We start from the raw sequence: 72,089 nt of genomic DNA, 5'->3' as shown, positions 1-72,089 counted from the left end.
GTCTAGCCTACAGGCCAACGGTGAAGCTCCACAAACATGGAAAGCTTTAAGAGCTTCCATTATGAAGCGGTTTTTGGCCACCGATGCCAAAGACAAAGTACTCACCGAATGGCAAAGCTTGAAGCTCTCTCCCTATGAATCCATTCACAAATATGTAGACAAGTTTTGGGACCTACAACACAAAGCCACTATCTTCAAAAAGTTGGATTTTGGAGAGCAAAAGCAACAATTTTGTGCGGGCTTAACTGAAGAAATGGTGGAGTATGTCAACTCCCAAAGGCCACGCACCATATCGGCGGTTATACACCATACTATGGTGGCTTCTCAAATCAATTTTTAAACGGGGGCTAAAAGAAATTATAAGCCCACGGAAAACAAGGGTTCCAATGAGCCTAAGGGGAAGGACAATGTCCAAAAAGTCTCCTAAGGGCAACTCCAACAAAGCTAAAGAGAAGGGAGTTTACAAAGGCAAAAATAAAATCTCTCCTGAAGAGCTTGAGCGTTATCGCAGGGATAACAATTGTTTCAAGTGCGGCGAGCAAGGGCATGCGTACCGCGCTTGTCCCCAAAGGAACACCCGCCATGAACCTCCTAGAGCTACCTTCATCAAAATCCAAGAGGAGGAAACTCACCACAAAGGATCTCCTCTATGCCATGCTTGGGGAAAGGTAAGAGAACATGATGCTTTTATTCTCTTTGACCCTGGTTCTACTCACAATTTCATATCCACAGAGTTGGCCATTAAGCTAGGCATACAAGCTTACGAGATGGGAGATGTCCTACCCACAGACGGTGCTTTCAAGGGGCAAGAAGCTTCAGTCACTCCCTTAATTCGGAAATTGAGGCTCCATGTCCAAAGCTATGTGGACAAAGAGGACTTCTTTATCTCTCCTCTCAAGCATGAGAATGTAATCCTAGGGGCACCATGGTTTGATCGCATGGCTGCCAATGTTAAATTTCTTGAAAGGAGAATCTCCTTTAGGTTTAGGGAAAAAGATATGTACATAGATGCCAAGCAAATGGGTAACACCATACCCATTGTACATACACAAGCTTTCAATAAGTCAATAAAGAGCTCTATTCTGTGTACATGATTTTTGTTAAAGACTCTCAAAATGATCCTAATGTTTTAGCAAAAGAAATTATACATAATCAAAAGGAATTAGAGTTATCCAATTTTCTCAAGGGGTTTCAAGATGTCTTTATTGACGACATCCCTTGTGAGCTACCTCCTAAACGAGGCAATGATGACCATGCAATTGAACTTCTTCCAGGAAGTTCACCGCCTAACAAACTTCCTTATAGAGTTTCTCAAGCTCAACAAGAGGAGATTATGTGGCAGCTGCATGAGTTAGTTGAGAAGGGCATGGTTAGGCCTAGCTCATCTCCATTTTGCTCACCTGTACTATTAGTGCAAAAGAAAGACGACACATATCGTATGTGTGTCTACTATAGAGCACTAAATAGGATTATTATCAAGAATAGGTTTCCCATTCCACGGGTAGAAGACCTATTTGATAAGCTACAAGGGTCCACCTACTTCAGTAGGATTGAACTAAAAAGTGGCTATCATCAAATAAGGATAGTTGATCAAGACATTGTAAAGACCGCATTTCGCACTATGTTTGGTCTTTACGTATACATTGTCATGTCTTTTGGCTTGACCAATGCACCAGCCACATTCAATCGCTTGATGGAGAACCTATTCAGGCCTCACCGAACCTTTATTGGAGTGTTCTTTGATGATATCATCATCTACTCTAACTCATTAGACGAACACAAGCAACACCTCCAGGTAATATTTCAAGTTCTAAGAAAGAATAAACTTTATGTTAATCGAAAGAAAAGTGAAATTTTCTTACAAGAGATTCAATATTTAGGTCACATTATCTCTCAAGATGGCATCCAAATGGATCCATCAAAATTAGAGGTAATAAAAGGATGGACTAAACCAAGGAATCTTCATGAACTAAGAAGCTTTATAGGTATGTGTGCATACTATAGACGCTTCATAGAAAAGTTCTCACTAATAGCAGGATCATTACATGACCTAACAAAGAAATCCGTTAGGTATACATGGTATGCCAAGGAGAACAATGCTTTTGAAAAACTTAAAGAAAAGCTTATCTCTCAACCTGTGCTTACATTACCGGATCTCTCAAAGCCATTTGAAGTCCAATGTGATGCTTGTGGTGATTGCCTTGGAGTTGTTTTGCTCCAAGAAGGGCACACCATAGGCTATGAAAGTCGAAGGCTCGACCCTGTTGAACAAGCTCTAGGCATATATGAAAAGGAACTCCTCGCAGTTCTACATGCCTTAGACTCATGGAAGCACTATTTATTGGGGACTCCTTTCATTCTACGAACGGATCACCAAAGTCTTAAGTACTTCATGATGCAGACCAAGCTCTCCGACAAACAAATGAGGTGGGCAAATTTCCTTTCGCAATTTCATTTTCATATTGCTCACATTGCTGGCAAGCATAATCAAGTAGCCGATGCTCTCTCAAGATGGCCAAGAGTGAATGCGGTTTCCATAACAACTCACAATGATCTATCTTCTCTGATAGATGAGTATGCTATTGATCCCGAGTTTAGAGATGTGATTTCAGCCCTTGCACTAGGGAAGAAAGAGGAACCATTTACTTTACAAGATGGTCATCTTCTCTATGGCAATAGACTATGCGTTACTAACTCACTCCGTGAGAAAGTAATGTATGAATCTCATGCTCCTCCTTATGCGGGGCATAGAGGGATTCAGTCTACCCTAAAGGGGATTGAAACATATTTCTATTTGCCTACCATGAAAGCAAACATACAAGAATATGTTTCTAAATGTGTGGTATGCCAAAAGACGAAGTTTGATAGAGGGAAGCAACCTAGATTGCTTCAACCTTTGCCAATCCCTAGTTCACCATGGGAGAGCATATCCATGGATTTTATCTTTGGATTGCCTAAGTCTATCCATGGGAATATGGACGATATTAGACAGGTTCAGTAAACAAACTCATTTTATACCTATCAAAAAGACTATCAAAGCCCATCAAATAGCAACCCTCTTCATTTCACAAATCTTCAAGTACCATGGCTTGCCAATATCCATAGTGTTGGATAGAGATCCTAGAATGACCATTAATTTCTGGAAGGGTCTCTTTAAGAATTTAGGAACAAGGCTAAACTTCTCTTCGGCCTATCACCTGCAAACGGACTGCCAAAGTGAAATAGCTAACCTAACAATTCTTGATCTACTAAAAGCCTATGTAACGAAAGTAGATCAAAGATTCCAGTGGGAGAAGTACTTACACTTAGCAAAGTATGCCTACAATAACACTGTACATACTTCCACGGGAAAAGCACCTTTTGAGGTAATTGAGGGAAGATAAAAAAGTCCCCTACTACTTAAGGTACACGGGAAGATCTTCGCTGCAGATGAGTATAGCGGAGACCTACAAGAATCTTTCCAAAAGATTAAGGATGCTATCTCTATCTCACAGTAAAGGCAAAAGGCTGCTGCTGACAAGTACAAAAGAGCCCAAGACTTTAAAGAAAATGATTGGGTCTTACTCAAATTTCCCAAGGCTCAATTAAGGCACACGATGGGCAAGAATCCTACGGGACACCAAAAGTACTATGCTAAGTTAGCGAAAAGGTACTATGGTCCCTTCCAGATTCTTAGGCCAATCAATGAAATGGCCCATCAACTCAAGTTGCCCAGCCATTGGCTCATACACAATGCTTTCCATGTGAGCCTACTAAAACCTTACAAAGGAGAGTCACCTTGAGAACCAACTATTGAAGACCCACTGGAGATCGAGGACCAAGAAGAGGTGCTACAGCTCGAGTCCATTCTCCGACATGAAGACAAGGTACTAAGAGGCGGTAAGACTATCTGCCGATATCTTATTAAGTTTAAGGATTATCCTTTTGAAGATGCTAGATGGATGCAAGGCATACAATTAAAGGATAACCTAAACCTTGTCAATGCTTACAATGCTTCCCAAGAGTAAGCTCTACCCCATAGTCGAGGACGACTATGATTTAAAGAGAGAGGTAATGTCATAATACCTAATATCTAATTCTCCTAAATGATTTTCTCATGTTAAAATGATCATTTAATATGGGGAAGTGCCAGGGGAGAAAAAGCTAGAATATCGGTTAAGCTGGCAGATCGGCCACAATAGGGATCCAAAGGAGGGAAAATAGGGATCCAAAGGGGGGGCCATCTGCAAAAGAGCAAGGTGCAACAATGGGCTTAAAAGACCCTAAGGTTCAGCCCATTAAGACTTCCAAAATGCTAAGGTTCCAAAATTCAAAGGTTGTGTCCAATGGTCAAAAGCTTAGGAAATTGGATGCTTTGTGTGTGTCCCAAAAAGTCTTCACAAACTCCTACTTAGGAGGGGGGCAAGCCCAAGAAGTAGGGAATGAGAGAGAAACAACACACACACACACACACACACACACACTCACAAGCTTCCTTTGTACACAAGGGGAAAGAGGGACACATGTCAGCTCCCTAGGCCAGATGTCCACAAGGTGTACTCAAATCCTATTGGATGGCCTTGGACGTGGACCAATGAGAATTAGGCTAGAGTAAATCTAGTTTAATTAATTTAAAAACACTTAATAAAAGAACCAATAAGAATTAAGCTCTCTAGAAGACTATTGGACAGTCTCCCAAGGGGTCCAATGAGCATTCAACAGCCCAATGGCTTGCCTGATTCCTATTGGCCAGGAGACAAAGGGGTCCAATGAGAGTTTAATTGCATTTATTAATTACCTAAAGCTCTCACAAAAGGGGAAAGGGGAACACATGTCAGAAGGCTATCACTTATGCTCCTAAAATCCTATTGTCCCCTAGGGAGGTCCAATGAGGTGCTAGCAAGAGCAAATAGCAAGGGGGGTCGACCAAAAGAGAGAGGGGGCTGATTTTTCAAAGGCAATTGTCCACACACACACTCACACAAGCTCATTTGTAGAGTAAGAAGACTCTCTCTCTCTCTCTCTCTTCTCAAGCTTTAATTGGAGAAGGGAGGCCTACACCAACAACTCTTGGCTTTGTGATGAAAATCCAACCAAGAGTCAAACTTCAATGCATGCTCATCTCGTCTACCATGCTAATATGAGCGATTATGTGAGGAGATGTACATCTTTCTCGTAAGACTACTCCTTCCTCTCAATCTACTCTCATATCTCGCTAGCTCTCACCATCTTCGAAGGTGTGTGAGGTCTTGGGTCTGAGACCGTGAGGGAATTGACGTTGTGTTTGATAAGTGTTTTGCTTACTGCTTGAAGTTTCCATCTTCATTAGCTAGTATTGAAGGAACACAAAGAATTGTCTTGTAAGATGTCTCTCTTGATGGGAGAAACCATAATACAAAGCCTTTTGGAGGGGGGACTGGCTCCATGCAAATCCGGTCCTCAACTGTTGTCAATTGCTTAATTTATCTCTCTTTTGAAGTATTGTTCATGCTATCTAACTAGGTGTTATACTTTTTATTGCTCTCTCCACCCAAGCACTCTTGTTATTCTCATTAGGAATCTATTCTAATGAAATGCTCACTATGTTCATGCTATTTTCCCCTACACACAAGTTACTAGGCCATTAAATGTTACAAGTTTGTTAGCCAACATAAATACCAAAGATCAGTTGTAACTAACTATTTTGGACTAGGCAAGTAAGACAAGGTCTACAAACTTAAACCCTCGGTTAAACCTATTTGGTAGCAATTTTGGATGTCTACCTCAAAATATTTGGGATTTTGGTCAAAAGGTGGTTTTTGCATGTCCACCTAGGTCCCTTGGTAGAACTTCATGCAAGAGACGATTGGATAGTCACCCATGTGAGTTAGTCCCTTGTTCTTTAGCACTCAAATGACGAAAACATCTTAGATTGTCACCCTCGGAGGAGTCACTCCCTAAGCAAGAATATTGAACAAAGAAAATGATCACACACAAATATGTTACCAATGCCTATAAGATTAGTGATTCAGGTACTAGTTTCAATGAAAGGATCAATGATCTTTAAAAGACTTTGTCAACAAAGTGACCTTCAATGAAGCCATATGTTCTGGGACGCATGGTTTCATCTAAGAGCACTTTGTGTACATTTTTGTGTCATCTTTAACACAAAGGTAAGAAGATAACTCCAAGGATAATTACACTTGACAATGGAGATTTATCTGAAGACTGATAAAGTCCTCAATGGAAGAGGAAAGTATAGAGCCAGTTATAATTGATTTTTAGGAAAACATGAGTGTAGAAACTCTTGATTATGAAGATGGAAACCAAGTAAGAGCTTATTGTAAGTTTCAAAGTAAACATGTCACTCTACCCAATGACAAAACTATGAGGTGAGAGACTTACAGAATCTATTACCTATTGGCGATATGATAAATTCCCAACTAGAAAGAGTACTCACTTGTGGAACAAAGGAATATTATTGGCTTGGAAAGAAGCAAGGAAGTTTATGGGTAGATGGCCATATACCAAGTCAATAATAGCGAACGTCTTGAGCATACATTCTATAATTTCTTTGGAAGTCTCATATGGCTAGTGGTTTAAAGATCTTTAGAGATAGGTAGATGACAATTACCTAAGAGGGGACATCATATTGTCCAACCAAGTAGTATGGCATGCTTGGTCTAAGGTTTGTAGCACATAAGTGCAAGGTAATTATACAATTGTGTGTGGTTAGGTGCATAGAACACCCCACGGGTGCCATGGTTTAGGGGTGGAGTCCACACGGGATCTCTCGAGGCATAGGATGGCCATACGGGTGTGTAGCTCATCACACCAAAGCCTTGGGTAATGTCCAACCACATATGAACAATCAAGGTTATAAGATGGACTCCTATGGTTGGGTGGATAGTTTTAGGTAGTGCTCCTATGCAAAGAACTCCTCTGAGAGAGCTTGCACGCGAGGCATACAACACCTAGGTTTCTACATACGTATCAACCCTCTTCTTGTAAGCTAGTTGTATCGACTGACATGATAATACCTAAAGGCTCAATTATAAACATCAAGGCTAATTTTATCGAACAAAATAGCAAAAACTTTCAATTGTTTCTCTTTGCTTATGTTTTTTTCTCTGTTATGTTTTTTTGCCTTAGGGTTTTACATGAGCTAGTTTGAGTAAAGGACCATCCCTGGGCTAGTGTATCGTTGACCCTTCCCTAGAAAGGAAGCAAATTTCACCCCATTACCTATTACTTCTAACAATTTTGTTGAGACACTCAAGGATTCTATTCGCTCCTTGGGATATAGAATAGTTATGATAAAGAGGAGGGCACACAAGAAAGTCTTAGTTGGGTTCATCTTAGAAAAAAGCGAAGAACCTATTAGAAGGGATAAAAGATTGTTGCAAGTTTCTTGGAGAGGGAACCAAGGCCATAAATTTGGCTCTACAAGTACATCACATGCTAGATGAAAGCAGTTACCTAAACTCTTGGGATTGTGCAATCGAAAAAAAAAATTATGCCAAACAAAAGAGCCAATAGAGCACCCAAATCTTGGGTTTGTTGGCCTGCCCAAAGGGCAAAGGCTATAGAGATCACTTCTCTTTTTGCTGACTAAAATATTTTTTCTTTTTTTATGGTCATTTTGTGGTTTTTAATCAAGCACCTCTTTGTGGCATGATTAAAGTGGTGGAGAATGTGGCCACTAGGCGCACAAAATGGGTATCCTAAGTGGTTGGTAGAGGTGGGGATATGAGTTGGCGATGTGTACCATTTTTATTGGCTTATGATGATTTTTGGAGGGGTGATAAGACACCCTGTTTAGGTTTTCAAGTAGCCCATCATTTGCATGCGTAGCCACTGCCACAGAGGGATGTCGAGGTCGAGACAGTTGCTTGGGTGTGCATTCTTGTGCAAACGCCTTCAAGGCAGTGAGGCCCATAGGGCCTGCCCTAGGTAAGGTCATCTTGCCATCGCCGCCCTTGCGAACTGCTTTGCTGCGCAATACTCTTTCGCTCACACAGAGATTCTCTCTCTCTCTCTCTCTCTCTCTCTCTCTCTCTCTCTCTCTCTCTCTCTCTCTCTCTCTCTCTCTCTCTCTCTCTCTCTCTCTCTCTCTCTCTCTCTCTCTCTCTCTGCTTTGGCTTATGTGTTCTTCTTGTATCAGGTATCAGGTATGGGGGCTTCTACACTACGATGGGTATGCACGGTGTCAGCCCCACTACCTTTGCTCGATAGCTTTAGCGTGTGTATAATCCGCTGCAGAAGCTGCCTTTCGATGCCAAAACACCTCACTCAATGTGAAAAATCAGCCAGCGTGCGTAGATTTGTTTGCTCGCCATTGGGACTTGCCTCCTGCCGCTTCCACAGGCCTGAGTTTAATGCGTATTTTCCTGTGAAGAGCATCTCAAGAGCTTGTGTTTGAAGATGGTATTCTTTTGCTTTGGTTGATGCGCATATTTCTGGAGAACTGTCTGCAGTTCTCTTTCTATTCAATGAATGATGTTATTTTGCTTTGCTTATGCTTTTTTATTTTGTGTTTGTAATCGTTTCGGACTGCAGGGCAGTGGTAGCTATCGAGTTGACTACTGGGACACGGCTGCTGAGAAGAACTGGGACGCAATGTGAGAAGATTTTATTGGGTTGTTAAGTTCACTGATTCTGCCTTTAGATAATGTCAAAGTTTACATAATGTTGAGGCTTACATAAAGTTAAAGTTTCGGGTAGGGACTGGGGCCGGATATCTTGGCTTTGTTTCATGTCCCTGTCTTTATTTATTTACTTATGCTTTGGTTGTTCTTCTTAGTGTTCTAAGTCTTGAGTACATTCAGATTTCATTATTCTTGTTATCTATTATACCAACCGTCTGGTTTGACTCTGCAGATCCACTGATGAAAGCTTTTCTGGAGTACCTGCACACATGTTGTCGATCTCAAGCCACTAGCTTGGCTAATTGTACAGCTTTAACAATGTTCAATTCTGGTTTGCGGCTGCTAAAGAAGCTCAAGGCTTTTCTTGTATACAGCAGTTGCTAATATGCAGGACTGTTTTCGGATTAAGCTGAGTGACGAGAACTATTTAAGCAATCAAGAATTTTACTTTGATCTCTCAGTTTCGCAAAGTTTATCTTGGAATAGTAAAGAAATTTGCCTTTTAGTTTTCTGTGAGCATCTTGGATGCTTAAAATTGGTTATGTTTTTTATATAATTACTTCTTCATGGTGATGCGAGATTTAGTAGCCTTTTGATTCCCTATTGTCTTGTCCTTATGGTTAGCTTTGTATGTTGAATGTGTCAAGTTCCTCCGTTCTAAAGTAAAGTATTTTTGTTATGCCTCTTTAGGCAAAGAAATATAGCCTTTTATCTACGGCTTACTCTCATTTTAACGGGGATTTGCCGTGATGTCTGCTCATTTGCTATTCATCTCTACATGAATAGAGATGGAATAAAAACAGACTGAGCAATAAAACCAATGGTACTATTGGATAAGCTGTGATGATTATCATATAGCCAACTATGGATTACATCCTTCATGTTGGGTATTCTATTCTGAGCTTATGGGATAGGGAAAGACAAATTGTCAAGCTTATGAGATAGGCCGAATTTAATTGCTTTCGTACATAATTTTGTTTAGTAATTTCTTATGAAGATATGTTGTTGCCAATTTTTTTTCAAACTTAGTATAGAATTTTTGAGCAAAATAGTCTTTTTGGTATTATAACACATTAAATATTGATCAAAACTAAGAGAATATTATTGTACCGAATCCTAATTTTAATATTATAAAACAGACAGGTTTATATTATTTTTGAGAAATATAAATTTATTAAAAGATTAGGGTTTTGAATAGAATTAGGTTCTTTTAATGTAGTCAACAGCTTTTAATATTAACAAAAATAATTCTAAATTTATTTTTTAAAAACTTTTGATAATTTTAGAATCTCTTGAACCAAACACATCGTCCATGAAAAGTACACCGTCCTAGTATATATTTGTTGACTGTAATGTCATTTTATTCAGATTTATTGTGAGATATCAACATACTCTTTTGAAAGGCATAAAATAATTAGAGCTTACTTTCATTGCCACGTAGTCGGGTAATAAAGTTTCCCTCAAAAAACGTGCTCTCTTACTTTGAAAACGTGAAATGATACCTTCTCATTTATGAAAAGATATTGCATCATTTTATTGCAATCTCTCTTGGTCTTGGCCTCTATGCTGAACGTGAGGCATTGGCTCTCATCATAGAAACACATGCACTACTCCTCTCCTCTGCCACTCATGCAGCTCCTAGATATACAACTATTCCTTGCACAATATACATATGCTTTTCTTGAGTCCTTAGCTCTTCTTGCTCACAGTTGCTTGCAATTCTAGCTCTATATACCTCATACAATGGATACTCCCATGAATGGTGAGTACGTTAACAAGATTTTATTTGAGCTGTGATTACCTTGAGCATGTGATCTTGAGCATTGACATGAGCATATGTTTGTAGATCTTAGTTTTAATGAGGCATTGTCTGAGCCCGAGCGTGTAGAAGCACCTTCCTTGCAAGTAGAGCTTCTTGAGAGTACGAAGTGTAGCACTGCTGCTGATTTTTCACCTTTGTCTCGGAACCCCAATCAAATCTCTGAATCTTCTCTACATAGCAAAAAACTTAGCCCAAGAGGAAAGTTGAACAAAGCCTCTTCCTCAGCTATAAAAAAGGCTTTGCTCGCAGTTAGAGGTAATGTTTATTGTTTTTTATGTTGATTGATAGAGAATTTTGCTCACACAAATGGTTTTTTTTAGGTGAGTAGGTGCTTGGCAGATACCTCATTCTCGTCCCCTTTCTTAAAAAATATAGGCGAAGAGAAAGATGAGCTAAATGTTGAATCTTTCTCTTGGCAGCTAGCCATAACCCCTGCCCTAAGAAACTTAGCTATCTCCGAGTTGTCAGAGACTGCAAATTTTAGATTTGCATTAGAAGGCAAAGTGCTCTGTAAGTATGGTACTTATAAAATACCCAAGTCTAACTTTGGTAGATACCTACGTGCAGACCTCCTTGACAGAGAATCTCGCCATACTGTGACTTTTGTTGTGACTGAGATATACCTCTCAAACTTTATTGAGGCCATCGAGGGGGCATGTGTAAAAAGGGATGTTGCAAAAGACGGCGGTACCTGCTTGTGGGCTTTGTATGCAGATGCAACTACTTTGGTTGTTAAGGCAGAGCCTTTTGAGTGTTGCCTCTACCTTTATCCAGAACAGAAGATCAAAGAGCTGTTGGCCCAAAGTTCCAATGCCAACGAGTCGGTGGCAACAGTTGCGTTCATTGTCGTCAAAATAGAGAATGCAACTAGAAGTGATGGCACTCCTAGTTTTCTATTGACTATTGCAGACGGTCCGTCAACAAGTGATCAAGCTAGTGTAAGTGTTGGCCAGCCTTTAAATTTATAGCGCATATCTCTTTCCTGAGACTTGTTTTATGGCAGCTTTTGTTTGTCCCAACACGGCGCCTCGACTATCAACTTATGGTCAACGAGGTTAAAGAAAAGGGATTCTACACTTGTGTTGCTCGTAACATCAACGTCTTCAAGCACCTGTCGAACACTCTAAGTGTCGTCGATGCTACAATCTTGTGTCCATTGCCTCCTTCATTGGATGATGTCTTCCAAAATTACTTGCATAAACAAGTCTCGAATTTAGGCTTTGGGAAGAAGGTAAATTTTTTATTACATATCAAATCAATATTGCTAAAATCCTGATTGGTAAATGTGAAATTGGTAGGTTTTTTGAACTTTGGAGATTGTGAGTGTGAACAGCTTGGATGTGGAGTTCTCTTGTGGCATGTGCAAAGGTTTGAATGTAAGCCGCCAAGCTAGCAATCCATTTTGCTACTCATGTGGAAGACAATCTACAATCAATAAGCAACCTGTGTTACCTGCCAAATTGTATCCTCAAGATGGAGAGGCTGTTGGTGTTATTTTATAAGGTGTTGTAGTCGACTCTGTATTTGGATTCTCTCGTCCATTTCTGCAGCTCTTTGAGCAAATCTTGGTAGATTTAAAATCTTCACTCTTGAACTTTAAGAAGGCTGGTTGGTTCACTATTGACAAGTCGGGTCAGGTTATTGCTTTCAAAGGTGCTTAGTTGTGTTGCTCTTTGTTACGCTATACTTTTTGTAAAATGGCAAGTGATCTCATTTTGTGGGCAGAAAGTAAAAGATTGTACCTTGATCCCATATTTATATGTAACTTTCTGAGCAACAAAGATGTTTTGCTAAGCTTACTTCAACGTTTTTTACTTGAGCCTCTCGTTGCAATCTCTTGAGTCCAAAGTAGTTGATGTTATTGTAGAGCAAATAGCATTCAGAAATGAAGACATTTTGAAAATTTGGGTGCAGCCTTGGATCATAAGTTTTCAATCGCCCTCTTTTGATCAAAGAGAATTTATAATCTCTCTCTTGTCTAGTCGCCAATCCTCAATGATGTTAAGCGTACACTTGGTTGGTGTAATGTGCAGGATGTTTTTTTGCTGGGTGTAAACTTTACTTTTACCAAGGTGAGGTTATGCGGGAAGTTCGCTCCTTTGCTGCACATGACTGTCCATCTTCATCCACTTTGCCATCTTTGGTCGTGCTGAGTTTGCGTGGTGATTTTTTATGGTTTCCTGCTGGTTTTGACCGACCTGAACGTAAACGATGTGTATGGAGTAAAGAGGCTAGTTTGTCTCTAGCTTCACTTGTCGACAACCATACTGTTGCTGCTCAGCAAATTGCATCTATTTTCTTGAGTCTATATCCCGACACCTTTACGCTTAAGCAAGTCACAACCAAAATTTACAACATGTCCAAGTCATCTCAAAAACATTAAAGAATCTCTACAGTTTCATCTAGTAGAACTTCACAATATGCGAAGATCATCGAGGATACCCCTTCTTTTGATTGTGCTTCATGTGGTTCACTTATGTTTCGTCAAAGTTTGCATGGCATGTCAAAGGTGGAGTTATTGCTTCTCAAAAAAAATAAAATCAATTGCGGTAGTTGACGATAAGGTGCTTCGAGTGTGTCACCCGTGCAAGGTCGCATTAAAAAAACAAGAGGAACCACTGTTTTGCATGAGAAGAGAGATGACTTTTAGTGTCAAAATATCTAGTGTAGAAAGGTTGAATTCAGTAGAGAGTCGTCTTGTATCATTGCGCATACCATTCACACAAATTCGAGAACTCAACTTCGAAGGTCAATTTGGTTTACGCGGAAGCATTGTGAATGTAATGGCAGATTTGTCGCGAGTACAAAGAGTGCTACCACGCTTCTCTAGTGATCAAGCTTCAATTCTAGCTGAGATAAAGCGTAAGCTTGATTATGATCATGCCTACTTGAGTGGCATTATGCGGCCAAATTGTGTACTTCAAGCTTTGGTTGACCTATTGAGCACTTCCTTGTGCATTGAGCATGGTGTTTTTATCAATATGTCTTGGTCATCTAGTTTCACAATCCATGCAAATGTGTCTTGCAGTCCACATCAAGAAGATCTTGAAGACGAGAATGATTCTACAGACACTTTGGTGCACGGTATCTACTCCGCTCAACAAGTTGTGGACCATAATTCACAAGTTGCAAGTATAGCACCTTGTGAGGGATTCAGCCCTCTGAGCATTTTCGATGATGAATCTTGTGAGGAATTGTCATTCCCAACATTGTTTTTTGATGAAAGAAGAAAGTATCATGTGCTGGCGAAGAAAAAATACCAAAAAGTAGCACAATGGGAGCTTAAAAATGTGGATAGACGATTTGCAAGCAGCATTGAAAATTTGTTCTTCAAAACAATGAAAATTATTATTGCGAAAGTGCTTGGATCTATATGGGTGCGCTTACGCAAGGGAAAACTCTGTGGCAAACAATTACAAGCAAAAGATGTTCAAGCTAGCATTAACATAGAGCAGCTACTTTCATCCGAGCTAGGGTACCACGACTTCCAATCACTACGTACTTCAATCAATTACAAGGTGAAGCTTAAGCGAAACATGTTTGCAATGATTCGTCAATTGGGCCAGCCGACTTTCTTTGTAACATTTTCATGTGCTGAGCAAAGATGGGACCCTTTGAAAAAATGTTTGTGCACTGAATCCTCAAATTAAAGAAACAGATTACCCAACCAAAGCCTCATTTATTCGTGCACTTGTACGTTCTGATCCTGTAACAACAGCACGATACTATGTCCATAGATTTCAAGCAATGAAAACGGAATTGAAACGCAACAATGCCATCCTTGGTGAGTTGACGGATTACTTTTTTGTGACCGAGTTTCAAAATAGAGGAAGTCAGCATGATCATGGATTACTTTGGGTGAAACATGCACCTCTCTTTGGTGTAGCGCCGGATAATGAAACAATACACTTTATCGACACATATATTGCTACCGACAAGAATTTGTTAGAAGAGTCTCTTCAAACCGTGCAATGCCACCACCATCGCAAAACATGCAAAAAACGTAAAAGCTTTTGCCGGTTTGGTTTCCCGCGTCCACCCTCGAGAGAAACTATGATTCTAAATCCAATCGCAGTGGCACAAACGGAGAAAAACGCATTGTTAGCCTGCAAAAAGTGCATTGACGAACAATTGCTTGCTCTTGGACATGATTCAAAATTGTCATATGATGAATGGTTGACCTCTTTGGGAATGACTGAAGAAGTGTATATTGTGTCCCTTTCAGTGAACATCACAGAGCCAACACTACTCTTGAAAAGACATCCAAAAGACATTTACACAAACAATTTCAACAAAGAGTTGTGTAGTCTATGGGATGCAAACATTGACATTCAATTTATATTCAATGGCCATGGCGCTGCTGCATATTGCACATCATACATGATTAAAAACGATTCGACCACAAGCAAAACAATCAAGCACATATTGCAAGATTGCAAGAAGACAAGTATGTCAACATTGGATCGGTTGAAAAAAATTGGCGGTGCTTTGATCAATACACAAGAGATGACATCACAGCAAGCCACATACATTTCTCTTTCATTGCCTTTACATAGTGCGAGTAGACAATTTGTGTTCGTCAATGCAGATTTCGAAAGCCAACGCACATTGTTGTTGAAAAGAAGAGCCGCATTGAATACTTTGAATCCTGACGATTCTAACATTTTCTTTGACGATATTGTCACCAAGTACACCCATCGTCCAGACAACCTTGCACACATATGGTTGGTTGATTATGCAATCAACTACCGATGCGTGCGTGGCTCTACCCGCAAGTCTAGGAACCCTCGAGTCATACGGTATGCTAACTTCATTCTAGAGAAGGATGCAGAGAGGCATTTTCATGAGCTTTGCTTATTGTTCCTTCCATTTATCGGCGATGAGAAAACCTTTGAGAAGTGTTGATTGTTGGAAAGACAAATTTACCTCAAACTATGCAATTATAGATGACAATCGTCAAAAATATTGTAGGCTAGAACTTCGTGCAGCAACCTCAAACACACTTTCATTGTCCTCATCCTCAAGATCTAAGCCTGGCGAGTCATACAAATATGAGTTGGCACTTGATATTCAACCAAGCAAGCCCACTACACGATCCTTACCAACATTTCGAAAATTGGCATTGTGCAACGAGGAGTATCACTCACTTGTGTCCAAGTTGAACATCGAGCAACGTTCCCTTTTTGACGACATTATGATTAGAAAGCGCTTGCAACCAACTCAACCAATCCGTCTCTTCTTAACAGGTGGTGCAGGAACGGGAAAAACTTTCACTTTGCAAACAATCGTGCAAGGCTTGATTCGTCACTACAATGCCTCCCTTGAATTAGATGTACATCTTCCCTCAACATTGCTAATGGCATATACAGGAAAAGCAGCTTTCAACCTTGGAGGGATAATGATTCACTTAGCATTGCGTTTGCCCCTTGTCTTCCAACCAAATGTTTCTCTTTCTTCTGAGAGCCTTGCCGAGCTCTCACAACTGTATAAAAAAATCTCAAGCTTGTTGTGTTTGATGAGGCATCTTTGATTGGGAATAGACTCTTGCATATCATAGACACAAGGCTGCGATCAATTAAGCACAATCACATAGAGCCATTCGGTGGTCTAGATGTCATCTTCTGCGGTGACCTGTGTCAAGCAAGCCCGGTTCGAGATCGTTGGATATTTAGCGAGCCACAGGATTCTCTGCAACTGCTCTCGCCTTCATTTTGGCTCACCCATATAAAATGCCACGAGCTCACAAAAACAATGCGTCAATCAAATAATGACTTCATTGCCATTCTCAATAGAATACGCAAAGCAAAACACACAACCGAGGATTTGTTGCTCTTGAATACCAACCATACCAACAAGGTCTTTAACAAATTGACAACACCCCATTTATACTTCACCAACAACTTGAAAGACTCACATAATCGACTTGTTTTTGAGGAATTGCCTACTCATCGCATACATAATCCATGCGAGAGACAACCACGATAAAACTTGCTCAAAAAACCTAGTTGTTCCAAACAACCCACAAAACACAGCAGGCTTGTCCTCAACCTTGGAGCTCAAAGCAGGAATGATTGTCGAACTTTGTGGTGGCAATATTGATATTTCCGACGGTCTTGTGAATGGCGTAGATGGAATTCTAAAGCTTGTGGACAGTAGAGCTAACTGCCCTATTGCATGGATAGAGTTTTTTGATTCCTCAACAGGCTGCAAACAACGGGGACGGTTAAGGAGCGAGCTCAGTGAAGCGAGCTTTGGAGCGAGCTTTTTTTTTTTTTTTTTTTTTCATCCCACCACCACTACCTCCCATTGCCGCCTCTTAGCAACCATCACCACCCACCACCCTAGCCCACCGCTGGTGGTTAGTGGTGCTAACTTACTACCACCATGTGCCGCCCCTACTCCTACCACCACCGCCAATTGCCGCCCCTCTCTCCAGTGGAGTAGCCAAGGACCTCCTCTCTCTCTCTCTCTCTCTCTCTCTCTCTCCTGCTGCCTTCCCTCTGTGCATGTGTCTCTCTCTTGCCCGCCACCCCTCTCTCTTGTTGTCTCCCCCTCCCACCCCCTACCCCCCCCTTCTCTCTCTCTCTCTCTCTCTCTCTCTCTCTCTCTCTCTCTCCCCCCCCCCCCCCCCCTCTTCCCCTCTCTCCCTCTCTCCCCCTTGCCTTTCCTCCCTTCGTGGAGTGAGCTCCACCCCTCTCTCTCTCTCTCTCTCTCTCTCTCTCTCTCTCTCTCTCTCTCTCTATATATATATATATATATATATATATATATATATATATGTACTTTTCTATAACGTTAAAATTCTCCTCTTTCTCTCTGTCTCTCTAAAAAAACCTAAAACATTAGCGATTTTGCTAGTGCCTTTGGTTTTTTTTTTTTTTAAATCAGACCCTCTCACCGCTCCCCTTCTCGCCTTCTCATGATCCCTCCAACCCATTCCTCTCTCTCTCTCTCTCTCCAACCCACCTCTTTCCTCTCTCTGGCCCCTACCTCTTGCTCTACGTCCGCCCTCTTCCCTAGCTCCGATCCTCCCCCCCCTTCTCTCTCTCTCTCTCTCTCTCTCTCTCTCTCTCTTTATATATATATATATATATATGTCCTCCTATCTTGCTCTCCCTATCCCTCTCTCTCTCTGCCCCCCTCCACTTGCCACCTCTCTCCCCACCCCCTATTCCTTTTCTCTCTCTTTACTCCCACCACACCCCCCCCCCCCTTGAGTCCCTCCAACCTTGGAGAGAAATGAAACGAAATGGAATGAAATGCTGTATTAAGGATTTTCATAAGGTAAAAATGACATATGAGACCAAACTGATACAGTCTTGGTGGATATAATACAATGCATGGGTACAAAGGAAAATGAGAGTGACACACACACATAGAGAGAGAGAGAGAGAGAGAGAGAGAGAGAGAGAGAGAGGGGGGGAAGGGAGGGGCCAGTGGCGGAGGGAGAGGTAGACAGATAGATTTGTTTATCTATGACATATGGGACCAAAGTTACATGGGACATATGGGATATGACATATGGGACCAAAGTTACATGTGATGTAGTATTTGTGTCAATGATGAGTGATTCTTGATGGTCCAAAATTGTGGTGATGAGAGTCGCAATGGAGAGCCCACACTATGGCTGGGATTCTATCTCCGACTCCATTCCGCATAACTTGCAAATTCTGCTCTCAGGTGGGATTCCCCTAAATCTGCCAAATTCGATTTCCAGTTGGTGTGAGGATGTACGAATCTGACCAATAGCACATCTCAAACCATGAGGCAGGTGGGTATCCATGTAGCTCGGACGAATCACAAATCCATCTTCAGATAGCTGTAGGAAGTTTTCTTTGTAGTCGGCCATCTTCGTGCCCAATTCTTGTGTAGGGTCTACCCATGCCCGCTTAGTATCCAGCTGTATAAGATCCTAACGGATGATTTTATTAATCTCCGTTCGTGTAATTGCCAGTGATGGAGCCACAAGAGAGTATTGGAGAGAGAGAGAGAGAGAGAGAGAGAGAGAGAGAGAGAGAGAGAGAGAGAGAGAGAGAGAGAGAGAGAGAGAGAGAGAGAAGGGGGGAGAGGGGTCCGCAAGGGAAGGGAAGGTTTGGGCACACGGGGGGGGGGGGGGGGATTGTGAGAGGGGAGAGTGGAGTGTAGGTTTTTTTTTTTTTAAAAAGGGAAAGAAAGGGAGAGAGAGGAGTGCTTAGGTCGCTATTGCCAGCAATAGCGACCTAAGCACTCCTCTCTCTCCCTTTCTTTCCCTTAAAAAAAAAAAAAAACCTACACTCCACTCTCCCCTCTCACAATCCCCCCCCCCCCCCCCCGTGTGCCCAAACCTTCCCTTCCCTTGCGGACCCCTCTCCCCCCTTCTCTCTCTCTCTCTCTCTCTCTCTCTCTCTCTCTCTCTCTCTCTCTCTCTCTCTCTCTCTCTCTCTCTCTCTTCCAATACTCTCTTGCGGCTCCATCACTGGCAATTACACGACGGAGATTAATAAAATCATCCGTCAGGATCTTATACAGCTGGATACTAAGAGGACATGGGTAGACCCTACACAAGAATTGGGCACGAAGATGGCCGACTACAAAGAAAACTTCCTATAGCTATCTGAAGATGGATTTGTGGTTCGCGCGAGCTACATGGATATCCACCTAACTCATGGTTTGAGATGTGCTATTGGTCAGATTCGTACATCCTCACACCAACTGGAAATTGAATTTGGCAGATTTAGGGGAATCCCACCTGAGAGCAGAATTTGCAAGTTATGCGGAATGGAGCCGGAGACAGAATTACACTACATATGCCATTGCACCGTATACTATGCGATACGTGGGCGTTTCCATTGTCTATTTAAAGAAGGCTTTGGACCTCTAGATAGAGTCATGCAATACCAAGATCAAAGATGCTTAGGCTTGTACCTACTAGAACTACATCGGCACAGGGATAATCTAATGAGAAGACAAAGAGCACTATAGCCTCAGAGGCAGATCACATATTTCTTCGAATCGAAAGAAGCAGGAGTGGAAGGAGAAGCAAGAGGCCAGTAGCCAGCACAAAGGAGTACCCACATTCATACCAAAGACACCCTCATTGATAGGGCGATTGAGCTTAGGAAATCGAGACGACCACGACCGAGATGCAGAAGCACACTTCACCGGAGGAGACTACAACAAAGGATTAGAAGCATTCTAGCCAGACACCCAGAATGCTCCTAAGAAGTTTATTTAATACTTTGTATTTCCTTTTTCACATTTATTTTCACACTTTCACACTTTTGACACTTAGTACTTTGGTACTAAGGTACCCAGACATTGTAACAGATTCACCACTTTTGTAATAGTTCGGTCTCATAGGTCATTCTGGCCTTTTGAAGACGTTAATATAACATTTCATTTCTCTCTCTCTCTCTCTCTCTCTCTCTCTCTCTCTCTCTCTCTCTCTCTCTCTTCTCCCCTTCTTTCTCATTATATTTTGTACCCATACATTGTATTAGATCCACCAAGAATGTATCATTTTGGTCGCATGGGTCATTTTGGCCTTTTGATGACAGTTAACATAGCATTTCATTTCATTTGTCATTAGGATTGGAGGGACTCAAAAAGCGACAATGTGATAGGAGGCAGAGAAAGAAAAAAGGAAGATGCAGTGGGAGAGAGATCGATCGATAAGGAGAGAGAGGGAGAGAGAGAGAGAGAGAGAGAGAGAGAGAGAGAGAGAGAGAGAGAGAGAGAGAGAGAGAAGGGGGCGACAAAAGTCTGAGGGAGAGAGGTGAAGTGTTTTTTTTTTAAAAAGAAAGACGGGCTCACCTTGTACAACCCCTCCCCCCCCCCCCGCGCTTGCTTTCTTTCTCCCTCCCAGTCTCCTACTCTCTCTCCACCTGCCACCCCTCTTCTCTTGATCTCTCTCTCCCTCCCAATGCCCCCCCTCTCTCTTCCCCTCCCGCTATCACTCTCTCTTTCTCTCCCCCTCTCTCCCTCTTTCACAAAAAAACGGAGGCACTAGAGATACTGCTAGTGCTTTGTTTTTTTTAAATAGCTCTTTGCACCCTCTCTCTCTCTCTCTACCCTTGCCACCCTTCCCTCTCGTCCTAGTATGTCTGTATGTGTGTGTGTCAGAGAGAGAGAGAGAGAGAGAGAGAGAGAGAGAGAGAGAGAGAGAGAGAGAGAGAGAGAGAGAGAGAGGGGGGGGGGGGGAGCGGGGGTGGGAGGGGGAGACAACGAGAGAGAGGGGTGGCGGGTGAGAGAGAGACACACGCACAGAGGGAAGACAGCACGAGAGAGGGGTGGAGAGAGAGAGAGAGAGAGAGAGAGAGAGAGAGAGAGAGAGAGAGAGAGAGAGAGAGAGAGAGGGAGAGGGATAAGGAGAGGGGTTATAGAGTGACTAAGAAAAGAGAGAGGAAGAAGGGAGTAGGAGATAGGAGGACTTTAGGGAAGGGATGGTGGTTTCTAGAGGAGGAGCTGGAGGAAGGGAAGGTGGTTAGAGGAGTAGATGAAGAGAGGAGGTGGAGGAGAGGAAAGATTTTGGAGGAGGAGGCTGTGGAGGAGGAGGAAGCACATGGGCGGCAAGAGGAGGAAGGGGAGGTAGAGAGGGCGGCACTCCAAAAAAAAAAAAAAAAGCTCGCTCCGTTGAGCTCGCTCGAAGACCTAACTCGCAAACAACGACATGTGAACCAACACCTTAATACGATTCCCATTGGCCCTCAGGGGACACCAATTTTTCAAACAACAAAAGAATTTCAAGTTGGTAAAAATGGATTGAACACTGTCTCTCGAACTCAGTTTCCAATAAAAGCAGCGAATGCACGCACTATCCATAGGTCACAAGGCTTGACAATGAGCATAGTAGCCTTTGATCCAACATCAATAAACTCACATGGATTAGTTTACACAGCTCTTTCCCGCATCAAAGATCCATCAAACCTCCACATTCTCAATTCGATTCATCCAACTCAAATCAAAGTCGACAAAATTGTGCTTGATGAGCTTGACCGCCTCAACAATGATGCCAAATGGGAGTATTTGACAAAATTTCCATTCGCATACAAAGACACACATCATATCATTCAATCATTGAACATCGTTTCTAGTCACAAATATCTCAAACATATCAAAGACGATTTGAATTTTACAAGTTCTGACATTCTATGCCTCCAAGAAACAAAGCAAAAAAATCCTTCCAATGATTTTGCAGCAAAGTTTCATCAGGTCCATCACCACAACAAAATAGGTGTTTCAATCTACTACAAGCCTAGTATCAAGCTCCACTCTGCAAAAACATTTCTAGCTCCAGGAATAGAAATCATTCAAGTTATATTAGCCATTCATGAACACCTTGATTGGGAAATCATATGCGTCTATAAATCACCAAACACATCTTCAACCGCATTGGTCACACAACTCTATACCTTGCTGCAACAATCCCATTCTACACAGATGAGTGTCATCATGGGAAACTTTAATGTAGACAATGAGCCCACAAACAATCAATATCGTTACTTGGAGGAGAAGCTCCAAGCACATGGCTACACACAACAAATTCATGATGTGACCACTGTGTACAACTCAAAGCTCAATCATGTTTGGATTAAAAATCCTCTTGCATCGTTCATCATAGGCACACGCTTTTGCTTCTGGTCCGATCATTCATCCACACATCTAATCATCCCTAAATGATTCCTATACATCCCTCCCTCCCTTTTTCCCGTCATCTCTCCCTTCCCTCATCCTGTCCACAAAAACAAACCATGTTTCCATATTCTATGCCTACCTTTATCCTGAAAAGACGCAATTTGGCTACTCTTCAACCCTTCATTGAGACCGACATTCTGTATGTAATCTGCTAATCACTTTCTCAATCAATGCGACTTCCGTCCTTGCGCATTTGTGTTTCCCTTCCATGTTCTTAATTTGTTTCATCTATTGGCAGGCCTTGTGATTTTATCACTTGTTTTTATTAGTAGCCAGTAGGTGATTCAATTCATTTAAAGGAAAGTAAGAGGAGAATCAATGGCGATTCTCATGCACCTTTGCCGTCGCCAGATGAACGTCAGAATCTGAATTCGCGTCGCTAGATAAGCTGGGCGTATGGCAGAGGAGAGAGAACGGGCGCGTATGGTAACACTCAAAGGAGAGAGAAGGGGAGCCGACATGCAGATTTTGCTTTTTTTTAATTATATGTCGGGCCTCCTGGAGCAACGTCAGGCAGCCGCTGAAGTGGTTATGAGAGCAGTGGTAGAGTGTTGGCTGGGCTGGTGGGGGGTTCGAATCCGAGTAACCTTTTTGTAAGGGTAGTGGCGCATTCGCTTGAGAGGAGAAAGACGGAATCTCACAGAGCATAATAGGAAGTAATGAATAAAATAAAAGTGGAGCGAATAGCCAGTTATATAACTACCGCAAAAGATAGAGATGGTTGGCGGAGCCTTACTCTAGAGAGTAAAGGTATTAGTGATATTGAGCGAACATCAACTTTACTAGTGGCTTTCTGTGATACATTGAATTCTTGCTTCCCACCTCGCTGTGACTCACTTGTCTTCGACTTCGCTCCAAACAATGACCGTTAAGTGGTAAGCTGAAGCAGGAGAGAGAGAGAGAGAGAGAGAGAGAGAGAGAGAGAGAGAGGGGGGGGAGAGAGAGAGCGAGCTTCTGCAATCTGTGTGGCAGGTTGTTGTATTGGCAACCAGGGTCAGCGAGTCAAGTGCCGGGCAACATTCTTCAGGAGGTGATGAAGAGTATCGAGTCTCTAAATGCCACCAGGGGTTCACGCTGGGAAGCTAAGGCTGCTCAATATCGCCCCATACTACGAGGTCTCTTTCTTTTATTCTCTTACACGGGTGTGGAGAGAGAGAGAGAGAGAGAGAGAGAGAGAGAGAGAGAGAGAGAGTATGTTAAAAACCTTGTTGGGGAAGGCCCCACTGAACTTCAATAGCTCCTTTTTGAAGCTCTCAGTGTTTAAAGACTGCATGTCCCATATTATTGACACTTTACTATCATTTTACCCTCGTTGTTGTCAAGCTTGGGATATATGTTCCATGTGTAGGGGGTGGCATAGCAATATGTGCATCGTCAAGATTTCATGTTATTACAGAAGCTTTGAGTATTTTGCTGCATCAAATGTTGATAATGAAGCCATATGGCTTCCTCATCTAGTACGAGATTTGGACATCGATGTAGAAGTTCTAGTTTTACCTCATTATAGGAAAGAGTGTTATCCAACTAGCATGAAATCCAATGTTGTCAGCGAAGATGAAGCAGAATATAACTTCATTCGCAAGGAGCTTGAGGATAAGCACATTGATACATGCAACCCTACTTATTTAATAACCAATGGTCTATCCTCCCAACTGTTTGCACATTATAAAGTGTTTTGGGGCACCGAGTAATATCCAAACTCTACACACCTTGTATATATGTGTAAAGCTTGCTTAAAGACACATTGACCTTTAAGTGGGAGGTTATTGGGTAAAGGCTTGGCTTGACCTACCTGCGTGGGTGCCACGATACTTGTGTCAAAGGTGGTAGTGGAAGATGCAATAAGGACAAGACCTAGCTCGTGATCCGGTGGGTACCTCAACTCCGATCTAGAACACCTGCAATGCCAAACACATGAACATTTGAGACAGGACATTTGAGAGAGAGAGAGAGAGAGAGAGAGAGAGAGAGAGAGAGAGAGAGAGAGAGAGAGATCTGGGAAAGGCTCTCCATGCTGATAACAATCTGCTCATACAACTGACCAAGGGTGGTCCGGCATAGAATTGACATGCGAATGGATAGACCAAGGACACACACAACTACGACTGCTACTAACACTGCCAACTGCTCCTGCACACGAGACCACTATCACGGTCTCCACATGGACTCAGCGTAACCGCGAAACCCGTTTCAGCAGGCCTGAAACGCGAAACGGGTGAAACGGCTGAAACGTTTCACCTGCAAGGTGAAACACCTGAAATAAAAAATTTCCTTTAGAGAATTTGGCCATTAAATAGTTATTTATTTATTATGTATACGCTATTTCAAGGTTAATATAGTATGTGTTTCTACTCACTGCACTATGAACACCTAATTTGTCGATACATAACCTCTATATATACACAAAATTGGCGTTTCGGTCAAACGTTTCAGTGAGGCCTCAGCCTAGAGTGAAACGTTTCGGGGTGAAACACCACGTTTCGGGGTGAAATTTTTCGGGTTTGAAATGTTTCACGGTTACGCTGCATGGATTGCACCGAGCTGCATCTCCTCCCGGCAATAGGATGGATCTGGAGAGAGAGGAAACAAGTTTAAGGCTGTTGTCGTATGGCTGCCCTCTAAAGGGAGAAGGAATCCTCTGCTTTTCTAGGCTAGCATCAGAGATGCAGTGCCTCTGTATGAGATCCTCCACCATAGGGATGCCCTGAGGAGAAAACACTAGGAAGTAATGCCTGTTGTCCATGATGCGCTGCCCAAGGAAAACGCTGGGACTGAACTGATGTGTGGGAAAGTGCCGAGCTGATCCAAGCCAAAGACACTGGCTAATTTGCAGCAAAACGTTGGGTTGCTTTGTAGAAGAAACGCCAGGGTTGCAAGCAGAAAACGCTAGGCAGATTTGCCCCTCCTGCCCATCACCCTTGATAGGGCTGCCCTCTAGGGGCGCCCTCCTGCCCCCAGGGAAGTGCACACTGTCAGGAAGTGATCCTCCCTTGGCTGCCTATATAGGGCTGCTGACCTCAGCCTGCCCGACCCACTCCTCCGGTCCCACGACCATAGAAAATAGGGGATAGGTGGAAGAATAAATAGGAGAGACAGAGGGAAAAATAGGGTGGTAGAAAGCTCGATGTTTCTCATTTTCAGACGAGCAAAGGGGGAAGTTTGACACCAAGTCTAGGAGAATGTTTTGACAAGGAGGATTGTTTTACTCAACCGTGATGTTGTCTTCGACGAGTTTCTTCCTTTGGAGGGGGCAGATTATGATTTGCCTCTTTGATGAACTCTCTTCTCCATCTCTTGTCCCTCAGGGTAGAGAGGAGGATGCACCCGTTGCAGATGATGCACATGACAATCCTTCTCACCATAGTGCAGAGATAAAGCCGGATATACCAGTTGCTCCTCCCCCAAGGAGCAAGTCAGACAAGTGACCAAAGTGGCTGTCAGACTCCAGAGACCTTGCGAGATGCAACGACTTTAGATTTTTCACTAGATTGGCGTGATGCCGGTACCACACACGATCTTAGTGACTTCTATTTACTGAGGGTAGATGGACTTTATTACAGGTGAATCATGCTTTGATGTCGATAGTGATCAAGGAGAGAGATCCACTGACATTGAGAAGGTGCTTTCACAACCGAAGTGGAAGTTGGCCATGTGGAAAGAATATATATATACCCCTAGATGAATCCAAGATAAGCCTAGATTCACCCTTCAAGGAAAGTGCAAGGTATAGACCCATCGTAGTCACCCACAAGACAATATAACTATCAGCTCCATCATGCATAGTATTGACTAAATACCACGACATCCCCACTAAAGTCATCAGTGCCCAATAGTGGGTGTAGAACTAGGTACTAACATATGCTCCCAAACACAACACACACACACACACACACACACACACACACACACACACACACACACACACACACACACACACACACACACTCACGAGCATACATCAACACAAAGTTCAGCGTACCGAGTTTCTGTCATGACTCCGGAGATCAAGGGCAGACTCAGCCATAATGAAGCCTAGCACTAAAAGAAGCATTAAATCGAAAAAATTAGCACAAAAATGAGGTCGTTGATAGGGCATACGCACCACAAAAGATAGAAAGAACTTGATTCCATAAAGAAGAACAACACTTGAAAGTTGGTTTTGCGACGTGTTGCTAAGGGCTTCTCTCAGAGACGGGGTGTGGACTATGACGAGACCTTTGCATGGACTACGAGAATGGCGACCATTCGAATAGTTTTTGCCCTAGTTGTCTTTTTTGAGTAGTCGGTTTTTCCGATGGGTGTAAGTTCGACTTTTCTCAACGGCGACTCAAAAGGAGGTGTATGTGGAGCAACCTCTAGGGTTCGAGGATCCAAATTTCAGAGACATGGTTTGTAGATTGCTAAAGGCTCTCTATGGCTTGAAGCAGCCCCTTGAGTGTGGTACCAAAAAATAGACTCTTTCTTCCTACAACACTCCTTTCATCGTTCTTCTGCAGATCCAAATTTATATATTTACAGTGAGGGAGGATTGATGACTCTTGTTATCCTCTATGTGGACGATCTTGTGATTACAAATAGCCATGTTGAGCACATCTGAAGGAGACCTTGGCTAAGGAGTTTGAGAGGACATATCTTTGCTTGCTTCACTACTTTCTTGGATTGGAGATTGACTGACAAAGCATCTTTCTTTCTCAAGAGCGCTATATCCAAGAGTTGTTGGAAGCATTTGGTCTTAGCTCTTATGGATCCCAATCAGAAGTTGTCACAGTATGGCCCCTTAGATGTTGCAGATGCTACAATGTATCGGAAACTGGTCGGTTCTCTTTTTTGGGTTCTCAACACCCGGTTTGATGTTAGTTTCCCGGTGGGACTTCTCAATTCTTCATGCGGATACCCGCCAAGTCACATTTGGAGCAGGCTCTTCGGACTCTACGGTATTAAAAGGTGACCAAGTCATTATGCATTCACGATGCAGCTTTGGGGCCATTGCTCTCTTGAGATGGAATTCTGCCTCTCCTCGTCTTGTGTGTCGTGCATCTCTTTCAGTTCAATGTTATTTGAAGTGCTAAAAGTTTTTGTCTGCTCTTTTCTGTTGGCACGTGCTGCCCTCCCGGTTTTGTGGTATCAGAGCTCTAGTCGTGTGCTTTTTTGAAAGCGTACTGGTCCTATCAAAGAGCAGACAGAGCAAGATGGTGCTTCCAAAAATTTCAGAAATTTTTATTGAAGAGTCTTCGTGTCTCTGCCTTGGACTTACTAGCCACTCCCACTCTTAGTCCCACTCTTAGTCCATCGCGCATCGGGCGCATTTCCGTCTTCATCGCTCCTTGAGTCCTAACCCTAATTTTTTAAGCAAGACTCAAAATGGAAAGCCAGTCTTCTTTTCGAGCTTGAGTGACGTTGAGAATGATTTTTTTAATTTGCTTTAGCAGTCTTCTGAATTTTGTTTGAGAATTTGTTTGGTGATCTTGTTTAGAATTTGTTTGAAATGGATGGTATCTGTTTTAAACTTGTTCTGGTGCCGATTTGAGTTGTTTGACTCTAGTTTTGAATTGCCTTGGGAGCGTTTCATTGTACGTTGGAAAAGCTCCGAACGACATAGACGGGATGTGTGGGGAGCGTTTGCTTGTGTCAGTCCTCCAAGCAAGCCAGGTTGCGTTCTGGGGAGCGCTTGGTTGTATCAGTCCTTTGAGCTCATGGCTCGGACCTTTTCAGGTTATTTGCGGGGGGAGTGATGAGGTAGTCATTGAGTGGCGTAGACCGTCTGTCTCGGGGGAGTGCTTAGCAGCATTGTTTGTTATGTCTTGTAACATGCATATGTCAGCATTTGTGTTGCATTGTGATGTGCCAACCACTAGCATCAAGACACCTGTTACAGATCATGGCGTGATGGCTAATTTTGCTACGCCAGAATATCAAGAGCTCCGATTTGGAAGGAGAAAACTGATTGTCCCTCAGGATGTCCCTCGAAAACTTTTGAGCTAACTTGAGTTGTTTTGCGAATTTACGGTGATTACTCTTTTTTCAAGAAGGGGGATGTCACAAATTGTTGACGTGTCAAGCCACCAAAGATTTGAGCCGACTTGTAGATCTTGGCCGAGGGGCGTAAACCCTAAGAAAAGAAGCAACATAAGAAGCAGAAGCAATAGAAGAAGTTTTACCAACTTACAAAGTCTTGTTGTGTAGCCCAATTTTTAAAGAAAGTTTCCACCAACTGATGGGCATTGGGACCCTGTCCTGTGGGGACCGAAGGGCCGAAGGCATTAAAATAATCAAGCACGACCCACACACACACACAATCTGTTGCATAAAAAGTGCTGACTTGGAAAGTGTACGAACGCACGCAATTTGCGATGATAGAGCCATGTGGCAGGTTGTACGGAATTCCGTGAAATTGTATTGGCTGCTTTTGGGAGGCCACATGCTTTTAGAATTGGATGCTTTTCAAGTATTGCTTTTGGATAAGCCCAAGGCCTTTAAATATGTGCAATGGGCTTAGTCTCTGGCATGGGTCCGCGTGGGAGTGCAGAGGAAAGAGTATTGGCTTTATTTGTGTTGCAGCAATATAAAGAAATACGGAAAGGGGCGCCAGGGCTTGGGGCTAATGCTCTCTTGGGGTGGAATTCGGTCACTCTCCGTCTTGCGTGTCATGCATCTCTTTTAGTTCAGTGCTATTTGAAGTGCTAAAAGTTGTTTAGTCTGCTCTTTTCCATTGGCACGTGGTGCCCTCTTGTTACACATCCCTTGGTGGCCTTGCGATAATACCAAGGTTGCTTTTTCCCACCTCACATCGATTGGTCTGCCGCAATGTGCAAGGTCCACTATCAATGAGTGGAAAGAGGAAGGCAGGGAGGCTGGACAAGCCCTTCTTTTTTGGGTTACCTGTCACTCTTCAAAAACACAGATTAGAGAGATCGACACGCCGAAGTGGTCTTAGGTTATATGCAATCTCAAACAAGCAGACAAATTTTCTATGGTTCTTTTATGGCTTAACAAAGCGATGCAGACGGGACGAGCTCGATGCGCGATGGACTACGGGTGGGAGTGGCTGGTACTCTGGGACAGAGACACGAAAATAAATCTGAGAGAGGCTCTTTAGGTTCTTTCCTTGAGTGTGCGAGAGTGCACATGTACGGAAGCGTGACAGAAGACCACAAACGCTATGTGTAGGAAAGGGGGTGATCAGTCCCCCCATTGACTACCAGAGCAAGAGAACCTCAGTACAACGATATGGAAGTGGGTACTCCCCTGGCCCCATAAATAGGTGCCCAAGGGGAGGTAGGGCAATGCCTGGAAAAATCCCCCACAACCCAACAAGAAATAAATGAAATATGAGGGCGCCCGGACAAGGTGGGCGGCCAGCCCAGTGTAGTCTGTATGCTTATTCAAAGGTTTGCCAGCCTGGAGGCACACTATCTGTACATGCATGCCCTAGACTTGTGAAGCAGCAGGGTGGTGTAAATCTAACACCCCCTCTCAGCATCTGATGCTGAATAAACCGCGTGAAGCCGAAGATGTGAGGCAAATGATGAAGATGTCTACTGTGATGTCCACTGAAGGACAATACTCTAGCGAACTCCGTGAGTGTAGCAGCAGTCTGGGGTGTCCGGACCGTCGAGAAATCTCCATGGAAAGATGCCGTCATTACACTGCTGTACTTCGCCAATACAGGGTGAAGATACTACGTGAAGGTCCCGAACTGAATGTGATAACAACTCCTTTGTCGTGAAAGAAGTGCCAATAGACCTGTAAGTGTCCTGCCCAATAGGCTTTGTGGTGTCTGTAGTCAAACCGCTGGAGAAAATGGAGAAGCCCAGGAACCATCATGAGAATGACCGGAAGCCTGTCAATGCATGAACCTGCAACCCAGTGTGGCCAGGTGGCTAAGTAGTGTAAAACTCTAGGAAGGCTAGATGTAGCAATTTGCACCGTAAACGTCCTCCGAATCAAGGAAAGCCAGACTAAACAGTCTGTGCTGTAGAAGCTACCATAAGCTGCAGCAGTCACTGAGAGACCGCACGGACCACCACTGAATGGTGTCCTGTTAGGGTAATCCAAGATGAGGGAAAAGCAAGACTCAACAGTCTGCGCTGTGAAGGATCCTTTGAGAAGAGGAAAGGCGAGATCAATCTGTCTCCGCCGTCTTGCATGTATCTCCTGCTTCCAATCCTCCGATGTCAACCAAAACAGAATCCGCGCCAAGGATGCCACCAAACCTCAACTCGGTGTGGATCTCAACGTGAATGAGCTGGGAGTGGATTACTGCCCAGGTCAAGGGATGAGTCTGCTGTAAGGTTACTGAGGGTGAGTGTAAGCAACTCTGAAGGTAGCAATCCAAATGATAAGGAGTGTAGAAGAGCAATTGCACTACCATCCAAGCCAAGCTCTGGGTGACTCCGGATGTAGTCAAGGGATGCCTGATTTCCCGCATCTCGCGGGTAAACTCTCCAAGAGAGTCCAAAGAATTGAAGTCCCACTCCCGTCTGTAGATCCAAGCAATGAACCTGTCCAAAGAAGAGATCCAAGATCTTCTCCCTAAGTCCATGTAGATGCTCCTGTGTAAGCAAGTGATCTGACGTGTCGAGGTCAAGTGGTAAGTGTCTGTCCACCCAAGATGGTAGTGTCTTCTCTGGGAACGTCTGAATCCCATATGCCATGAGCATGGCCATATCTTGTGTGAACTCCTCTAATGAGTGCATAGGTGTTGAGAGAGAAGAGGGCATGGTACTTTGAGTGAAGGTTCGGTGTGTGTGTGTGTGTGTGTGTGTGTGTGTGTGTGTGTGTGAGAGAGAGAGAGAGAGAGAGAGAGAGAGAGAGAGAGAGAGAGAGAAGAAGAAGAAGAAGAAGAGATTTTTCACGTTGTAGGAATTTTTTTTAAAAAAATAAATAAATAAATAAATAAATAAATAAAATAAATAAATAAAATAAAATAAATGAAATAAATAAATAAAATAAGTAAGTAAATAAATAAATAAATAAATTAAAAAAAAAAAAAAATATATATATATATATATATAGAGAGAGAGAGAGAGAGAGAGAGAGAGAGAGAGAGAGAGAGAGAGAAGACTAACACCAAATGAGGTCCCAAACCCCCCTCCAAGGGCCCCTCTCTCTATCTATCGAGAGGTATTTGCTTTAGATTGCACAAATGTTGATACAATGGTCCTAGATATGGGTAGGATCTTGCGGTAGATGCTTGGATTTGGAGGCTAAAGGTTGAAAAATGAAAATGGTAGGGCTGATCTGGCTTGGGGTTGCAATCTAATGATGAGGCTAGGGCTGAAATCTGAAAACGGTGGCTGATCTGCTGTCTTGGGCTGAAAACTGAAAACATTGGTATTAATGGCTAGATTTGTGACGGTACCGGGAGGTTATGGCTGAAAACTGAAAATGCTGGTGCTGATGGGATGTTGTAGGCTGATCTTGTGCAAAAATGCTCGAGATGCTGAGGTATTGCGTGTACTTGGTGCTGGTATTGAGGGTACTGACTTATGCTTGAGAAGTGACCTCTAGGGTCACTTATATATGGGATTAAAGCTTGGTCGGGCAATGCCAAAAAAAATCCAACGATTTCTTAAAATGTCATAAACTCACGTATAAGAGGTGCTTCACATGCAGGTATATACCTAGGCTGAGTACTAATGCAATTGTATGGGAACACTCCCCAATGCCTACACCTAGCAGACAGTGGTTGTGCTCATGCGCAATCTGCAACTACACGTCCTACGTACAGGCTCACAAGGGTGCCAAAACACTTCCTAGGCTGTCCTAAAACCTAGAAGTAGGAGTTAGCTTGTCCATGTGCCCATAGGTTTTGATGTGCACTCTATGCAACCCCTTAGCCAACTTGCAGATCTCGGTTGAGGGGCCTAAACCCTAGAAGAAGCAGAAGAAGACGTTCTCACCAACTTACAAATCCTCGCCGAGTGAGCCAAATATTTAAAGAGTTCCCGACTTATAGCACCCCGTTGGATGGAGCCTAAGTCCATTAAAAACACAAGAAATTGCATATTCAGCTGATGACATGGCAACCGGGTTGTATAGACGTCCGAGCTGTGTTGACTGCTACATGGCACTGTCTGGACCCTCCGTAATTCGCACTGACATGTTGACATGGCACTGTACGGATGTCCGCACTTTACGGGACTGTTGACGCAGTGTTGCTGTATTTACAACCTCTGAGGCCCTGTAACCGGCTTGTACACAGTGGAGGGCGGTACTATTTCAATTACCTGTTAACTTTACACAGAGCACTGGGAAGAAACGAGAACACAGATGCGTCCAACGACTAGAATGTCACCGCGCACACGAAGTCCGACACCCTGTAGGCCCCCAAGATTGGTGCCTCTTTTGGTATTTCTTTATTCAATTAAGAATAGACGATCCGGACACATAGATCAAAGTCTCACAAAGCTGTCCAAACCTGGCAAGGGCTGAAATTGCAGATTTTTGACCCAATTTCGGCAGCATAACTACGCCGAAACCCATGTAGGTCAAAAGCACATGTTAGGATGAATTCCCTCGCAATTTGAAGCTTTTTGGTGAGCTGTAACAGAATTCCTTCCGGAGGCTCCCTTGGTGTTCTCTTGCAGTTGAAGTGCAAAACCCTAAACCTGCAGAAAAACACAGCAGGCTGTAATTCTCTGTTTTGGATCGTTTTAAGCGGAGCGAATACGTCTACGCGTGTCCCAAGGGCTCCCACATGCAATGGGACAGTCTCCTTGTGATTTTGACGAGTTTTCACGCGAGAAAACTCTCCAAATTCTCAATCTTTCGCGGTGGAACTGTGCGTACCTGTGGGGGATTAGCAATTAGCTAATCCGGTTCCTGTTCAGAAGGCTCTTGCCTTGGCAAATGCACCTAAAATCTCAGAACTGTACATAGTCAACTGAGAAGCCTAGCTAGTGGGACATTACCATATGTGCAAAGGGGGGAGAGAGAGATGCATGAGAGCAAATCATTGCGCTACATGAGACAAAGGAGATGTGAGTGCGCGTGTGCGGAAAAGAAAGAAAGAGAGAGAGAGAGAGAGAGAGAGAGAGAGAGAGAGAGAGAGAGAGAGAGAGAGAGAGAGAGAGAGAGAGAGAGAGAGAGAGAGAGAGAGAGAGAACAACACAAACACTTTGAGTGGTGAAGAGGAGGCGATCAGCCCCCCATGACTGCCATGAGCTAAAGACCCTCAGTACAATCAGTATGATGGAATTGGGTACCCCCCTAGCCCTATAAATAGGTGCCCAAGGGGAGGTAGGGTAAATGTTTGGAAAATACCCCCACGACCCAACAAGAAAATGATATATGGAAATATATGTGGGCGGCCGGACAGTGATGCAGTCTAAATGCATATGCAAGCATGGGTGGCCAGCCCGGAGGCATAGTAGCCATACATGTATGCCCTAGACCTGTGAAACAGCAAAGTCCTCTTAGCACTTGATGCTGAACAAACCGTATGACACCGAAGATGTGAGGCAAATGTTGAAGATGTCTGTTGCGATGTTCACTGAAGAACAATACTCCGCGAGTGTAGCAACAGTCTGGGGTGTCCCAACCGCCAAGAAATCTCCGTGGAAAGATGCCGTCACAAGGAGTGTAGCAAACTGTTGTACTCCGCCAATACAGGGTGAAGATATTGCGTGAAGGTCCCGAACTGAGTGTGAAAACAACTTCTTGTCGCACGGTAGGATCAAAACGTACGCATGGATCCGTTCTGTACTGTATGGACGTACTGTACAATCCATACGGTACAAATCCATTCGTACAAGGCACTTTTTAGATTTTTTCTTTTTGGAAGATAAGCGTGGCTGAGGGTTTTTGATGCATTTTTGCTGACTTATGGGCGACCAAACTAGTTCTCACTTGAGCTTTAATATGGGTGTTCAATCATCAATGTCGTCTAAACTTTGAAGTCTCTTGAAGTGGTTACACAGTATGTGGTTGTCTTGTAAAACATGTCTTTAAATGTCTCTAAAAGTTGTTGTCCTCTCTTGTTTTTTTATCAGAAATGTCCTAGAAAGTTTGGTAAATTGAGTGTTTTTTACAAGAGTACGTATTTTTACGTACATAAAAAAATTTCCTGTACAAAACAACGTACAATACGTACTTATACGCCACGTACAGTACGTTGGGTACCACCTTGCCTTGTCGTAAAAGAAGTGCCAATAGACTTGCAAGTGTCTTGCCCAATAGGATCTGTGGTGTTTGTAGTCAAAACGTTTGGAGAAAATGAGGAAGCCGAGGAACCGTCATGAGCATAACCGGAAGCCTGTCAATGCATGAACCTGCAACCGAGTGTGGCCAAGTGGCTAAGCTGTGTAAAACTCTAGGAACGCTAGATGTAGCAATTTGCGTTGTAAACGTCCTCCGGAACAAGGAAAGCTAGACTAAACAGTCTACATTGTAGAAGCTATCGTAAGGTGCAGCAGTCAGCGAGAGACCGCACAGATCACCATCGGATGGTGTCCTGTCAGTAGATAGGGTAACCCAAAAAGAGGGGAAAGCTAGATTCAACAGTCTGCACTGTGTAGGGCCTTTTAGAAGAGGTGTGGTCAGACCAAGATGTCTATACCGTAATCATCCTGTATGAAGAAGGGAAGCAAGACTGAGCAGTCTGAACTCTGAAGATCCTCTAAGAAGAGGAAAGGCTAAACCAATCTGTCTGCGCTGTCTTGCGTGTATCTCCTGCCTCCAATCCTTCGATGTCTAGCAAAACAAAATCCATGCCAACAACGCCATCAAACCGCAACTTGGTGTGGCTCTCAACGTGAATGAGCTGGGAGTGGCCTATTGCCCAGGTTGGGGGATAAGTCTGTTGTAAGGTTACCGAGGGTGAGTGTAAGCAACTCTGAAGGTAGCAATCCAAATGATCAGGAGTGTAGAAAAGCAACTGCACTACCCTCCAAGCCAAGTTCCGGGTGACTTTGGATGTAGTCGCGTAATGATGCGTGATCTCTCACATCTCTCGAGTAAACTCTCCAAGAGAGTCCAAAGCACTGAATGTAAACACCAAGGGACTGCCATGCCTGGTCCATCCGCCCAACCTCCCTTTAATAGGCTCCTAGCCCCTTTCGGACCCCTTCCCACTGGCAGCCGGCCCTTGGCCGAGTCCGTGATCCCTTGGTTTGGCCCTTGGCGTGACATTACTCCCCCCTTGGAGAAGCGTTTTCGTCCTCGAAAACAAAAGTGGGGAATTTCTTCTTAAGAACACTAATGTTTTCCCAAGTGGCACCCTCTTCAGGGCGATCTTTCCACTTGACTAAAGCTTGACTACGTACATGATGACGAGTACGGAGTTCATGAAAATCTAAAATGCGTTCAGGTTCATGTGGCTGAGTGGGAGGTTCAGTAAAATCAACCAATATCTGCTGGCCGATAACATTGTCGTCCCCATGCAAGCTTTTACGTAAACGACTTACATGAGATACCGGATGGACACGCGAGTGCACAGGTAACTCGAGTTTGTAGGCCCTATCACCAACTCGCTTGAGTATCTTGAATGGCCCACAATAACGGGGAGATAATTTGAGTGTCGGTCCAGTCTTCAGACTTTCTGAATGCTCTGGCACACGCAAAAATACCTCTTCACCTTCCGTGAAGGTAACTTGCCGACGTTTCTCATCAGCATACTTCTTATACCGATCTTGTGCTTGTCGAACATTTTAACGAGCAAGTCTCAGCATTTCCATATGATCTTGGAGAAACTCCTTGACCTGTTGGAGCTTCTCAGTTGCCAACCCCACCGTCACTAGTGATCTAGGTTGAAAACCATACATAAGCATGAATGGACTAAAACCAGTTGTAACATGCTTAGCACTATTATATGCAAACTCAAGAATAGGAAGATAATCTTCCCAATCTGATTGCTTCTTGCTAACGTATGCTCGTAGCATATCCTCTAGCACTTGGTTGACTCGTTCCGTCTGACCATCTGTTTCAGGGTGATCAGCCGTACTTAAATTAAGTTGTGTACCCAATCGTTTAAAAACAGCCCTCCAAAAATGACTGTTAAACTTGGGATCACAATCACTCACAATGTTACTTGGCAATCCATACAACCGGTAAAGATTGTCCACAAATAACTTAGCTAATTGTGGAGTCTTAATGGTTGACTTGGTTGGAATAAACCGACAAAGTTTAGTCAACCGGTCTACGACCACCCATACCGAGTCATGTCCTCGAGCAGTGGTTGGTAAACCCACAATAAAATCCATGGAGATACTTTCCCATTTACCATTGGGAATCTCTAAAGGATGTAAGAGTCCTCCTGCTTTTAGGCGCTCTGCTTTATTAACTTGACATTTTTGGCAATGCAAGACATAGTCTTGAACATACCCATGCAAACCTGGCCAGTAAAACTGTCGTCTTACGAGTGCATAAGTTTTCTTAATTCCCGGGTGCCCTGCACTTGGATTATCGTGACATTCATAAAGAATTTGGCGCCGAATGTCCGCGTCCATCGGTACACACACTCTCCCCTTGTGGAGTAGGTACCCATTATCTATGGAAAAATTCTTCCATCTCTGCATTCATCACTCGAAAGAGGAGAACTGGGTGTGGAGGAAACAAAACCACTACCAACATTGGAGTAAGAAGGATCCCTCTTTCTAACATAGCTCCACACCTTGGAGTATGCAGTATCATGCTCGCACTTACCTTTGAGAGATTCCAAAAACTCACTCCGCAATTCCGTGAAAAGGAGAGAGTTGATCTCTGGCATTCGGCTGAGAGCATCAGCCACTACATTGTACCGCCCTTTACGATATCGTAGCTTGGCGTCATACTCCTGAAGAATCTCAGCCCACCTGGCCTTGCGACCCTTCAAATCACTTTGTTGTGTAAACCACTTGATACTTTCATGGTCAAACACAATCTCGAACTGTGCACCATACAAATAATGTCGCCATGTCTTTAAAGCAGACACGATTGCATAGAGCTCTCGTTCGTAAGCAAAGTAATTTTGTTGTGCTGACTCCAGCTTCTTACTTTCAAATGCAATTGGCCTTCCCTCCTGCAGAAGGATTGCTCCAATCGCACGATTACTAGCATCCGTTTCCAAAACGAAGGGCTTTAAGGGATCCACAATAGCCAAAACAGGAGCTGTGGCTAATGTGTCCTTAAGTTTGTCAAAGCTTTGCTGTTGTTCTAATCCCCACTGAAAAGGCTTGCCCTTGGCTTTCAGTTGATCTGTCATGGGAACAGCAATATGGGCATAGTTTTTAACGAATCGACGATAAAACCTGCAAAGCGTAAAAAAATCTGGAGCTCTTCCAAATTTTTGGGAGAGGGCCACCTCCGAATGGCATCCACCTTGGATTGATCCATGTGTAACCCTGCAGACGAAATAACATGCCCCAAGTAGTGAATTTCCTCCTTGAGGAAATCACATTTGGATTCCTTGGCATATAACTGATTTTGGCGTAATAAATGAAACACTTGTTCAAATGTACTAAGTGCTCTTCCTCAGATGCACTATATACAAGAATGTCATCGAGGAAATTGATAACAAACTTTTCCAAGTATGGTCTCAAGACACTATCCATGAGTGTCATGAACGGAGTGTCATGAACGTAGCTGGAGCATTGGTTAACCCAAAGGGCATTACCAAAAACTCATAATGTCCAAACCTTGTTCGGAACGCTGTTTTGGGTATATCTGCAAGCCTGATGCGTACTTGATGATACCCAGATCTTAAATCAATCTTTGAAAATATACGAATGTGGGTGAGCTTATCAAACAGCTCATCTACTCGTGGCAATGGGTACTTGTTCTTAACAGTAACCGCATTTAATCCACGGTAATCTACGCACATGCGCATACTACCGTCCTTTTCCTTCACCAAGAGAATGGGAGAGGCCCATGGTGAAGAACTTGGTTGAATAAACCCTCTACTGAGATAGTCAGCAAGCTGACGTTCCACCTCAGCAGCCTCCGAATGACTCATTCGGTAAGGCGGTTTACTCACTGGCTTACTGCCTGCAACCACGTCTATGCCATGTTGCACAGAACGTGTCGGCGGTAGCCCTGGTGGCAAATCATCTGGGAACACATCCTTGAATTCCCTTAAAAGTTCCTTTAATTCATTAGCAACCTTTGCTTGTTTTGAATTAGTAGACATAGCTGGAAGAGGAGAGAGAGAAGAATGCGGCATTGGGGAAGTTTTAGTCAAAACATTATCAACATTAAAAACATTAGCAACAGAGGGCGGCTCACTGCGCGATGACAAAGGAGGAGCAAGCTCACGACTCGGCCCGAGTTTGAGGGCGTCGCAGTGTCGGAACTTGTGCAGCTTCCCCTTGCGCTCCTACTGAGCCCAAACGCGCGCGATTTGACGCAGGTCGACCTCCCGTCGACTCCCCGGCTTGGAGGTTGTGCACACGCCCTAGCTCTTCGGCTTCGTCTTCTTTCCCCTCCACTAGAGGTTGCATGCAACATGCATCCCAAAAAACGTGCCTCAGTTCTCAAAATAGCCTGAAGCTCTGATACCAGTGTAAACACCAAGGGACTGCCATGCCTGGTCCATCCGCCCAACCTCCCTTTAATAGGCTCCTAGCCCCTTTCGGACCCCTTCCCACTGGCAGCCGGCCCTTGGCCGAGTCCGTGACCCCTTGGTTTGGCCCTTGGCCTGACACTGAAGTCCCAATCCAGTCTGTAGATCCAAGCAATGAACCTGTCCAAGAAGAGATCCAAGATCAACTCCCTAAGTCCATGTAGATGCTCCTGTGTAAGCAAGTGATCTGACGTGTTGAGGTCAAGTGGTAAGTGTCTGTCCACCCAAGATGGTGGTGTCCTCTTTGGGAATGTCGGAATCCCATATGCCATGAGCATGGCCATATCTCGTGTGAACTCCTCTAATGAGTGCATAGGTGTGTCCATAGCAAACCACAAGTCACCACCCCCCTCTGGAGTGCGCAACCGTCGAATGATGGCTGGAATGAATGAATCTCCCCTGGATCGTAAGCCCGTAGATGATCAAGCTGATTTAATCCACAAGTTGCAAGCCCCCCTCTGGAGATAGCAACCGCTACAAGAAGCTGGAAAGATCGGTGGTCCGAAGATAAATGCTGGGGATCTAAAGCCGTAGAAGAGAATGTCAGTGTAGAGGAAAACGACACAAGTAATAGGTGGGTGTTACAAGGACGTGGCAACTGCTAACCTTAGCTGTTGGTTTCTTTCCGATGATTTTAATTTAATTTTTGGGACCCTCTTTTTGAAGTCACAAATGGCCGAACATTGCGTGGCATGTGTGAAACGGTCGACGGCCGAGAGTTTCACCCGTAGTCGGGAAGGGCAGGTCGCGACGAGATGGTTGGGGCGAGTCGACACTGGAATCCGAGCAGTAAAAGGGTGTCTAGGCTCAATTCAAAGTCATTTAGGCTACTCCCGACACTTATAAGTTGGTGGGTACTAGGAAATTAACTCAAAAGAGGCATAAGGGACATGTGGCGGCTATAGATGCATTTGCCAGAAGCATCAGCAAGAGGGGGCAGCCATTTCAAGAGGGGGCTGATTTCAGCTCATAGTGTGCTACAGTGTGTGTGTGTGTGTGTGTGTGAGTAGTGGGTGCATGTGATCACAGCTTTAATGGAAAGCTTGCCTTCTCCCTTGCTCTATGTAGCGCGACGATTTGCTCTCGTGCATCTCTCTCTCCCCTTTGCACATGTGGTAATGCCTCACTAGTTGGGCTTCTCAGATGACCATGTATAGTTCTGGGGGTTTTATGCGCGTTTGCCAAGGAAGGAGCCTTTTGTACAAGAACCGGATTAGCTAATTTCTAATCCCCTTCAGATAAGCACAGTTCCATCGTGAAGGAATGCGAAAAACGAAGAGTTTTATCGTGTGAAAACTCGTCCGATTTACAGGGGAATTGTCTCATTGCGTGCGGAAGTGTCACAAGACGGGCACCACGTGCCAATAGAAAAGAACAGACTGAACAGACTTTTAACACTTCAATAACAACTGAATTGAGAGAGAGAGAGAGAGAGAGAGAGAGAGAGAGAGAGAGAGAGAGAGAGAGAGAGAGAGAGAGAGAGAGAGAGAGAGAGAGACGACACGTGACACGGAGTGGCGGAATTCCACTCTAAAGAGTATTGGCCCTAAACCTTGGCGCCCCTTTCGGTATTTCTTTATATTGCATTAACACAGTACAAGCTAGTACTCCAGACTCTGCACCTTCTCCAGGAAGCATGTCAGAGAATGAGCCCTAACCTCATATTTAAAGACCCTTGGCTTGAAAAGCAGTTACAGTGAAAAGCCTTCAAAACTCAAAAACTTCTGATCCAAAAGCAATGCCAAAAAGCTGCCAGCGTAAATCACGAAAATCCGTACAGTCGTGCCACGTCAGCACTTCCAACGTAAAAAGCGGAAATCCGTACAGTTCTGCCACGTCAGCAGTCAGTGGAATTTTTGGAAATTTGTTGCTGCTTCTTCTGTTGCTTCTGCTTCTCCTAGGGTTTAGGCCCCTCGGTCGGTAGCTCCGTTCTTCAATAGGTCGACACGTAAGCAGTTTGTTACAGGGAGCACGCTTCGTTCAAAACGGTCCAAAATAGAGAATTACAAACTGCTGTGTTTTTTTGCAGGTTTAAGGTTTTGCACCTAAACTGCAGGGGAGCCTTGGAAAGGCCTTGGGATGCGTGTACAAGGCAGTAGGCACCTAACAATGGCAGAACAGAAATTTATAGCATGCTGAAATTGACCTGCAACTCACTAGAAAGCTTCCATACCGCAAGGCAAAGTGTTCTTGACGTGTACTTTTGACCTATAGGGACATTTGCATCGTTATGTTGGCGAAATTGGGTCAAAAACCTGCAATTACAGCCATGGACAGGTTTGGACAGCCTGGTGAGGTTAGGTGGAGGCATTCGGATCGTTTATTTGCTAGGGGAGCCTTGGGAAAGCATTGGGTGCTTGTACAGGGAAATTTAGAGAGATTTCTCGCGAGGAATCTCATCTAATTCAAGGGGCAAGTGACCCTATAGGTGCGAGAGCTCGAGGGCTATCTACAGAAGTGATCGGCACGCGAATCGGAGCGCAAAACAGAGAATTCAGCGTGCTGTAATTTCTCGCCAGGTTTTGTGAAGTGCTCTAAAGTGCGTGGAAAGTCACCATGTACTTGGGATTTTGTCCGTGGAGACTTCTACTGTGATTATGTTGCCGAAGTCGGGTTAGAGTAGAGGAATTTCAGCCCGATAAAAGTGGGACAGCTTGTAGAAGTTTATAGGTTTTTCTCAAGTGTAATAAGAATAAAGAAATACCGAAAGGCGCGCCAGTCTTTGAGGCCAATAGGGTGTCGCTGTTTGCTTGGGAGCGCTCTAGCTACCAAGTCATCAAATGTCTTGAAGTGTTGAATTCGAGTCACAGGCTTATTCATAAAGTTTCTTTGTGTCGTAAAGTTAAAGTTAAGTTTCGGGCGAAAGCCTAGTACCTACGTCTACCGCCCTATGGGTCGGTTTCATGGTTCCGTCGCCGGGACAGAATCACTTTTTCCCTTAGAGAGTGAGCCTTGGTTGGTTTGTGGCAAAGACACAGAGTACAGGAACTTGGAATTACACTATGGCTGAGAGGACAAATGACGCCAGGGAAGAGGGTTCCTCTTCACAGGATAGACGAGCTGTAACAGACTTAAACACTCCAAGTCAAGAATCAATCACGACAGCACCAAATAACCACTTTAAAACAATTCACAGATCACAGTAGATTTGCACTGGCCCGGCGGAGTTCCGTGCCTAGAGATATTGGCCCCAAAGACTGGCGCCCCTCTCGGTATTTCTTTATGTATTAATCAATGTCAAAGTACAAGAGAGCGGTTAGGGTTTCACTCTTAGACTCTGCGTCCAGATGCTCTGCAGAGTGAGCCCTAAACCACTTATTTAAAGTTTATAAGGGATGCCCAAAAGCAGGGCCCCAAAAGCTTCAGTTCCAAAAGCAAAATTCTCTCTCTTTCTCACAAGAGAGTTTTCATAAAATAAAGCAGATAATCTTTCTCTCTCTCCTCGCACACAAATTTGCATGGAAGAATAAAGTAGCCAAAAATCCGTCACTCAACAGCTGGAAAAGCGTCGCAAAATTCGGAATTTCCGTACTGCTGCCACGTGGCATTTTTGCTATCAGATTTAGGGTTTCGGCCACCTTTAGGGTTTCAGCCAACAGTTAGGGTTATGGTTTCCAAAAATTAGGGTTTTTGTAGATTAGAGTTTTTGGTAGAAATTAGGGTTTTTGCTCTCGGTAGCCACGTCATCACTTTGTGACATACCCCCCTCTTGAAAGCATTGTAGTCGCCCTCGATTACGGCTGCAAAACAGACAGAAGCCATAAACCGTCTTAGCAGAGATTGGCTGTTAGTACCTACGTACTAGGAACACACATTTAGCACATGTACCAATCGACAGTCACATCACACGACATCACAGGACATCACTAGACATCACAGGACATCACATGACACTCAACATTCATTCGGATCTTAGACCATGATTTATCGCCAATGTAGCTAGCAATCGCATCTAGATCCAATCGGGACCTCATCGATGTCCGATTGACTAACCCCTATTGCAACCATGTCTATTCGAGATCAATCAGACCAAAATGTTGCAGTCATTTCTTCTATCAGTTCCTGCACTGAAAAGAAGTCAAGAGTAAATCAATATCATAATCAGGAATTCCATTTCATAAAGTCATCACGCAGAATACTGTCGGCTCTCAGTATCCTTGAAGCTCAAAGAGACATCAGTGACTTTAGTATCAAAATCGAGGCATCTATTGACAAAGGAGCGGAGTAACTCCCCTCTTGTGCATCAAACTGCACCAGATTTCCGGCCAAGCTCAATTCTGGGTTCCATTTGGAGTAGACTATGCTAAACCAAAAACATCGAGGTAAAGTTTCACAATCCGAGGAGTATCTGCTAGGTCCTTCTCCTCCATCCACTTCGCATCAAATGCAGGATAGTTCTTGAACTTAACCAAGAACCGCCTTCGGACTTTACCTTTTTTCGTATTCTTATGTGCCAAAATCTGCTTAGGAACAAGGATCTCCTCGTTTTCTTCCACTTCGGGTTGCTCATCAGGCTCCCCATCATCAGGCACATCACCTTTAAAAGGTTTCAAAGAGACTCACATGAAATGCATTGTGAATCCTCCAAGTATCTGGCAGTTTCAGTCGGAAGGAGACATCATTTATCTTTTCAGTGATCTGGAAAGGTCCGTAGTATCATATAATAAGCTTTGGAAAAAGCCTCTCCTTTCCCTTTTTCTTTCTCAGACGTGCTTTCTCAAAACGTAAGAGCACCCAATCATCCTCCTTCAATTTCAAGTCGCGACGATGGCGATCCGCTGCCTTTTTCTGTCGTTCTTGAGACTTTTGCAAAGTCTCGCGAACCTTGGCAAAAGCCGTATCTAAGTCTCGCGTATATTCAGCCGCTTCAAAAATCTTATCTTTTGTGCTTAGGAAGGGTGGAACCTTCACAGCACCTTCAACAATCTCAAATGGCGCCTTCCCCGTCGAAGAGTGTATCGTGTTATTGTAGGCAAATTCCACCAAAGGTAAGTACTTTTCCCATTGAGTCTTCTGATTTGAGATACAAGACTTCAATAAATCTAAAACCACTGAATTGGCAATCTCAGATTGCCCGTCAGTCTGTAGGTGGAACGATGACGAGAATTGCAACCGCTCGTAAATCTAGGTTCCCTGTCGGAGACAATCGTCTCAGGCATTCCATGTAATCGGAAAGTCATCGTGACCATTCTATGTTCTTGGGAGATAAAAAATGAAATCCATTGCAATACTTTCCCAGGGGCGGGTGGGTATGGGTAAAGGCTGTAACAATCCCTGTGCTTTATGCCTGTCAAACTTGACCTTTTGGCATACTAAGCAACTGCGCACAAACTCTTCCACATCCTTTGTGAGTCTCAGCCAAAAGAAGTATCTCTCTACCCCTTTCATGGTGGTAGCAATGCCACGGTGACCCGTAAAAGGTGGACAGTGGCATTCAGTCATAACCTTTTCCCTCAATGGCTGTGTACCGCACAACATGGTTGTTCTCATCAAGTAGCCTTCCCGAATGGAGTATCCTGCTACTGTCTCCCCATCCCGTATCCGTGTGAAAACATCTGCAAAATCTATATCTGTGGCATACTGGTCGACCATATCCTCGAAGCTCCTATGATGTATCGCAGAAATAGCTAGAACCAACGGCTTTCGAGACAAAGCATCTGCCACCACATTCTTCTGTCCCTGCACATGGACAATCTGGAAGTGAAACCGTGACAAGATGTTCACCCACCACATCTGCTTTTCCGATAGCTGCTTCTGTGACAAGAAGTAGCGCAAACTCTGATGGTCTGTAAAGACAGTAAAATCCGCTCGGAGTAGGTAATGCTGCCACTGAGTAAGAGCATGGATAACCGCCAAAAGCTCTTTCTCATAAATCTGTGCTGTCATCTCCAGCCTTGAGAACAATCGACTCTCGAAAGCAATGACATGGCCTTCTTGCATAAGACCGCACCCAGACTACGACTACAAGCATCACAATATACTTCAAATGACTTCTGCAAGTCTGGCAAAGTCAAAACTGGTCCTGTAGTCAATTTCTCTTTCAACGTCTGAAAGGCAGTCACTGCTGTGGATCCCCACGAGAAAGGGACTCCTTTCTGTGTCAAGATATGCAAAGGGGAAGCAACCTCTGCAAACTTTCGAATGAACCGCCTGTAGTACGAACACAGTCCCAAGAAGCTTCCAACTTCATGGACATTCTTCAAATCGGGCCAATCACGGATAGTGTCTATCTTGGCCGGATTCATTTGCACTCCTGCTACTGAGACAATGTGTCCCAAAAAGTGTATCTCTGAAGCAGATGATCTCTGTGTTCTGCCTCATTCTTGGAGAAAACAATGACATCATCAAAGAAAGTGCCAATAAATAGCCTGTACTCTCGAAAAATCCTGTCCATCATCCGGTTAAATGTCGCAGGAGCATTGGTTAAGCCAAAAGGCATCACCAAAAACTCAAATAACCCAAAAGTCGTCCGGAAAGTTGTCTTGTAGACTTCTCCGCGCGCGATTTTGATTTGAATATATCCACTCTTTAGATCAATCCTGCTAAAGCACGAGGATCCCTGTAATCTGTCGAGTATATCATCGATCCTAGAAATCGGAAATCTGTTCTTGATGGTGATTTTGTTTAGAGCTCTAAAATCGATGCACATTATCCAAGATCCGTCTTTCTTCAAAACCACCAACACTGGTGAGCAATACGGTGAAGTACTAGGCTGGACAAGACCCTTTTCCAAGAGGTCTTTCACTTGGTTCATAATCTCTTCATTCAGTGCTCGGCTCACACGGTAAGGTGGTCGGTTCGGTGGCGTGCTTCCAGGTATCAGATCAATGGTATGATCTTCAGGCCCTCTAAAAAGCAATCGGCATGAGTGTGGAGAAAAAGTCTTGGCGTCATTTTGTTAAGGTCAAAACATATTGGACGTTTATCCATCGTTCAGTTCTCTCCCAAAAGAAATTGAAGTTCATCAAGTACAATCTCTGAGCCCTTCATTTGTCAAAGTCGCTTTCTCGATCCGGTGGTCAACCACGGCGTAGTTCTTGTGGTACCAAGGGATTCCGAGTAGAACGTCACTCGCGTGCCCTGAACACCGTGTCATTGCAAACGAAGTTTGCCAATGCTCGGTGTAATGGCAACATCCCGTATCCGGGTGCCAGTCGAACTACCTCTGCCTGTGGCATCAGTCTGTCGGGCGTAATTCCAAATTGAGCCGCCAATTTCAAGTGAAAAGAAGTTGGCCTTGGCTCCTTCAAAAGAGCTTCCTGATCCTTCACTTTGCCCTAAAAGCGGCAAAGTTTGTACTTTCATTCATTTGATTCGGTGCAGGTCCCACGCCATGTGGTACCAATTCTGCTTTCTATCTGCCTTTTCTGCCACGTCTCTCAGCTGCTTTAGAACTTTCTGGCCTTTCTTCATCTTGTTCATTTGGTGCTTTGTTAGGGCACTTCGCAGAGATATGTCCATGTTCCCCGCATCCAAAGCACTTCCCCTCCCTGATGAAGCGAGCTCTCTCCTCGGGAGTAAGCTTGGGTCGTGCATCCTTCTTTTCTGGGTTGCTCTTTCTCTTTCTACTTTCATTCGCTGAAGTCTGTTCGGCTCGTGTCATGACCTCATCGGTGGGGTAGGTTAGACTGCCAGAGTAAATGGCAAAGCCCCGTTTCGCATGACTGATCAACTCTTGAATAGAAGCTGATTTTTGTTCCAAGCAGTGATCTCGGATCTCTGTAGGTAGACCCAAGGTAAACCACTCAATCTGTTCTCTGAATGAGATTTTCTTGAATGAAGAGGCAATAAGCATCCACTGTATCCCTCTTGGTCATCCGAAGATGGTTCCAAGCAGCTCGTATACCACGTTCATACTCTTGCATCAGCCAAGAAGAAATAAAAAGCTTCTTAAATTTCAGCCATTTAACTGGCGCAGTCTTGTTCAAAAGAAGCGTGGACCACCAAGTTCGAGCATTCCCCTTAAAGTAAGAGGCAGCTCTCCGAATCTTGGAGTGCTCTGAGTAGCGTCCTCCCGCGAAAGCAATGTCAAACTGCTGTATAAAAGACAAAGCCTTCGAAGCATCTGAGTATCCTGAAAAAGTGTCAAATTTGATCGAGTGTCCACCTTCCTTAAAGTCTCGGACTTTCTTGCTTTTATCTTCCAAAAAGTCATACTGGTTGGCTTTGTAAAAATTCTTCTTGTTCGCATAAGTTTCCGTCATCGGAGTCTGAACTGTCTGTAGACGAGTCCTCTGTAGAACTGTCAGTCACTGGGCGAGATTTAGACTTCTTTGCCTTTTTCTTGCCCTTTCCGAAGCGTTGTTTCTTGCTTCGCTTTTTGCCTTTTCTTTCTTCTTCGCTCAAATCTGAAGAGCTAGAAGAACTGTCAGAAGAAGAAGAAGAAGAAGGACTGGTTACTCCTTCAAAGTCAACATGCTTCTTCTGTTTCTTTGCTTTGTCAAATGTTGAGTGACGACCCAAATAACTCGGGAAGTTAGTGCCTTTCTTCTGCTTTTTGCGGCGCTTTTTGGCTTTCTTCTACGCGTCAAAAAGCTGAGCAATCCGTGCATCAACCACCTCTTCTAATTCCTTCTCTGAATATTGTTTGTGATCAGAAGGTTTCTTGAGAGCGGGTTTCGGGGGTGGTGTAGTGGTTTTTTGCCACTGCGCATGCACTTCCGGAAAAGAAGTCTCGCTCATATATTTTGCCAATTTCGGATCCTTCACAAAACTAAGCATCATCTTTCTTGCATCGCCGATCAATTGACGACGCTTCATCTCTCTTTGCTCCGCCTGAGTAGGTCGAGGCGGGCCATACTCTCTGCCGGAATCTTCGTTGTGATCCCTACCCGCATCTCCGGATGCAGAGGGAGTCGACTGATCCTTGCGTGAAGCCATAGGTGCCGCGGAAAAAAAAATTGGGGATCGGATTTCTTGTAGAAGAGAAATCGATCGTGCTCTAATATCACTGTAACAGACTTGGACACTCCAAGTCAAGAATCAATCACGACAGCACCAAATAACCACTCCAAAACAATTCAAGAGTCAGAAGCTTCTTGGGATTGTGTTCCTACTATAGAAGGTTTATTAGAAATTTTGCAGAGATAGCATCGCCTCTTCACGCTTTGCAAAAGAAAGAGGTCACTTTCAGATGGACCCAAAAAGAGATTTCAGCTTTTAGTCTCTTAAAGGAAAAGTTGACTTCAGATCCAGTTATTGTTTTACTAGATCTCAAGAAGTCATTTGTGGTCCAGTGTGACGCGTGTGGCAGTAGCATCGGAGCAATGCTAATGCAAAATGGACGGGTAGTAGCTTATGAAAGCCGAATTTTGCAAGGGCCAGAGAGGACTATGCAAGTCTATGAGAAAGAGCCCTTGGCCGTGATTCATGCGCTTTCTAGCTAGAAGCACCTACCTCTTAGATGCTGATTTTGTTGTCCAAACAGATCATCAGACCTTGCGATACTTCTTGACACAATCAAAGTTATCCGAAAAGCATATGCGATGGGCAAACATTCTTTCCATGTTCCACTTCCAGACTATGCATGTGGAAGGCAAGAAGAATGTTGTGGTTGATGCGTTATCAAGAAAGCCACAAATTTCAGCTGTGTCAATTCCTTATCATCATGAGTTAGATGACATGAAGGAACAATATACTGCTGATGAAGATTTTGCAAGGATCTTTGAACAGTTACAAGAGGGGCAACATCACGAGCACTACCTCCTCACAGATGGTTTTATGATGATGCATGGCAGACTTTGTGTCACTAGGCCACTGCGACATAAGGTCATGAAAGGGAGTCATGTCCCACCGTATGCAGGGCATCGTGGCATTGATGCAACAGTTAAAGCGGTACAGACATTCTTCAATTGGCCTACCTTGAGGAGAGATGTGGATGCCTTTGTGCGAGCATGCATAGTTTGCCAAAAGGTCAAGTTTGACAGGCAAAAGGCACTAGGGTTGTTACAACCACTCCCGATTCCGGATAAGCCATGGGAAAGCATTGCTATGGACTTTATCTTTGATCTTCCAAGAACGCCAACAGGGAATGATGGTATATGGACCATTATCTGCAGGTTCAGCAAGCAGGCCCATTTTATCCCTGTTAGAAAGAAGATAAAATGTGATCAGATGGCACGCTTGTTCATGTACAATGTCTTTAAGTACCATGGTATGCCACAATCGATTATCAGTGATCGTGATCCTCGCATGACCAGTTTGTTCTGGAGAGGATTGTTTGAGAACATGGGCACTACGCTTAAGTTCTCGTCTTCGTTTCATCCACAAATTGATGGACAGTCAGAAGAGGCTAATTCTACTGTCTTAGATCTGCTGAAATGCTATGTGTCAGATAATAAGGGCAAGTGGGAACAGTATTTGCCTATGCTTGAATATGCGTACAATAATATGGTGCATTCGTCTACTGGCAAAGCACCTCTTGAGATTGTTGAAGGCGGCAAAAAGGTTCCTCCCATTTTGCATACAAAGGACTAGATCTTTGAGGCAGATTGATATGCTGAGAACATGGATGAGATGTATAAGAAGATTAAAGTTGCCTTGGAGAAGACTCATGCAAAGCAGAAAAAGGCTGCTGATCGTCACCGTCGTGAATTGTTGTTATCACCTGGTGATTGGGTTCTGTTAAGGTTCGAAAAGGCAAGGTTAAAGAAGATGAAGGGCAAGTGTCACAAGCATGTGACTACTATCTATCCTTTTTGTTGATTTCTTTATTATTGTTTATTCATTTTCACTTTTTGGAAACACCCCTCGGGAAATCTAACTGCCCTGCGTTGCATAGCTAGTGTGGAACTGTTCAGAGGGAGTCCAGGCGTGAGGGCAAGAGAGCACTAAGGTTGGACAAGGACTATGGTTAGCCAAAGTGGGGTCATTGACTAGCCAAAGTGGAATCCTTTGCTACAGTGGCTACATTTCAGTTCTGGGTGTGGCTGCAGTGTACAAAGGGGGTCAGATGACCTAGAAAGATACAATGGCAGCATCTCCTAAAATTTAGGGAACTACTATTTTGGGACCTGAAAATGTGTTCGCGTCATTATCTCCGGAATGACAAGGGGAACATTTTATTACTCTGCCGCGAAGCCAACTGGGCAACCGGTCGGGAGATTTTTAGGCGGCAACCCCGAAACGGGAAATGGCCTGTAAATGTGCCAAGTGGCACATTTTTGTGCACTTTCCTCATGCATGAAGAAGTGGCGCTGATTTTACAGAAGAGAGGCTCATTTTGCAGTTTCTATCACAAGTTGAGAGCTATGGAGTGCTTCCTTTCCCTCTTATGTACAGTCCGGTGCCAGGAGTGATGCCCTGCACGCTACGCACTGCCCTCTCTCTCCCCTATGCACTGCACGCTACGCACTGCCCTCTCTCTCCCCTATGGCAGTATGTTATGCCCCTCTAGTGGGCTTTTCAATTGACCAATGTACAGTTGTGTGGGTTCATGCGCGATTGCCGAGGCAAGAGCCTCTTGCACAGGTACTGGAGTAGCTAGCGGCTAATCCCCCGCAAGTACAGGTGATTCGGAGAGGTTTCACGTGCGAAATCTCGTCTGATTCAAAGGGCAAGTAGCCCTACAGGTGCGGGAGCTCGAGGACTTGCTACGGATGCGACCATCACGCAAAACGGAGCCCGAAACAGTGAATTACACCCTGCTGTGTATTTTTGCAGGTTTAGGGTTTTGGCCCTAAACGGACCCTAATACCCCAGGAGGTTTGGGGACGCGAGGGGACCGCTGTACAGGTGATCTAGCGCATTTTCGGGGCAGAAAACAGAAAATTCAGCGTGCTGCAGATTCTCGCCAGGTTTTGTAAAGTGTCCGAATGCGTCGGGAAAGTCATCCAATGCGTGGGGATACTGACTGTGAAGGGTCCTAGTACAGTTATGCTGCTGAAATCGGGCCAGAACAGTTGAAATTCAGCCAAGATTGTGCGGGGCAGCTTGTAGGGAACCTCAGCTTTTATTTCCTCTTTAAAGAATAAAGAAATACCGAAAGGGGCGCCTATTTAGGGACCAATCTGGTGTCAGTCTTCTCATACAGGTGCAATCTAGCAGCCTGTATCCCTTCCCCCTTTGTTGTGTCTTGAAAGTACAGGTAAAGTGGGCGACAAATTAAATGGGTGAAAGCAAATAAAGTTTAAGTCTAAAGTCTACCGTCCTTTTTGAAAGTACATGCCGGTTTCAGCAAGGAACGGCTGTTTCCTAAGCTCAGCATGCGTTACTATGGGCCTTTTCAAGTGCTTGACAAGATCAGCGATGTGGCTTACAGGCTGAAATTGCCTGATGCGTGGAAGATTCATAATGCGTTTCACGTGAGTCTTCTAAGACCCTTCGTGGGTGATGTGCCAGAAGATATGCCAGATGAGGATCAGCGAGAAGTTGAGGAACTCGATGAGATCTTGGTGCTTGAGCAAGTTTTGACACATAAGGACAGAAAAGTTAAAGGACAAGTTGCAAGACGCTATTTGGTGAAGTTCAAGAACTATCCGCCTATGGATGCAAAGTGGATGGAAGAGCATGAACTGTCAGACTCACCAAATTTATTGCAGCTTTACCTTGAAGCCTTTGGGTTACAGCCTACTTATGCCCCAACCCAACGTGTGCAAGGAGGGGTAATGATAGAGCTAGTACATCAAATGTACATATGAATTCAGTGTAATAGATGGAAATGACAAAAGTATGAAGGCCTCATTAAGTCATTTGTATCTATGTGTTATGACCTTTTTTGCGGATACATGCGATGATAAAAGAGTGTTGATAGCATAAACGGGGACATGGCAACTATTAACTATGTCACAAGGACGTGTCAACTGCTAACTTTAGTTGTTGGTTTCTTTCCAATGGGTTTTGTTTTATTTTTGAGACCCTCTTCTTGAAGTAGCAGACGGTCGGACATTGTATGGCCAATGTGAACGGTAGTTTCACCTGCAGATGGGTAGTGGTCGGCACTGGAATTCGTATAGTAAGAGGATGTCTAGGCTCAGAGCAAGATCATATAGGTCCCCCCGTCGCACTTCGCAAGTTGGTGGATACTAGGAAGTGAACTCAATAAAGGCCTAAAGTCAAGGTGTGATTACCAACAGAAAGTATCCAACAGTTGGGCCACATTGCACTTTTGGATGCGGTCCCAATGAGGATAGATGGTCAGATGACCACAGGGAGCCCAACGGAATCATTTCCTAAAATTTAGGGAATTGCTATTTTGGGCCACGAAATGTGTTCGCATCATTACCTTCGGTATGACTAGGGGAACACTTTACAACTCTGCCGCGAAGTCAACTGGGCAAGAGATTTTTAGGCGGCAACCCCGAAACGGGAAATGGCTTGTAAATGCGCCAAGTGGCACACTCTTGTGCACTTTCCTCATGCAAGAAGAATTGGCACTGAATTTCATGCTGGGAGAGGCCTCATTTGCAAACTGTCACAGGTTAAGAGCTATGGAGTGCTTCCTTTCCCCCTCATGTACAGTGCGGTGCCAGGAGTGATGCCTTGCACGTTACGCACTGCTCTCTCTCTCCCCTATGAGCAGTATGTTATGCCCCTCTAGTGGGTTTTTGATTTGACCAATGTACAATTATGTGGGTTCATGCGCGATTGCCGAGGCAAGAGCCTCTTGCACAGGTACTGGATTAGCTAGCGGCTAATCCCCCGCAGGTACAGGTGAATTCGGAGAGGTTTCACGTGAGAAATCTCGTCCGATTCAAAGGGCAAGTAGCCCTACAGGTGCGGGAGCTCGAGGTCTTGCTATGGATGCGACCGGCACGCGAAACCAAGCCCAAAACAGGGAATTACAGCCTGCTGTGTATTTTTGCAGGTTTAGGGTTTCGGCCCTAAACGGACCCTATCACCCCGAGGAGGTTCGGGGACGCGAGGGGACCGTTGTACAGGTGAACCGGCGCATTTTCGGGGCAGAAAACAGAGAATTCAGCTTGCTGCAGATTCTCGCCAGGTTTTGCAAAGTGTCCGTATGCGTCGGGAAAGTCACCTATTGCGTGGGGATACTGACTGTGAAGCGTCCTAGTACAGTTATGCTGTCGAAATCGGGCCAGAACAGGTGTTTCTTAGCCTAGATTGTGCGGGGCAGCTTGTAGGAGATCACAGGTTTTATTCCCTCTGTTAAAGAATAAAGAAATACCGAAAGGGGCGCCAATTTTGGGGCCTACAGGTTGTGTGCGTTTGCTCGGAGCATTCTAGCTTCCGAGCCGTGTGTGTACTTAGGTGTTAATCCCCGTTATAGGTTACCTTTGCAAAGTACTCTGTGTGTGTTTAAAGTAAAGAATTTCGGGTGAAAGCCAACGCCTACCGCCCCACGGGCTGGTTTCACTGTGAATGTGTTTTCTCGGTTGGTGCAGAATCCTAGGTTTATGGAATATCTGCAAGTTGTCACGGCAGACAAGGCAACCGTCTCATGCATAGAGCTTGTTGAGGCTCAATCAAGGCCAGGTCCCTTGTGCGTCCCAGCAGGGCAAGGAGCACTCGCATGTTGCGGAGTCTGTTGGGACTCCAAGACAGGTTCCTTCCGTCCATGAACAGGTGGTTAGGACGCCAATGTCACAGGTTTGCCAGTTCAGCCCGCCACCTTCAGAGTCCACATGTTGCATTAAATGGACAGGGAACCAGTTTCCAAGCAATGCATCAGGTTTTTCCATCACCCACGGTACATCCTGGGTATTTCGGGGGTGGATCTGTGTTCCAAAGTATGGTTGGTTATGTGCCTGGAAACCAGCAGGTAATGCCATGAACAGTGTTTGGGGGTATGCAAGGCATCATGCCGAACCCCATGTACTGGCATGCAACAAGGGTTTTAGTGCAATCAGGGCCAGTTTGGAGTGCCACATGGCAATTTTGGCATGGCTGGTTTTCTGGACAACAGCCAGATATGGCACTTACGACGCAAAATTTCAATGGCCAAGGAATGCCGATGATCCCTACTATAGTGCCCATGTTGCAGATACTTCCCTACGACAATTTGGGAGTGTTGGAAAAGCCAAAAGCATACAAAGAAGGCGGTGCAGCTGTAAAGTTTAGCACTTTCAATGGCTTCGAGGATAAGACGAAGGCTCTTACTTTCCTCCAGCAGTTTGACACAGCTTATGCAGGAGGGAATTTTACAAAGGCTTCTAAGGTCAGGAAAGCTACCACTTTCTTGAAAGACAATGCGCTTACATGGTGGATGACACTGTTGATGCAAGGACAGACACCGCCACATGGGTATACTTCAAGCAAATGTCTACATCTACGTGGCCGTCAAATGAATTTGAAGCTGATGTCATGACAGATCGGCACCAATTCACTGCGGCTACTTGCAAGAGCCAAAAGGAGTACAATCGGAGGTTCTGCAAAGCGCTGCTCTCAGTAACCTCCTACAGGTTTGTGCCACTGACAGAGCAGATTGAGAAGTATTGTTGTGGGCTGCCTAAAGGGCTCAGCAATTATTGTACAAAGAACAAAGTGGCTACCCTTACTTAGCTTATGGAAGTTGCCAACACTGGTCATACCTTGTTGAAGGGAGAACATAGTGGGTTTCAGGGCAACGCGAAAGGGGGTACATCAAAGAAAAGACCAGCAAAGAGGTCCTTTGCAAAAGCGGCTCCTGAAGCTTTCCAGAAGTCTGAAAGAGAAGAGAAAGCTGAAGATTTAGCCGAGTCTTCTGCAGCATAGGCCAAAAGAAAGAAAAGTTAAGGGACAGGTTGCAAGACGCTATTTCGTGAAGTTCAAGAACTATCCACCTATGGATGCAAAGTGGATGAAAGAGTGTGAACTCCTAGAGTCGCCGATTGTATTGTAGCTTTACCTTGAGGCCTTTGGGTTACAACCTACCTATGCCCCAACTCAACGTGCTCAAAGGAGGGGTAATGATAGAGCTAGCACATCAAATGTACATACGGATTCAGTGCAATAGAAGTGGACACTGTTTTACAAATGCTAAAGGTATTATGCTCACTTCTATTGTAGATGAAATGACAAAATTATGAAGGTCTCATTAAGTCATTTGTATCTATGTTTCATGATTGCGGGTACATGCGATGATAAAAGCGTGCTAACAACACAAGATCATCAATGGCATGTATATATGGCATGCAATCGAGGACGTTTGCGATTTCAAGAGGGGGGTATGTCACGAGGACGTGGCAACTGCTAACTTTAGTTGTTGGTTTCTTTCCGATGATTTTTATTTAATTTTTGGGACCCTCTTTTTGAAGTCACAAATGGTCTGATATTGCGTGACCAGTGTGAAACGACCGATGGCCTAGAGTTTCACCCGTAGTCGGGAAGGGCAGGCCGACACGAGATGGTCGGACCAATCGGCACTAGAATCCGAGCAGTAAAAGGGTGTCTAGGCTCAGTTCAAAGTCATTTAGGCCCCTCGTGACACTTATAAGTTGGTGTATACTAGAAATTAACTCGAAAGAGGCATAAGGGACACATTAACTCAAAAGAGGCCTAGAGTGTGTGTGTTGACCTGCAGGTTTCTCTCTTATTGCCATGTGTCCAGTTTTCCCCTTTAATTTAAAGTCCTAGTTCTCACCAACTTATAAAGTTGTAAGTGACTTGCCGAGTGGGCGCACATAGGCTTCCATACTCATCAAAATTTAGTGCTAATTGGCCCGACCAGTACCAGACCCCGACCGACCTAGATTCCCGATGTGAGAAACCTTGGCCACAGTCGCTTCACACTGGCCATGCAATGTCCACTTGCACCTTTTCAAGGGTTCCGGGGAAAACAAGTAAAAATAAAACAAATAAAAATAAAACAAATAAAAATATGTAGGACATATTTAAAGAAGGCAACATGAAAATAACATCTCTTGGCGACATCGCTTGCATGCCAATAATACATGTTGATATCTCTTGATATCACATATATTCTATGATGGGAATCAAGGATGTACATGCCTTCGGAAATGTAGCGTTGGACGATTAGACAATCCCACCAACCTGGCTACCACACATATATCAAGCATAGAAGTCTTCTAGTACTCTCAAGCACAAACTTCTCTAGCCAAATTTTGTATGGAAAGAGTAGATACAATTGCTAAACGACTCCTTTGAGCATCATGAACCATGCTCTCACCTGGCTTGAAGGAGCTACATCAAGTCAGTGTGGGTTCCATATGAAAGGCTTCAAGATATAGTTGCAATAGCTGAGGTGAATCAACCAATGCAGGCTCTACCATCCATTTAGCATCCAAGCATGGATAGTTCTTGAACTTCACAAGATAGCGTCTTGCAACCTTTCCTCTAACCTTCCTTTCCTTATGTGACAATATCTGTTCAAGAACAAGAACTCATCCAATTCTTCCACTTCGGGTTGTTCCTCATCAAGCATATTCTCTGGCACATCACCAATAAAGGGCCTTTGAAGGCTGACATGAAAACCATTATGTATTTTCCAGCCTTCTGGTAGCTTCAACCTATAAGCTACGTCACTGATCCTTTCTGAATCTGAAAAGACCATAATATCGCATGCTGAGCTTAGGAAACAAACGTTCCTTGCCTTTCCGTTTCCTTAACCTGGTTTTTTCAAGGCGCAAAAATACCCAATCACCAAGTGAAAATACAAGTTCACGATGGTGACGATCAGCAGCTTTCTTTTGCTTAGCCCGAGTCTTCTCGAGAGCAATCTTTATCTTCGTGTATGTTTTATCCATATCATGGACATACTTGTTTTCCTCAAACATCTTGTCAATGTTCCATTTTCAGATTGTACATGTTCAAGGGAAAAGGAACATGGTGGCTAATGCGTTGTCATGAAAGCCCCAAATTTCAGCAGTGTTAATTCCGTACCATTGTGAACTAGACAAAATGAAGACACATATGCTGAAGATTCAGATTTTGCAAGGATCCATGATTAGCTTGTTGATGGGCAACATCATGAACAGTATATGCTTGTCGCCTAGTCCGGTTAGGATATCTGGCTTTCACCCATGCGACCCGGGTTCAAATCCTGGCAATGGAACCATATAACCGGCCTGTACACAGTAGAGGGTGGTACTATTTTGATTACCTATTAACTTTACACAGAGCACTCGGAAGAAAAGAGAACACAAATGCGTCTAGCGACTAGAATGTCACTGCGCACCCGAAGACCGACACCGTGTAGGCCGCAAAGACTGGCGCCCCTTTCGGTATTTCTTTATTCAATTAAGAACAAACGATCCGGACATGTAGATCAAAGTCTCACAAAGCTGTCCAAACCTGGCGAGGGCTGAAATTGCAGGTTTTTGATCCAATTTCAGCAGCATAACGACGCCAAAACCCGTGTAGGTCAAAAGCACATGTCTAGGATGGATTCCCTCGCATTTTAGAAGCTTTCTGGTGAGCTGTAACAGAATTTAAGTGTGCCGAAATTCCCTGTTTTGCCACTGCCAAGTGCCCATAGCCTTGTCTAGGCATGCCAATTCCTTCCCGAGACTCCCCTCGCTGGATAGATCTTTAAGGTCTCTTGGGATAGTTTCCTACGACGTTAAAATCTTCTTCTTCTTCTTCTTCTTGCAATTTAGGTGCGAAACCCTAAACTTGCAGAAAAATACAGCAGGCTCTAATTCTCTGTTTTGGATCATTTTTAGCGGAGCAAACATGTCTATGCGTGCGCATGCAATGGGACAGTCCCCCTGTGATTTGGATGAGTTTTCACGCGAGAAAACTCTCCAAATTCGCAATCTTTTGCGATGGAAGTGTGCGTACCTGTGGGCGATTAGCAATTACCTATTCGGAAGGCTCTTGCCTTGGCAAATGCGCATAAAACCCCTAGAACTGTACATAGTCAACTACCTAATCCGGTTCCTGATCAGAAGGCTCTTGCCTTGGCAAACGCGCATAAAACCCCTAGAACTGTACATAGTCAATTGAGAAGCCCAGCTAGTGGGGCATGACCATGTGTGCAAAGGGGAGAGAAAGATGCACGAGAGCAAATCGTTGCGCTACAAGAGACAAAGGACAAGGCAAGCTTTGCATTAAAGCTGTGAACACGTGCACCCACTACTCACACACACACACACTGTAGGTAACAATGATAAAAATCAGCTCCTCTCTCAGTTTTGGGTGCCCCCCTCTTGGGATGAGAGCCTAGAGTGTGTGTTGACCTGTAGGTTTCTCTCCTACTGCCATGTTTCCACTTTTCCCCTTTAGTTTAAATTCCGAGTTCTCACCAACTTATAAAGTTGTAAGTGACTTGCTGAGTGGCCCAAATTCCATTTGGTGCACACAAGCTTCCATACTCATCAAAATTTAGTGCTGATTGGCCGGACCAGTCCCAGACTGACCGACCTAGATTCTCGATGTGAGAAACCCGTTCGGCCGCAAGCGTTTCACACTGGCCATGCAATGTCCACTTGCACCTTTTCAAGGGTTGCGGGAAAAATAAGTAAAAATAAAAAAAATAAAAAAAGAAGGCAACATGAAAAATACACCTCTTGGTGACAGGCACTGGCTTTTGGGAGATCAGATGCTTTTAGACCACTAGGTTTTCATGTAAACTGCTTATGAGGGCCAAGGGCCTTTAAATATGATAAGAGGGCTCACTCTTTGGCATCCTACCGCATGGAAGGTGCAAAGGAGTGCCGCCCAGTTGTAACGCGTTGAAGCAATATATAGAAATACCGAAAGGGGCGGCAGGGTTTTGGGGCCGGTGCTCTCTTGGGGTGGAAATCTGCCACTTCGTGTCTTGTGTGCCGTGCATCTCTTCCAGTTCAATTGTTTTGAAGTGCTTAAAGTTTGTTCCGCTTGTTCTTTTTGTTGGCATGTGGTGCCCTCCCGTTACACACAATAGCAAAGACTCGTAGATCTCATGTACAATTATCACCTATTGCTCTCGGCATGGAAAGCAACCTCCCTTCGCAAACTCCTTGCAAGAACTTGCGGGTCCGTTGCAGGAGAATCTCCCCTTCTTCTAGCACTGCCCAAGTCTATTAAGAGTGGGATACTAGTGTTGCTTTTATAGCCTCAGGAAGCTGATGCTGCTCTTCCAACAATAGCAGGTGAAGAGGGGGTGACAAATATATATATATATATATATATATATATATATATATATATATAGAGAGAGAGAGAGAGAGAGAGAGAGAGAGAGAGAGAGAGAGAGAGAGAGAGAGAGAGTTGGCAACAGCTTTTTCTAGGGAGAGGAGAGAGAGGGATCGCTGTTTTTACTTCTCTTTTTTTTAGCTAGACAGAGTGCTTTTTTTAATAAGTGGACAGCTACACAATTTTAGAAAATGGTGTAAACCTGTTTAAGACTCAGTAAAACTCGTAAGTTGAAAACAAATGCTTACACAAACACACTCTAGGAGTCTTCAGATGCAACCTCGTGCACAAATGCAATGTAGACATAGACTTCCCTCACAGGAAAGCAGATGCTTTCTCGGAAAGCACTTAAAAATATCCTGCTTTTCTTCAAAGCTTTTTAGAATCCATCGTTATTCATGTGCTTGCATCTATTTACACGTAATTCTTACCGAGTTTGGATTTCCTCCTCGGACTCCGTATCTGATGCGCCTGCCACCAATTCTGTGACGCATCAAGATAACCGTTACCGTGTCTCTTTCACCGAACTTACGGAACAACTTCTTCGCGATGCTTAATGTCACCCATCATATGACACATCAGAGGTGTCCGTTCTTGATGGTTATCAGTTCGTATAGATCTACAGTTTCTAACTTAATAGTTCTCAAGTGCACATATTTAAATATCCTAATTTCATTAGAGAGAAATTACTCGAAAAATAAGAAAATAGTCAATTTAGCAATAGTGGCAGGAAGAAGGGTTTGTATAGCCTCTCCATTGAAAGCGGACCTTGCATTTGCGGTAGGCCAATCTATGTGAGGTGGAAAAAAGCAACCTTGTGTGAGCGTAGGGTCGCCAAGGGGTGCACCCGGCAGTAGTTGACCTTGGGTAAGAGATAAATGCCTTCTTAAGCGCAAATTCAAGTAGTAGCAAGGATCCAGTATCCCAAGTATCTCAAGAACCACAAGTGGACCCCAGGGCCCAAGTACCAAAATACTGTTGGAATTAGGGTTGCAGGAGAACACACACAACTTGGAGAAGACGAAGGAAGCTCAATGGAAAAATTGATAGCCCTTGAATGATGGGCGTATATACGATGCATGGGGGGAAAGACCTCCTACTGAGGGAAAAAATGCCCCGATGGTCCTAAGTGTGTTCACACACATCACTACCACATGTTATGGTAACAAATCCCCCCTGGAGTTATGTGGTGAATGAGAGCTGGCACATAGAGTAAAGGGAAGTGCCATGCCCTGAGGACAAGATCAATCCAAAAAGGGGAGTAAGCCCAAAGCTTTGCGGAAAGCTTCGAACTTCTCACGAGACAATGCCTTTGTGAAAAGGTCTGCAAGGGTGTCCTTTGTTGGCACATAAGCCAAATTGATCTCTCCTGTTGAGAGCCTCTCCCTGACATAGTGGTAATGCACCTCAATGTGCTTTGTGCGAGCATGAAAAACTGGGTTCCTCGCAATTGCCAATGCGCTCTGACCGTTAGTATAGATAGTATTGGCAGTGTCCTGTCCAACACCCAAATCAGCCATAAGGCGTCTGAGTCATACATAGTCAACCGTAGCTGTGAAGACTACCCTGTACTCAGTCTCACAACTAGAAGTGGCCACAGTAGGTTGCTTTTTTGCTCAACCATGATATACATGAACTGCCAAGCATGAAACAAAACCACTTGTGGACACTCGTGTGTCAAAACAACCAGCCCAATTTGAGTCCGAAAAAGCATGTAAGTCTGGCGGCAATGATCCCCCCTTGGGATAAAACAAGCCAAGATGTAAAGTGCCACTCAAGTAGCGGAAAATCCTCTTGACAGCCTGCCAATGCTTAGATCCTGGGCTATGCATAAATCTGCTAACCTGTGAGACTGCAAGCTGAATATCCGGCCTCGCGTTGCATGCATAAATGAGGCATCCAGCAACAATTTGGTAAAGAGTGACATCTGCAGGATCACGAGCATCATGAAGACTCAATTTCAAACCTGTTTCCATGTCAAGTGCAGCGGAAGAGAATAAGGATTTGCTCGGATCTAGTACTCTGCACACAAACACAAGGGACACTTTACTGCATTGGAAAAAACTGAGCTGAACCGAAAGAAAGAGAGAGACAAGAGAGAGAAAAGAGACGACACAGGGATGTCGGGTCCCAACCCTCAAGGGCCCCCTTGCTCTGTTGCCAGAGCAAGTACTTTCTTTATAATTGCACAAATGCTACTACAATGACTGGGTGCTGATGCTAATGGGTACTGTTGCTACTAATGCTGGGTATTCGTACTGACATACTGAAGGGTACTGAGGTACTGAGGTATTGAAGGGGACTATGTCGAAGACGATCATGTCGACGATGATGACTGCTAGCGTGGTCGATGGTTCAGGGTCTGCAACCACGACGAGGCTAGGGGCTGAGTCTACTGGCTGATGCAAAAACGCTTAGTGTGGCTGCTGAATCTGATGCTATCAAGGGCTGAAAACGCTGGTCTTCAGGCTGATATCGCTGACCTTGCTGGCTGAAAATGCTGGTGAGGGAAGTGCTGAAAATGCTGGCTGACTTTTGGTTGAAAACTGAGCATTAGTGCATCTGCTGTCATGGGGCAGAACCAGCAAGGATTTGCTACCACAAGGGTGCGGGAACGTGAGGCTAATGCTGAACTGAAAACGCTGATGAAGGGGCTGCAAATCGCTGAAGCTGGCCTCCAAAAACGCTAGTCATCATGCTGAGAAAACGCAAAGAGGGGTTGCTCTGCTACACGCTTCTTGTGCACTTGAGCCCTCCTGTTTTCTGCCTCTATTGAGTGCCCAATGGGTTTCTTTTATAGATTCTTAGCAATTTGCCCTACCTACTTTTCCAACAAAAGTCACTTTTTAATAAATAAGTGAAAAATGTGTAATTTGGAAAAAAGGGTTCTATGCTCTGGAAAATGGTCATGCTGAAATCTGTACTATGCAAGAGAGGGTATGCAACTATGACCGGCCTGGCATGCACGTCCTGCTAGAGGCTCATAAAGTGCCAGGCTCAATCCTAAGCTAGGCTATGATTGATGCTAGACCATGGCAGAAGCATGTCCACGTGGCGCAAGTGAAGTGCATATGTGACATTCCATGGGAGTGGCAATAGGTTTGCAATCCTCAAGTCTAAACTTACATAGCAATGTCTCTATGTAACTTTTCTAACACAAGGCAATACCACCATTACATTGCTTAAACTGTATACCCAAGTAATGATGCAATTGGCCCAAATCTTTCATCTTGAAAGTAGCATTCAAATCAGCCTTAAATTCAACAATTTGTCTCTCATTTGGTCCAGTGATTAGCAAATCATCCACATAAAGAACCACAATGAGAAGTACATCACCCTCACGCTTTACATACAATGTGCTTTCTGTTGGACTGTTACGAAAGCTTCGTTTGACCAAATGAATGTCAGCCTTCTCATACCAAGTATGAGGAGATTGCTTCAACCCATACAAAGCTTTGTTACATTTGCACACTTTATCCTCTTGTCCTTTCTTGACAAAACCGCGAGGCTGCATTACATAAACTTCCTCAAATATGTCACCATTCAAGAAAGCAGTAACATTGTCTGATTGATGTATATCCCAACCAAAATGAGCTGCCAATGCACATAGAAAACGCATAGTAGTCATACGACAAGTGGGAGCAAAAGTCTCTTCATAATCTATGGCTTTTTGCTGTGCATAACCCTTTGTAACAAGTCGAGCCTTATAGCGATCAATCTCACCATCCGGCTTGCGTTTCAACTTGTAAACCCACTTTGTACCAATGGCCTTTTTGCCAGGAGGCAAATCACATAAAGTCCATGTGTCATTTTCTATAAGTGCATCATATTCTAATTGCATGGCAGTCATCCAATTTTCTGAAGTCTGTGCTTCATCAAAAGACAGAGGTTCTTCAACATTATGTAAGCTAGACATAGCCAAAGCATAACAATCTGATGCATAAGATGCATGGCGAGAGCTTGAACGAGTGCGACTAGACAAAGGTGCATCCAATTTACTGTTACGCAATGTATGCACCAGCCATTTTGTCATACTTCTAGCCTGCTCGTTTTCAGCCTTTCCTCATCAAGTACATCTGCATCAGTAATAGGCTGATCTGTAACAGTTTCAGAAACCCCCATAGGCTGTATATTTGCCTCATTGGAATTTACATTCGAACTTCCACCACTGAAAAGAGGCAACAAAGTGTCATAAATGTCTTGTGAGCTTACATTACTGTCTCTAGTATATGACAGCAAGGGCTGAACAGAATCTTCCACAAACACAACATCCCGTGAAACCAGAATACGCTTTGTTTGTGGATGATACAACCTATAACCTTTGCTTTCAGCACTATAACCAACAACAATACATTTGACATCCTTATCATCCAGTTTTTTGCGCTGTGTTTGTGGCACCAAAGCATATGCCAAAGGGCCAAAAACACACATGTGCTCAATAGAAGGCTTTCTATCATGCCATGCTTCATATGGAGTTATAGACTGCAAAGCTTTCGTAGGACACCTGTTAAATACATAAGTGGCACACATGATGGCCTCAAGCCAAAACGAATGCGGCAAAGCTTGACTTTTGACCATACATCCTGCCATTTCCGTGAGTGACATGTTTTTCCTCTTAGCAACACCATTTTGTTGAGGCGTATAAGGCATTGTACATTAGTGTTTTATCCCACGACTAGTCAGAAATGCATTAAATTCATGAGACATATATCCCCCCCCCCTCCCCCCCGATCGGAACGGAGAGTGCCAATAGAACATTTCGAGACATTTTCAACCATTGCCAGAAATTGTTTGAAGCACATAAATACTTCGGACTTCGCTTTAAGCAGATATACCCATGCATGCTTGGAATAATCATTAATAAAAGTTATGAAGTACAGGTAATTGCCCAAGGACACGGAGTTTGCATGGGCCCCGCAAACATCACTATGCACAAGCTGCAACCTGTATGTGGCCCTAAGTGAACCATCCTTTGGAAACCTAGAACGCTGCATCTTACCCAGAATACAGCCTTCACAAACATGTTTGACAGGTGCTTCAAGAGGCGGCAAAGAAGCAACCATATCAGATTTCTGTAAACGCAGCAAACTGACGAAGTTCAGATGACCAAAACGTGCATGCCAAAGTTTTGCATCTGAAATAGCCTTTGAATCGACAATTGCATTTGCAAAATTCTTCCCACACTTGTCATACAAAGTGAGCTTGTGCAGCCCACGGCATAAAATGCCAGATGCAACAATTTCATCACCAAAAGCGAGATCATGTACTGTATATCTGTCATCCACAAATTTGACTACAAGACCAAGTCTAGCAAGTGCAAATACAGACAAAAGATTCTTCTTGATCCCAGGTACATAAAGTACATCAGCAAGTGTGAAAGAACTAGCATCTGTAGCGGTAAGCACAATCTTTTCAACTCCCTGAACCGGATAAGAGGCATTGTTGGCACAAGTAACTGAATTCACACGAGGGACAGACTCAAGAGAGGTGAACAAATCACGATGTGAGGTAATGTGCTTTGTAGCACCACTGTCAAAATACCACACATGTGAATCTGTAGCAACTGACATGCATGCATTATGGACGACAGGATTATAAGTGCATTCTGCACTAAAAGCCCATTCTGCATCAACATCAGCATCAGCATCACAGTCTCCTTTCACAGAAGACTCAATAATAGTTGCATTTATAGTGGAACCAACATTAGTAGTGGAACCAATCTCTTTCTTCTTAGCCTCTTTAGCCTTCAACTTAGGACACTGCTTGATCAAGTGATCATTAGCTTTACAATAATGGCAACGCATCTTCTTTTTGCCCTTATCACCAGAATTTCCAAACAAATTGCTGCAAGCAGAAGCATTAGAAACATGTGATTTTTACTTGCAAAAGAACCATGAGAAGTGGCTGTATTACTGTTACCACCTTTTCTTTGAGCAACAATAAAGGCCTGTTCAACTGCACGCTGTCTAGTCCCGTTTTTCCTGGAAAGCAACTCTTTCAATAACAATGTGCATAATGCATCAAACATGAGAACTTCAGAATTTCCTTGGGTTATAAGTCTCCAAGTACTAGCCAAAGTCTGGTAAGAATTTGGCAAGGCATCGAGAACACTCTGCACAACGGAACTATGTGAAATGACTTCACCTACAGAAATAAGTTGCTCATTGATATCCTTGACACCAGCAAGGAAAGTGTCCATATCATCTTCCTCATGCATAATCTTCGACTCCAGCTCTTTACGCAGCGATGCAATTTTTGCCTCATTGCGACTTGCATAAAGACCAGTCAGAATATCCCAAGCTTGTTTTGCAGATTTCGTTAAACGACTGTGAGGAGTAATAGTGTGCTTCACAGACAACGCAATCAATGCATGAGCCTGCGCATCCTTTACATCCCAACGAGCTTGTTCTACCGTAGGCAAAACAACTCTAACAACAGCAATCCTTGCAGCAAGACGTGCAACATCCTCAACATCGCCTACATCCTCAGATCCAGGATGTACATCAATGCCCTGCACAATATTCCAGACACCCTTTGGACACAAGAACATGTTGCATCATGTAAGCCCACATAGGGTAATTATCCCCATCCAATCTGTCTCAGTAGTAAACATGTTGAACACACCTGTGTTGTTGTCGGTCATGGCGAATGCCTGCACCTGATGTGAAAACTGCTTGAAAAGAGGAGAAACGAAGTGGGAACAACACGTGGTAAATAGCGCAAACTGTAGAAGACTGTAAGGGACCTGCTATGCAGAAAACGGCAGTGACAGAAAATCTGCACAAAATGACGAAATAGCTTGCACAGTACTGCTTGTAGTGGAAACGGAGGCCGAAATGAGCCCAAATAAATTATCTGACAAAAAGCTGCAAACGCTTGCCAAAGCTCACAGAAAGCGGAGAAAGTGAGCATGCGTGTGCTGGAGGTGCTGGCGACTAAGCCCGGGAGGACGCAACCTGCTCTGATACCAATTTTCGGAATTAGGGTTGCAGGAAAACACACACAGCTTGGGGAAGACGAAGGAAGCTCAAGGCACACGACATAGAGTGTTTTACTTAAGTGTGCTATGGAAAAATTGATAGCCCTGTAATGATGGGCGTATATACGATGCATGGGGCAAAAAACCTCCTAGTGAGGGAAAAAATGTCTCGGCGGTCCTAAATGTGTTCACACACATCACTACCACATGTATATGGTAACAAGTACCACAAGTGCCCGAGTACCCCAATAGTAGTAGCAAAATACCCCAAATGTTACGTCCCCAGACATCAGGATGGGCGCCTGCAGTTATGTTCGGCCAGTGTGAACATGGCCCTTTGGTTATGATGTCCTATACATAGGACTTGAGTCTCATTTGTGAGACATCTTGTGTGATCACCACACTTGGACTCCTGGCCCTTGGCAGCTCTGCCCAACGGCCTGCACACCCGTACTAGTGTGGGTTTGGTGGTATGGGACACTGGCCCTTGTGACAGAGGCTAGCCCACCAGGTTGCCAGGCTTAGGGGTGAGCCTGTATTGGCTCTATGGCTAGGAGGTGAGTGTGATGTCCGCTCACTACGTGTGTCTAGGTGTGAGTTTGGCTTGTGTCATGTCATGTGTGTAGGATGGATCCGTCGTGGGACTAACATTGGTATCAGAGCTTCCCTCCTGCTCGTATGCACGACATGGCAACGTGCATAAAACTACTAGAGCACATGGGGCCATGATGACGCAGCTTGACAAGCTCTCCCAACTCTAGTATAGGGTGGTATGGGACGCTACTAGCGAGAGAGGAGGGCAAGGGGGGCACATACTAGTCAGTGGTGAGAATCTGGTGTATTTTTTTTCATGGACTCTCGTGTGTGGAATGTTGATTTGCCAATGGCAGTCACATGGATGCTGAGTACGTCTTGTTTTTGTTGCTCCGTTGCCAACTCTTACATGAGGGTGTCCTCGAGAGCTGCCACTTCGAGGACATGGTAGCCCCTCCGTGTACATTTGGTGAGAGCAATTTCACAAGATGGTCGGGCCAGTCGGCACTGGAATCCGAGCAGTAAAAGGGTGTCTAGGCTCATTTCAAAAGTCATTTAGGCTCCTCGCTACACTTTATAAGTTGGTGGGTACTAGGAATTTAACTCAAAAGAGGCAAAGTGGATGCAATTGCCAGGCTCATCTCAAGAGGGGGCACCCAAACTGAGAGAGGGGGTTAAATTTTGTTCCTAAGTGAACTACCGTGTGTGTGCGTAGTGGGTGCAAGTGATCACGGCTTCAATGGAAAGCTTGCCTTCCCCCTTGCTCTATGTAGCGTGATGATTCCGCTCTAGCGCACCTCTCTCCCCCTTTGAATACAGAATCGTAATGCCCAGCTGAAGGGCTTTCCATTTGTATGTACAATTGTGTGGGTTCATGCGCGTATGCCGAGGCAAGAGCCTCTTGTCCAGGTACTTGATTAGCTAATTGCTAATCCCCCGTAGGTACAGGTGAATTCAGAGAGATTTCACGTGGGAAATCTTGTCCGATCAAAAGGGCAAGTAGCCCCACAGGATGGGAGTACGAGGGCTTGCGATAGATGTGACCAGCACGCGAAACGGAGCCCAAAACAGTAAAATACAGTCTGCTGTGTACTTTTTGCAGGTTTGGGGTTTTGACCCTAATTGATTCCTAATACCCCTAGGAGCTTCGGGGAGACGATGGGATCGTTGTACGGGTGATTTGGTGCATTTTTGGGCGAAAAACAGAGAATTCAGCGTGCTGCAGATTCTCGCCAAGCTTGGGCAAGTGCTCATATGCGCCGGGGAAGTCACCTTTTGCATGGGAATTTTATCTGTGAAGCCTTCTACTACGGTTATGTTGCCAAAATCGGGCTAGAGTGGGTCATTTTCAGCCCGGTAAAAGCGGGGCAGCTTGTAGGAACTTGCACGTTGTATCTCAAGTTTAATAAGAATAAAGAAATACCGAAAGGGGCGTTTGTCTTTGGGGCCTACAAGGTGTCGCTGTCTGCTTGGTAGCACTCTAGCTGCCAAGCCGTGGTTTGTTTGAAGTGTTGATTCCAGTTCAGGTTCATTTGCAAAGTTTCTCTTTGTCGTAAAGTCAAGGAAAGATTTGGGTGAAAGCTAACGTCTACCACCCGATGGGCCGGTTTCAACAGGCTACTGCTACAGGTCAGCATCAATGTTAGTATAGTTTAGGATCTAGCTTGGCACTTTGTGAACCCCTAGAAGGATGTGCATGATCAGGCAAATCATAGTTGCATACCTCACTTGCACAGTATAGTCACTTAAGCTTATAGGCATATGATTAGTCACTTAAGTCATTTATTAATAAGTGACTTTGACATTTGTAAAAAGTAGGGAGGGCAAATGGAGAAAAAACCTATAAAAGAGTCACTTGGCTTTCAGTTTTTGGGACATGAGAACCCCGCAGGGGCAGCATTTCCATCGCCAACATCTTAGCGTCATCAGCGTTTTGCATCAGTTCAGCCCAACGCTTTGCATCAGTTCAGCCAACGTTTTTGCATCAGATCAGCCCAACGTTTTGCAGTTCTACAGCATCAGATCAGCCCAGCGTTTTTGCATGAAGCATCAACATTCAACATTTAGCTATTGTATCAGCATTTGTGCAAGTAATCAAAGCAAGTACTCGCTCTCTTTCATTGTGTTCAGTTCTCTCAAGTGAAGTAAAGCAGCCTTGTGTTTGTGCAAGTACTAGATCCGAGTTAAAATCCTTAAACCCTTCCGCTGCATCTGACACAAGATGCTAGGTTTCAAGTTGGTCGTTCGGTTCTGCACTCGAGTAGTGTTTTGAGGTATTTTTCTCTTGTTAAGTTTGGCGTTGTTGGGTTTTTCTGGTCCTATCTTGTTCTGATTTTTCTGCAGGGCAAAACCACAAGCAGGAAAGAATATGAAAGCCATAAGGTTTGTTATGTGCATTGCAGATGCAGCCATTTCGGTTGACTGTGCTCGAGACATACTTGGTGTTTTCTTTTCGGACAATCCAACCAAATATTTCTTCATTTTACGAGCAGAGCACATGGTTGTGGAGGCGGATTCAAACATCCAAGAAATTATGGAGAAGCTGCAAACATATAGGAACCGTCTAACCCTTGTATTTGAGGCAAGAACCCTTTCTCAATTTTCTTGTCGCTCTAGTTTTGTACAGGCATTCGTGTCAGATGCCAATATTTTCTTGTGTCTGAGCTACGAAGAGTATTTTCAGGGTTACCACTTCCAGCTTGGCGATTTCAATCTCAAAGCAGGCAGGGCTGTTTTGAATGGTGAGAGCATTCGTGGAATTTTTCTGGAGGTAAGCAGTTATTTTTAGATTTTTTATGCTTAAAACTTTGAAAGATATGCTGGTTAGATTCTTGTATGGATGTTCTTTTTGACCTTGCCAAAAGCTCATCACAGCCCTGCGGTTTGACTGAAGCGTTGTTCTCTATGTCAGTCATCTTTCATATCTGTTCCTTGTGCTTGCTCCATTAAGGCAGTCTTCTAGAGCATATTTTCTGGTAAAAGAGTGTGCATTCTCCTCCTGTTCTATTGGAGATACATGTGACCGTCTTCTGTTTAGTGTATCTCCATAAGGGCAGCTCAATGGTGCTTTGCACCCTCTTCTAATCCCTTCTGTATTGTCTCCAAAAGAACATCTACTTCTTGCAAGTATATTGTCAATCGTCAGGCTCTTTACCAAGGTGTGGAGCTCTCATCTATAATTTTCAGAGCTGTCTTACATTTTTAGGGGGCAGGAGTGTTTGCTTGTGGACTAAAAGGTCTGGTACTTGGATGCCCCTATGCAGAGGAAGGATACATACTCAATGGTGTAAAGGTGGTGTGTCTTTTTCCATGACGTGTTTGCGTCGGTTGACTTAAGTAGAGTGTGCAGGGTAGCAGGTTTAAGCAATTTGGGCCTCTCTTTTTGAGTATGGATTCACATATGGAGCATCACATAAATCTTACATTTAGTCATAAATTTTACATTTCATGGTGTTGCCTTACGTAAGAGCTTTTGCCTCTCTTGGGGAAAAAACATGTTTAACCCCTTCTGGAGGATTGTTTAAGTAAGACTCAACTTTTTGCCTAGAAGATCTGTGCTGTGTAGCTGTCAATTTATGGCTACCGGCTACCAGTACATTTTGTTTGGAATGTCAGGTTTGTCAAGGTGTAAATAGGTACATATATCTGAGAACTAACAGTAATCAAAACTAGGTTGAATTCTAAGTTGGCAAACAAGCCTTGCACTTCATAAATGGATGCATGGCATGTTGTTTGTAGTAATCTTTTGTATCGGCAGCTAACATTAATGAAGGTGTTCGGTATTTGAAGCTCATATTCCTGAAAAATTTGCAGGTGGAGTATCTTCCTGTTTCATCTATAGAGAAGAGTCGAATGCTTTTACAGGAGTTTGTGGACCTATGGCAGGATGTGCTTACCAAGCAATCCTTAAATGGCAAGATTACAAATCTAGAGGCTTCCTTTGGGAACTATATGTTGTCAGACACATATAGCTGGCAGCACACAGCAGTGCAGTACATTACTCTTATGACACATTTTTTGTCTCAGAGAAATTGAAGCTGGCTATCATGTACATACCTTCATGACTATTTTATGATCCTCTTGTTGTTATTTAGTCATTTCAAGATCAACAAAAAATCAAGTGTGACTAGTCACAAGAGAAAATTTACGAGGCCTACCAATTTTGTTTGGTGGGTGGAAAAGTAGGTAGATGGCTTAGATATGAACAAGTTTATTGGTGCTCTCTCTCTCTCTCTCTCTCTCTCTCTCTCTCTCTCTCTCAAGAGTAAAGTTGATATAGACCTAAAGCAAGTATCCATCCAAACGTTGAACGGTCATGCAAACTCGCACATCATGAAATCATGTGTGTAAATGTTTACTATAGAAAAGGAGTATGTTTTGACCTACATGACCTATTGTGAATGCTTTAATGTCCTACAATACTGTGTTGACATGCATATAAAGGGATATGGCTAGACAAGTTAATCTTCGTTGCAGTCTTCTTCATGCTTGTAGAGCACAACAATCTTGCACTTCGCCCGATACACACTACAATGCTTTGTTGCCATGTTAACTACATCCATTTTTTACTGACATTCTTATTTATGTATGCACTACTTTTTTTCCATAAGGTTCAAAAGGACTTGGTCTTGATTACCTTTTGACAACCGTTGTCTACAGAATGTGGACATTTTTTTGGCAATATACATAGAAAGCAAGGGGCTTACAATTTAAGTGTTTTGGTTATATAGTCATCAGTGTAGGATTTCTTAGCTGTCCATGATAGAAAATTCAAATTGAAATAAGGAAACCAAGAGTGCTGTCAATGCCACTGTTTTTGTGTATATATCTCTCTCTATCACCCAAGTGTGGTAGATTGGTTATGCCATTTCCCTCTTGAATAACAGGTCTTGAGTTCAACTCTCCTCGTCGGATAAATCTTTAAGGTCTCTTGGGATAGTTTCCTACGACGTTAAAACAAACTTCTCTCTCTCTCTCTCTCTCTCTCTCATGCACGTGCAAACACACACACACACACACACACACACACACACACACACACACATTAGTGGACTTGAAAGTTTTTTCAAAAAGTCCCTACCTACATCACATTACTAAAAATTGGCTTTACCTATTTCTATACCTTGACCATTCGAGTTTAAAAACCCCTTTGCACTATAGATTGGATGGGAACAAAACATTATGGTGGTGCATAGCATATCTTGGCTAGAATTCCTTTACATGTAGGATGTATGAACAAGAATTTAAACCTTAAAATTGACCTTGCGTTCTAGACGATTAATGTAACTGATAAAGCATGTCCACATCTCATCATTCCTCAGCACTTTGACAGGGGAGTTGACGGCAAAAGCATCATCTCCCTCCTTCCATATATTTTGAGCATCACTAATGTTCACTTAGGCTTTGGTTGCACTTTGTTGTCTTCATTACACTGTTTTTTTTATATGCACATGGCTCATCTTGGTGACATGGTTGTGAGCATTGTGTTGTCATGATACTTTGATTTAAATTTTTTTTTGAAGGATGCTTTGTTAAACTTAATGCTACCAACTAAGTTCAGATAAATATTTTGAATCTATAAACCCTTTGTATTTGATATACCTCACATGGTAAGGTATAGGAGATACCATGACACTGTCTTATATAATTTATTACAGACTTTCTCACAGGTAGTGTACTCTTGTTTATTGTTTGGTATAAAGAGACTCCCAATAAATGCAAAAGTGCATAATGAAGACATCAAAACCCACTTGTGGGAAGAGGCTAGAGCTAAGTTGCATATCGGTAAAGGACATGTGCCACCATCATCTCTATCCACAATTGCAACCTCTAAGGAGTGGTACAAGGAGGAGATAGACTCTTCATGCGAGAATTTCAAGAGCTTATGAATGGGAAAACTAGAAGCCCCAAGACCTTGATAACCTT

At 43.9% G+C, this 72,089-nt stretch overlaps 1 protein-coding gene across 2 annotated transcripts; it reads left to right on the top strand.

Annotated features, from left to right (window-relative positions):
- Window positions 1-22,830: 22,830 nt before the first annotated feature.
- LOC147417510 (TATA-binding related factor (TRF) of subunit 20 of Mediator complex) lies at window positions 22,831-70,386 on the top strand. Of its 2 annotated transcripts, none has more exons than XM_086506863.1 (5): window positions 22,831-22,976; window positions 23,074-23,216; window positions 68,657-68,745; window positions 68,848-68,934; window positions 69,978-70,386. In XM_086506863.1, the coding sequence occupies exons 1-5, from the start codon at window positions 22,963-22,965 to the stop codon at window positions 70,197-70,199; spliced, it is 555 nt and encodes a 184-aa protein (XP_086362989.1). In that variant the 5' UTR covers window positions 22,831-22,962; the 3' UTR covers window positions 70,200-70,386. The 2 variants fall into 2 exon arrangements, with proteins under 2 accessions (XP_086362989.1, XP_086362988.1); XM_086506862.1 differs by having other exon boundaries at window positions 68,567-68,745.
- The last annotated feature ends 1,703 nt before the right edge of the window (window positions 70,387-72,089 follow it).

Source organism: Adiantum capillus-veneris, chromosome 30 (assembly GCF_014529385.1).
Source record: "Adiantum capillus-veneris isolate H3 chromosome 30, ASM1452938v2, whole genome shotgun sequence".
NCBI lineage: Eukaryota > Viridiplantae > Streptophyta > Polypodiopsida > Polypodiales > Pteridaceae > Adiantum > Adiantum capillus-veneris.
The sequence above is the reverse complement of the archived record's forward strand: the minus strand, read 5'-3'. Positions and strand labels throughout refer to the sequence as shown.

Bases quoted from the DNA above. Each gene is read 5' to 3' on its own strand.
- LOC147417510 (XM_086506862.1), top strand. The intron at 23,217-68,566 runs GTCTCTTTCTTT...TGTGCATTGCAG, and splicing joins ATATCGCCCCATACTACGAG to ATGCAGCCATTTCGGTTGAC. The intron at 68,746-68,847 runs GCAAGAACCCTT...GAGTATTTTCAG, and splicing joins GTCTAACCCTTGTATTTGAG to GGTTACCACTTCCAGCTTGG.